At 43.8% G+C, this 72,089-nt stretch overlaps 2 protein-coding genes across 2 annotated transcripts; both read right to left on the bottom strand.

The window, feature by feature from the left end:
• Positions 1–7,669: 7,669 nt before the first annotated feature.
• Positions 7,670–9,931, bottom strand: LOC103651369 (trihelix transcription factor). Its single transcript, XM_008676993.4, has one exon. The coding sequence runs from the start codon at positions 8,901–8,903 to the stop codon at positions 7,947–7,949; it is 957 nt and encodes a 318-aa protein (XP_008675215.1). The 5' UTR covers positions 8,904–9,931; the 3' UTR covers positions 7,670–7,946.
• Positions 9,932–12,651: 2,720 nt separating this feature from the next.
• On the bottom strand, positions 12,652–28,580 carry LOC100285713 (ATP binding protein). The gene is made up of 17 exons (NM_001158604.2): positions 28,231–28,580; positions 25,514–25,853; positions 24,949–25,152; positions 24,468–24,656; positions 24,105–24,364; positions 23,261–23,344; positions 23,017–23,109; positions 21,349–21,444; positions 16,483–16,578; positions 16,020–16,137; positions 15,213–15,483; positions 14,772–14,895; positions 14,660–14,679; positions 14,379–14,535; positions 13,721–14,009; positions 13,414–13,486; positions 12,652–13,253 (listed from the first exon to the last, which is right to left on the bottom strand). Exons 2-17 carry the CDS (start codon positions 25,733–25,735, stop codon positions 13,171–13,173), a joined length of 2,379 nt encoding a protein of 792 aa, NP_001152076.2. The 5' UTR covers positions 25,736–25,853; positions 28,231–28,580; the 3' UTR covers positions 12,652–13,170.
• Between the last annotated feature and the right edge of the window lie 43,509 nt (positions 28,581–72,089).

The raw sequence follows: 72,089 nt of genomic DNA, 5'->3' as shown, positions 1-72,089 counted from the left end.
CCGTCAACGATACGGCGTTGGACGTCCCGAGCCCGATGACGCGCTTCTCCGGCGAGTGCTCGGCCTGCCCACTCCTGCTCGATGTTTTGCCAGAGCTGCACAAGTTGCCCTGCTTCCTCGTCGAGCTTGGCCTGCATCTCGCGGATTTGCTCGAGCTGTGTGTCCTGACCCCCCGCAGGGACTGGGACCACAGCTAGCTCCCGCGGGATGTCAACGCGAGAAGCAGGCCTAGGGGGATCGTCATCCTCCGGCATACCGAGGTGGTTGCCTTCGTCGCGATCCCCTAGATCGACGTGGAAACATTCGCGACTTGGGCCACAACCTTCGCCGTCAAGGCTCTTGGTCGATGGACGGTGGGGAAGTCGCGTCGGGGACGGACTGCACCATTATCTCAGGTACGAGGCTAACGCCCAGCAAATCCTTCACGAGAGTGCTGGCGTCATTAGTCCGCTTGGGGTTGGCACGTTGCGGGGAAACGACATCTGTCGTTGTCTCAGGTGCGAGGACAAGGCCCGACATGTCCCCCGCTGGGGTGCCGGCGTCGTCGACTCGCTCTGGTCCGACAGACGATGAGGTGTCGCCTCCTGCCTGGCCACGGTTGCCCCGTCTCCTCCTCCTATGGTGAGGAGGGTGGCGGGGCAAACACGGGGGGAAGACGTCGTCGAGTTCGCCGCCGCCGGGCGAGCTGACGACCGTCGTTGTTGCTGTCACGCTGCGGGGGGAGGAGTACCATGTCGTAGCTACCGTCGAGGGACATGAACTCGAGACTCCCGAAGCGGAGCAGCGTCCCCGGCTGAAGAGGTTGCTGAAGACTACCCATCTGGAACTCAACGGGAAAGTATTCGTTAACACGCAGCATGCCCCTACCTGGCGCGCCAACTGTCGGCGTTTCGGACCCGGGGGACCCTCAACCGAGCCGACCAGTGAATTTATCGTTGCATGCCCCTGCCCAGATGGGTTGGCGCAAGATGGAACACAAGGGGGAATGTGGCTTGTATTATCTCGCACCAGGGGTGCTCGTAGTAGGGGTTACAAGCGTCGCGAGAGAGAGAGCCTGTTCGTTTGCTCATCCCCTGCGCGACCCCCTCCCGCAGGAAGGCCCTGGACCTACCTTTTATAGATACAAGGAGAGGGTCCAGATGTACAATGGGGGGGGTGTAGCTATGCGCTAACGTGTCTGGCAGAGAAGTGCCTGAGCCCTGTGTACATGCCAACGTGGCTGTCGGAGAAGTGCTTGAGCCCTGTGTACGCGATAATGTGGCCGTCGGAGAAGTGCCTGAGCCCTATAGAAGCACAGCTGGCGATGCGGCTGGGATCCTGCTGACGTCTCCTTGCTTCCGTAAGGGGATGAGAACCACCGACGTCATGGACGCACGTGGGGAACCATCATTACCTGTTACCGGGGTGAGCCAGATGGAACGCCGGTCTTGTTCCCTCGTAGCCTGAGCTAGCTAGGGGTAGGGTAATGATGTATCCCCTGTGGCGCGGTCAGTCCGAGCCCAAGGTCGGGCAAGGAGGAGACTTCTCCCGAGGCCGAGGCCGGGGTCGGGCGAGGGCGCGATTCCTCCCGAGGCCGAGGCTGAGGCCGAGTCTTGGGGTCGGGCGAGGCGGAGCTTCCTGTTGCGTCCGAGGCTGAACTTGGCTGTTGTCAGCCTTACCCGGGTGGTTGGCCCAGCAGTCGGAGCGAGGCGAGCGACGCTGTTTTCCTGTCAGATCGGTCAGTGAAGGGGTGAAGTGACTACGGTCACTTCGACCTTGACGACTGCGGCGCACGTGTCAGGATAAGGTGTCAGGCAATCTTCGCATTGAAGGCGCCTGCGATACGGTCGGTTGGTAAGGCGATTTGGCCAAGGTTGCTTCACGACGAAGCCTGCCCGAGCTGGGCTTCGGGCGAGCTGAGGGTGCGCCCACTGCCTGAGGAGGCCCTCGGGCGAGGCGTGAATTCGTCCGGGACTACTGTTCCCGCCCGAGGCCAGGCTCGGGCGAGGCGAGGTTGCGTCCCTTGGTAGACGAGGCCTTGTCTTGAACCGTGCCCATCAGTCTTTGCGGTTTGTGCTGAGGGTGCTTACCAGCCGTGTTTAGGAGTGTTGGAGGTACCCCTAATTACGGTACCCGACAATAGTATATACAATAGAGTAATATTCAAAACTAAAGTTTAAATGTGCATGCAAATAAGCCTGTCGCTGCAGCTGTGACTATATGTAGCAATAGCTACGGAACATACTAGTTGTGTTTTTTTGCAACTGTAGTCATAGCTACAATATAAAGAAAATGGAGCGACAAGGCCAAGATCCAAATCTCAAAGTGTATTATTTTTTACCTGTTTTCTTTCACCAGACATGTACGGTGAGTTATGCCCCACCCACTTGCTTTGGAACCTCTCTGAACATGTTGTTCGGTTAGTTATACGCGGCTTGGTTGCATTTGCAACCTCTTTGAGCACACTATCCGACGTGAAATTTGGTGCTTCACCGGGCATGTCCAATGCATTATAATCTCACACACATGTTGCAAAGCTTATTGGGTGCCCTATCTGGTGTAGACATATGTGTCATGTGTACTTAGCCTTCATCCTAATCTTCAGCACAGACACAATACCTATCCAATGCATCACCGAATACGACAGGTGCTCTCTGTACACCATGTTTCTTTGTGTCTTTGTGTGTCTCTGTTTATGTTTTTTTTAAATTTTGTGTCTTAGGCTCTTGCTTAATCTTGATAGGTATTTAAGAGTCTTCTACAGTCTTGCTTTAAATTGTACATTTTCTTGATTACCTTGTTGTCTTCGTCGAAGTCCACGTTGCATCTTTTAAACTATATCCATAAACGCTAGCAAACATCATTAGTTCAAATGTTTATGTTGTTCATCAAACACCAAAACTCATAATCAAATGGCTTGCAATCCATTTTCATTATAGCACCTTAGCACTCCATTCAATTGTATACTCCTGATCATCATTTGTGTGAGATCATAGAGCTCTTGCATCTTCTGATGCTAGTTGAGCGACTTGGTCCGATCATCTCTTATGATTGTCGTTGCCTAGATGGCCTAGAGTTTATGAGATTGTTGAGTAGCTATTAATAATTGTTGTTGGCTCTAATCATTAATTATGATGAGCTCTTGTGCTTATTCCTCGTGGAAGATTTAATAACAACTTTAGCGGAATCCTAACTTATTAGAGTCTCTCTAGTTTGATTTTTATAGCACTCGAGAGATGACAACTTTAGATTAGATATAAAATTTATTTTTATAGTAAACCTATTGAGAGACACATATTAATATGTTTTTTACTAACTTGATCAAACTTAAATCTATAACTATATTTTTTTTATAAAGGGGGTAAATAAGAAATACACCCATCGGTCATAGCCATGTCATGGGATATATATAATTCAACTGAAGCATTTGGATTTTAGTTAGCGTCAAATGAAAATTGCAAAACAAATTAACAGACAAAGGCCTTTATGCATTGTTTACATGGCTATTTCAGTAAGTCGAAAACTATAAAAGGTTAAGGGGTTCTCGATTTCTCGTGGACCATGGTACATGCGCATCAGCAACTTCACTTCAGTTTCCCACCACCAACTTCACTGCTTCAGGCCGTCTATGTACCAGTCTACCTCTGAACCCAGATCGATCTTCATCTGAGAGCGACATCATCCCGTTAGCTCGTAACAATCTGGAACATCAGAGTCAGAGATCGATAGAACATATCAGTACATAATACTGATATGAACAAGTGCTAGAATTTTCTGAAGTTACAAATCTGACGGTTAAAAATGTACAAAACATAAATCTGATGATGAAGCCCAAAATTAGTGATGACCAGAAATACATGAGCACGGAGCATGCTGCAACCTGCAATGAAGTAAAAATCAACTGTAGTCTTTAAATAACGCTTCCAGGATTTTCTTTTTCTCAAACACTGCAATACAAAGCCAATGCAAGAGAATTGCATATCATTACATTAAAAAAGGACGCTTGCAAGATCAATACCAGCAAGCGCTAAAGAGAATGCAGCACTCGGAAAAACCATTAGGCACATCAACTGATGGCATACTAGAAAATTGGATAAAAATTGTTAACTACAAATTTAGATCAGTATCAGTTGGCACCACCCATCACTCAGCAGCCAAGAGCATTTAAAGATGACAATACTTGAACATTTGAAATTGAAGAGGATCTAAACCCATGCTATGATTTGGGGAGAAAGTGTTCGGCAAATCAAAACAGTGCCCATTTTTGCAAACCAGAAGGTAGAGTTACTTTTGGCTACGAGGAGGGGTATCCTAGGTTGCTCCTTTCAGAAAAGAAGTTGTCCCCGTCTTGTCTGGCGAACCTTAGGCTATCCGCACTCGTGGAACCCTAAATTTCTACTCCAAAAGAAATATTTCATTCTGGTCAGTGAGATTCTCTACTCTATACCACAATCATCCGCGGTCACAATTACTCTATATATCTACCCTATACCAACTACCATATATTATATTATATTTTTCCCACACTATTCTATCCCACCGCGCCTGCCACTGTCTATCCCTCCGAACTCCCAACAGCGCTGTCAGCCAGGAACGGTACGTAGAGTAGAAACGAGCGTACGCTGTATATAGCGTTCCTCTCTCCTTACTGCGTGATAGAGTAGTACGTAGAGTTTGCCGTTGCAGTCGTCGCGTTACTCCATATTCGACGCTACCTTTGTAGCGTACGTGATCGAGTAGATCACTGCGGACAACCTTAGGTCCCGTTTGCTTGCTTCCGCGGGCTAAACTTTAGTCTCTGTAATATCAGATGTTTATATGCTAATTAGAAGTATTAAATATAGTATAATTATAAAAATAATTACACATATAAGAACTAAAAGATAAGGCGAACCTTTTAATCCTAATTAGTCCATGATTCAGTTATATGATGTTACAATAAAAATTTGCTAATTCTGAATTAATTAGGCTTAATATTTTTTCTCGACGTTTAGTCTTTAGCTATATAATTAGTTTTATAATTAAATTATATTTAATACTCGTAATAGACATTCAAACATAGAATATGACACGGAACCAAACACCCTTTAATGATACGTTACTGTATATATAAACTTTTCTTCTTAATTGAAAGACAACTCCTGCTGCATTCATAAATAAATGCAAGTGAGGACCGATAGCAACCAATCAATGAAAAAAAGCAAACAAGCACCAAACTTAGCAATAGGAGTAAAATACCCCATGTTAGAGCATATCCAACAAGTGTCCTATAAAAATACCCTATAATTTAAAAATGTCTATATTTTATATGATTTAGAACGCCAACAAAATATTATGCTCCAACAGTAAAACTATAATTCTAGATTATAGAACAACCTATTATAGTATATTATATTTGAGACACTTGAAAGGGAACCCTATATATTTTTGACAATTTTACAAAATAAGGTACTGTTAGAGTAATTTTTTCTGTGTAAAGCTTATATTTTAATTTAAGGCACTAGTTTAAGATATTGTTGAAGATGCTCTTACAAGATATTTGCACGGGGCATGGGCACAACGGTAAGTTGAGCACAATTTAATTAACTCTACGGCCGAGGGTGGCTAATGAGCATTGCACTTCACCGATACTCTGCTCTTGGGTCTCCCTAGCATTAATGGGCTACATCCAGCAGCTAGTCATCCACATCTCTAGTTTTTTTTCTCAAATGCACAACTACGCATTATTATATTAAGAAGAAAGAGTTGAGTCCAAAATGGACTAGAACAACACGAACACAAAGCCAACTTACATAGGCCAAAAACAGAAATACACGAATAGATCCACCAAAAACAGAAATACATGAATAGATCCATAAAACCTAAAGAACACGACCCCACAAAGACTTAGGGACCAGGAATGAGGGCTGAGGAGTGAAAGATCCCCAGCCCCGGCTCGACTCCACGTCTCCTTTTCTTGATCAGCCTTACGAATTACCTCTTCAATGTTTTAGGAGATTTTTAATCAAACACACAACTATTTCTGTGTTTCCAGAGAGTCCAAACTCCAAGAATAATTAGTGCGTTTAGACCTCGCCTAGCAACCGCACTGATCTGACCAGCCGCCAGACTCCACCAAACCACAAAGCTCCAGTCCTCAGGCTGTGGAGCAAGAAACTGGAGATTCACTTGACTTAGCAGGCGGTACCAACTCTCTAGCAAACACACAATTTGTCAAAAGATGATCAATAGATTCCTGATGTTGATCACACAAAGGACAATGCTCTAGATGATCAAGCCCTCTCCTGCTTAGCCTATCTGTCCAACATTTTCGATGGCAGCCAACCACAAGAACTTGCATTTAGCAGGAGCCCATGATTTTCATATTATGTCAGCCGGCTCAAACTGAACAGAACCAATAAAAAAGGACTCCTACATTAGCTTGGTCAAGTACTTTCCATCAGCAGCAAGTCTGAACACTTGTCTGTCCTCAATGCCTACTTGTAGCTTAACTTCTACAGTACAAAACAGTGTTTGCACGGTCATGTACACGGTCTGCTGGGATACCATAAGGTATTGGCTTAAAACAGAATTCAAATGCAAAGATAACCAGGTACATACAATTATGTGTGCTAATGAAGCAACCAGAATTATCATTTGCAACTCCCATAATGTGAGCACAGACAATATCCGGATACATGCAAACTACTTCTGATGACAAATTCTACCATGGCAAACAAAACAAGTACAGCATGGTGCAATTAACAGGCGCATAAAAATGCAGTATCACATCCCAAGCAAATTGGCATAAGCAGAGGACACTATAGCATACATCACATGAATCTATAAAACCATATTCTGATTATCAGCATTTGTGCACATCAATTTCATTTATATAAGAATGGCCATGCCATGAGCTATTTTTCTCAGAAAATATTAAATTGGTGAGGCACAAGCATAAACTATTGAACATTTTTAATTCATTACCAGTTCAGTCAAATAAGACGAGAAGTTCAGAATCAGATCTTCAAATGCCTCCCAGCAATGTAGCCCCCCACCCCCCCAAAAAAAAACCTAGTGCAGAATCCTCAAATTCCTAATACAGAGAGACTCCCAATACAAAACATCATCATCTTCCACTAATGAACACGCCTTTTAAGCAGTGGAGCCAGTAGGGGACTGGCAGGGGCCATGACCCAATTTTCCTACAAAAGCCTAAGAGGTTGAAATTTGAAAAGAACTTTAACATGTTAGTAATTTATCTCTGAATTAACTTTATGCCCCCCTAATCTTCTAATCCTGGTTCCAGCCAGTCTTTAAAGATCGTATCAGAAAGTTTTCAGCAATAGTGCATGTGCATCTCAAAAGAAAAGCTAAAACCAGAACAAAAAAATACACATTGTTGATGTAGTAGATGTTCAAATACACATCGAAAGGTAAATAAATTACCCTATATCATCTGGGGCAACCAAGCATCTCAAATGAGAGAAAATGGGAACACATATCTTGATGTAGAATTATAGCAAAGGCTCACTGCTCACATACACTAAAAAACCATAGTTCCCTTCCCCAACTAGAAAGGCCAGTGACAAGAAATAGCATACCACAGACATAAAATACTGTGGTGTCATAAACAAAGCATAGGTTTCTCAACATGCAAAGTTGTAAACCAATCATGCATAACAAAAATTGCCAAAAAAAATAATGTAAATGATACAGAACAAAAGGTAGCTGAGATTAAATTCGTAATACATTGAAAGTTACATGTCACAAACCAGTAAAAATTCCTTCTCATCTAAGAAAAACTTGAGCATAATGCATTGCAAGGTACATTTAAAATTTAAAGACCTAGTACCTCTGTGGTTCGTATGAAACAACGACAGTATCTTAGCAAGAACATAAACAATCCACTAACAACTCTATCACATCAACCAACAGACTGTATCCTAATTTAAGGCCAAAGCATTCCTTTACCTAACTCTTCCAATTTAGAGATAAGCAGGGCTGCTGAGGAATGGCAGTGCAGCGAGAGACATGAGCGTATCCGAGGAAGCGTCACCCTTCCTGGCGTGCTTTGTCCTCGCGAGCTGTAGCTGCATGTCCACAAAAGCCTGCATCCGCTTCAGCTCCAGATCCTTGAGGAACTTGATTCGCTGCCTCTCCATCTCCTCCGCGTGCTGCTGCTTAGCGGCTTCCATGCGCTCGTACATATCCGCGAAAGTCTCAATTGCCCTCGCTAGCTCCCCGAAACCACCACTGCCACTGCTCATCTTCCTCTTGCTGCCAACAGCAGGAGGAGCACCACCACCACCACCACCAAAGCCCGAAGATACAGAACGCGACGGCGACTGCTGAGATCCTTCGTCATCGTCATAGTCGTTGTTGTTGTAGCCATCTTCTGAGTCGGACTCCGCGGCAGCAGCGGCGGCGGCAGCGGCCGCCTTATGGATGAGGTTTGCGGAGGGGAGGTCGGAGCCACGGCGGTAATTGTGCAGGGGGAGCGCCACGGGAAGCGGCGGCGGTGATTGCGGCGACGGGGAGCGCGGCGGCGTCAGGCGCCTCCGGAACACGGGCAGCGCGGCGCGCGGTGGGGACGGCTTCTTGATGCCGGTGAGCGTGGGCCCGACGAGGAGGTCGAGCTGGGCGTAGAAGTTCCACTGCGATGGCCCGCCGCGCGCGCGCTCGGCCTTGTACTTCTTCTTGAGCGTGTCGACGCGGTTCTTGCACTGGATGTCGGTGCGCGGCGGGCGGCGGCGCGCGGAGGCCCCGGGGCGAGAGTTGACGGCGTCGGCGACCTCCCGCCACTGTGGCTGGCGGAGGCTCCCGCGGTTGAGGTCGAGGTAGCGCGAGCCCCAGGCGTCGACGAGCGCGGCCGTCTCGCCCTCGCTCCAGCAGTCCTCCCGGTACGGCAGGTTCGGGTTCGGCGGCGGCAACTTCCCGTCCATCGCTCCTCCTCCCAGATCTCTCCGCGTCACGACGACAACGACGACGACGACCTAGCCTTCTCTCGTTTGCGCGTAGAGACGAAGGAACGGACGGACGGGTGAATAGATGTGGGGGCGGCGGTGGAGGAGACGAGGCGGGGGGTGGGGAATAGAAGAAGGGAGAGGGGGTGGTCGGCGAGGGGGGAGGAGCGCCGGGCCGTGGGCCGTGACGACCGCGACGCGGCACGTGGAGGAGCGGTGCAGATGCATGGTTGTTGTGTGGGCGAGCGGCCGCCGTTGGATCCTCCCGTCGGTCGGGGCAGGTTTGACCGGGACACCAAGCCGGCGAGGGATTACCGGATTAGCAGTTGGCGCTGGGACGGAGCTGGATCAAACTCGGAGAGAGATAGGCCTCGGCGTGGTTTCGGTTGGCCGGCCGGACGTGCCGGTGCGGGGATGAAAGTTAAAGCGGCTCGCGCCTTGGCGTGCAATTTCGTAGCCACAGGTAGACGGCTCGCGGCTGGCCGCCGTTCGGTTGGGTCAGGCGTCCGCGCCGAAAGAGATGGTGCGGCTGCTGGGCGTACCGGCGTACGAGAAACTCCGGTAGTTGGGCGCCTTTGGGCAGTTCCTATTGACACGCCGAGTTTCTAGGGACACGCGAGTGACTACTGCGTGAGCCAATCATCATTGACAACGGGGGTCCTGGTTGCTTCTCGGTCTTGGGCAGCTAAAATGATGTAGATAAACACACCTTCTATAGTAACATCTGTATCTATATATTATACTATATTATAAAAAATGTATTTATTGCAATCAGACCAATTGGTGAACCGTGCAACCAAGACACAAAAATAGAGGTGAGGACCTTTTTAAAAATTCTAGCGAAATGTGGCAGGGTTGTTTTGAAAAACGATGTTTTCTAAAAAGTTTTTCCACCTTCATTCATGTGTCTTGGTTAAACCGGTTGTACCAATTAGCCTGATTGCACCAAATACATTCTCATCTTTATAATGATGTATCTATACATATATTTATAATTGTTTTAATGGTTACATACCCTTTGTGTAGCTTCATTGCTCCATCCTTCTCCTCTGTAACACCTTACTTATGTAATGTGCAAACTCACTTGTAATTGTGTAAACCCATGCTTTGAACTTGAAAAAAAATCTTAATTGTATGCGACCTTTCCAAATTAAAGAGGAGAGGGGAAACAAATTTGTGTGTGGTATGTGTCCAAATTATGCTACATTGTTTCTTTGTTGTATGTAAATTTTTTTACCAAATGTCAAATTTAACTGAAGTTATTGGAATTTGAATTTGAAATTTAAATCCAAATCTAATTCTAAAAAGAATAAAACTAAAAAGGTAGAACTCAGACGGTCCAATGGCATTCGGCCTATTAAACCGTGCGCGCCCGTGCTCTCGTTCGCTCGTCCGCCAACAAGCATGCCCATGTTGTCAGTACTCCTCACATGCACTCATTTGTTCCCTCTGTATCTGACACGTGGAACCTGGGTTTCATCCCTAACCTCTCGCCTCTTTCTTTCAGTTCACCGACGAGCATCTCGTCGCCAATCTCACCCCTATAGCACTCAATCGGTCTCCCCTTCGTTGTCACCAAACAACATAAGTCATGCGCAACATCTCTGCCCCTTAAGAGGCTAGCAAAAGACTCTAGATCTTATGGAGTGCCTTATAGAGACCCTATCTCTATTCTTAGTGGATCTGAGGGCTCAAGTTGATCAGTGGATCACTTGAGAGGGTCGAGCGAGACCTTATCCTTTAGGAGTTAGTACATCTCAATGGGGACGTAGGTTCTTCAAAATTTGAAATTTAAATCCAAATCTAATTCTAAAAAGAATAAAACTAAAAAGGTAGAACCCAGACAGCCCAATGGCATTCGGCCTATTAAACCGCGCGCGCTCGTGCTCTCGTTCGCTCGTCCGCCAACAAGCAAGCCTATGTTGTTAATACTCGTCACATGCGCTCATCTATTCCCTCTGTATCTGACACGTGGAACCGGGGTTTCATCCCTAACCTCCCGCCTCTTTCTTTCAGTTCACTGACGAGCATCTCGTCGCTAATCTCACCCCTATAACACCCAATCGGTCTCCCATTCGTTGTCACCAAACAACAGAAGTCATGTGCAACATCTCTGACCCCTTAAGAGGCTAGCAAAAGGCTCTAGATCTTATGGAGTGCCTTATAGAGACTCTATCTCTATTCTTAGTGGATCTGAGGGTTCAAGCTGATCAGTGGATCACTTGAGAGGGTCGAGAGAGACCTCATCCTTTAGGAGTTAGTACATCTCAATGAGGACGTATGTTCTTCATAACTGAATCTTGGTAAACAAATCGTGTGTCTCTTGTGTTCTTTACTTTTTATCAGGGACGAAGCCAGACAATAAAGTTATTGGGGTCAGTTTCACTAATCGTCATCTAAATACACTAGCTAACACTATATTTGTATAGTATTTTCTTAATTTTATAGGGTCAGCTTACCCCAACAAAACTCCCTAGCTCCGCCCCTGCTTTTTATTATGATTTGTTCTTGTCTTTCTCCCTCTATAAGTTCTTCTGGTTGGACTTTGATTTATATCACAGAGTTGCTCTCAAAGTAAAATTTTATATTCATAAGAGCAACAAGTCCAAGAGAACTTCCCTCTCATTTATTCTCTCCATATTGCTTATATTGGTCTAACCTCTACTTTAGGATTTAGTTTTTGTTAAGCCCATCTCACCCGACCGACGCGCTCATCTGGCGACGCACGTCTTCCGTTAGAGCTCTGCCTCATAAATGCCCAAATCAATAGATCAAATCACTTGAATCCCGTTCCCACAAAACTATTATCTACGACTTTTTATCTAGTGTTGCCACAACCATCAATCCAGTTCACAACAATTGACTTATTGTTAGAACAAAAGTTACCTATCTGTTACAGATTATATTTCTTAAAAAAACACAAGGATAAATATTCCACCTTCTGTTATTCATATCTCTCCCGTATCATTAATTTGTGTGAATTCTCCATATATATGTACTAGTACTCAAATGTTTATTGCGCAGGTGGAGGAATCGGTCAAAAAGACACAAAAGCAATAATTGGGAGCAACTAATTATAAACATCATTTTTTCATGTCAAGAGGGCATTTTCAAGATTTTGTTTCCCACTATCCCTTATAACAAATTAACAAGAGTGTTTGGAATGCAAAAGATTACAAACCGATAGTTTGACGCTATACAAATTTATAATTTTGTGTGCCATGACACATGCATTATTGAAAACAAGTGACATGTCTAGGCAGCACCAGTGGACCACGTGAAGCTGCAGGTTCTCTGGCCGGTACCCGCTCCTCACGATGCAGGTTCATGTGGAACTGAAGGTTGTCTGGCTGGTTGCAGCCGCCGGACATGCCCAACTACAGAACGACGGCGACATAGTTTAGAGACAGGTGGCAAGGGATTGGGCGTGCGGCAATGTGGAAAAAGCGCGGGACGGCGTGCGCGCGGCCCTGGGAGGCTGGGACGGTGGATTAGTTAATAAACACATATTTAAGGCCGGCTGTTGGAGATGATAATATATTTAAGGTCCTAAAACAAATTAAATCAGTCGGGAAACAACATTTAGGGCTCAAATATAGTACTCCTTGGTGTTGCTCTAAAAAGCTAACATCCTACCCCTCGTCCAAAATCAATGATCGCCAATAAATCTCAAATTTGACCAAATATGTTAAAATACTAAAATTTATGATATGCAATAAATATCATTAGATAACTAATAAAATATATTCATAATAAATCTAATTAGATATACAAATTTTGACAATATTTTTATTCCAAATCTAGGATGGCATGTTCTTTATGGTCGCGAGGGAACAGTTCACAACATGGAGTTGCTTATGCCATCTCCAACGTACTGGCAACATTCGGCTGCTGCTGCCGCCTGGTTATATAGAAAGGAAATACTGTAGCAACAGGTAAAAATTTGCAGCTGCAGCTATTTGAAAGCCGAACAGCATTCGCGGGCGTGCTACTTATCTAGAATAAGGTACAACAACCAGCTTGCCCTGCGATGCAAGGCACGTCTATCGAATCAGACATGTTCTTCTATAACCAGGGAATCATTTTTACATTTTTTTTGAGAAAGGGTCGCCATTGTTTAAAAAAAAACACAGCGCTTCGATATGTGACCTCAAGTCCGCAGAATCGGCAGCCTTTTTTACAGGTTTTATACAAGAAATGTTTCCACCTGTGCAGGAATTGAGTGGACGAGCGAGCAGCTTCCATTTCAGCTGACAGTGTATTCGCAGTCCAGCAAACGGGTTAGGATCTCCTGGCAGCTCGGCCGATTCTCAGGCTCTGCCCAGCAATCTGCACCAAACGAAAAACAGTAGAAAAGTCGAAGATCTTATGCCATCTCAACAGAAGCAGGATATAAACTAACCAACTCAACGTGAGTTAACGTTTCTAATTAATCTTATCTCCACTTAGTTAAATCACACAAGAAAAGTCGAAGATCTCTAATATTTACCTGCAATCAACCTGCCGAGAGGTCCTTCAGGAATCTCAAGCCGCGAACCTTCATTAGCAACTGCGTACACCACCTGTAATTGCCCGGACCATTTGTCAGTTAACAGCTTTCTCACTTATGTAGCCACAAGAACATTGAGCATGAATGCATCAGAGAGGCACTGTAAACGTGGTCTCAGGCTTTGAGCCAGAAGAACAGCATATTTGGGCAAGAGATAAACATGCACCACATGCTTCAGTCAACAAACACCTTTAGGAAATGCATGAATGTTGCAACTATAACGATAAAATAGTGGATGAATGATTACTTGAACTGGGGAGATGCCTTCCCATGGGCGACTCAATGTGCACAGCTCCCACATGATAACACCAAGGCTGAATATATCACATTTCTCTGTAAAAGGTTCATTCCGTATAAGCTCAGGGGCCATCCATTCCGGGGTGCCAGCAGAGGAATTATCAGTCATAGGACTATCAATCATCACTCGAGATAGACCAAAGTCACATATCTTAACAGTCCAATGTTTGTTCACCAGGCAGTTTGCACTTTTGAGATCCCTGTGAACTATCTTCATGCGGTGTATGCACATCAACCCCCTTTTAAGTGAACAAGAAAATCTTTCAGACAATTCATAATAAAAGGCATATGGACAAGATTATAGTCTTAAGTGACAAAAATAACTGTACCAAATTCAATTGTCTTAAAAAGTTAATGTTATCATTTTAAGGTCAAATTGCTCAGTAACACTAGAGCTGTGCGAATTGGAAAATAGCATCCATCATGTCATTAACATGGCATCTTCATATCGGATGCTACTTTCCACTTCACGCATGCAGCAGTGCTACAACCGCAACAAAGCATTTTAGTCCCAAGCAAGTTGGTAAGGCTCAACAGTGCTAAAAAGAAAAAAAATGACAGAAGAAAATCTAGAGAAATAGTTATTGTGCAATGAGAAAAGATCATACCTGCATATATCACGAATAATTTTCAACCTCCTACGCCAACTAAGTTTCTTTTTCTGACCACTCATATGGATGAGATAATACAGTGATCCCATTTCCATATATTCAGTAACCATTGACAAGTGTGGAGGTGTAATGCATGCACCAAGAAACAATATAACTACAGAACAGAAACACACACACACACACGGTTAGAAAACAATCTTACAAGAAATAAGGTAGTTTAGGCATCTAGTGTGGAGCAGTTTGAGAACTGTTTCACAACAGTTAAAAGGGATGGTTACCGTTTGGATGTCGCAACCGGCTGAAAGGAAAGAATAAGTTGCCACAATTAATGTTAGTATATAATGAAAAATAGAAGAATATCGAGTAAAAAATCAAGAGAAATTCTGGTACCTCAGGATGTATATCTCGTTGCAAAAATCTTCCATGTTTTCAGTTGTCAAGTCCTGTTCTAGAAATACTTTGATGGCAACATCGGTTCCATTCCATATACCACGGAAAACTTCTCCGAAGAATCCTGATGAAACATTTCAGTAAACAAGCTATAGCTTGTTAGGCTATAATCAGGACCAAAAATAGCAAAAGACAACCAGAAAAGAATTGTGCCATTTCTAAGCAGAATAATGAAATATGAGATAACAACAATGAAATTATAGTGAACAACATAGCAAAAAGAGAGCACACCATAATAGAAGCACTAAACAGGTTTTGCAGCATATTAAAAAAAATATTTGGCAATACAAGAATATGATACTTCGATATTGAGCATATAAGCTATAATAAGGACACTGTAGAGTTTAGTGAATATAGCTGAGGAAGTTCAAGGTTACTTGCCTATTCCAACCCGCGTGCCAATTGTTATCTCAGAGAAATCTATGTTCCATTCCTCAAACGGCAGCAAGGGCTTGTTAAGAAATGGGGAGCTCTGGAAAACTTTGTTCCATGCCAATGCCATCTTCTCTTTACTTATAAAATCATCACCTTTTTGGGTATCTTGACCCCTATATTCATGAGGCGAAGAAGGCAATGACATGGCCTTTTGAGTAGGACCAGTTCGGTTTCTTGAGTCACTGTCAGTAGCACCAATTATCCGAGATGCATCATCCTAAGCACAAATATAAATTTTCAGCCCAAGCTGCTGCGATTCCTTGGTTTTTTAGGCGTTGCGGCATCCTGAGGCGCTGGGGGTATGCCTGGATAACTAAAACCCTGTGGCGTCCTGCAGCATCTAGGGTATGCCTCAACGCCTAGGCGACGCCTCAAAAACCATGCGAGATTCAACTAACATTTACACTTATGTGCACAGGAAAATATGCAATGGAAACCACATCTTAGGTGAAAAATGGAAACCAAATAAAAAACAGTATTCCGATCACTTAATGAAAAATTGCAATTTGGCACATCTACAGTACATCCATAGATGTACTTTTTTTGCAAAAGTGCGACAAAGTACATCTATCTATACAAGCATAATGGATGTGCCAAGTTACAATTTTTTTGAGCAATCGAAATATGTTTTTTGAATTGGTTTCTATGTTTCCACCTAAGATGTGGTTTCCACTACAGATTTTCCCCTGTCCACATAAGGTAAGGAGGACCAATATGGGGAAGAAGAAAACAATGCAACTTGTAGAGGTATACTTTATTTGGGCAGTCATTGGCGTTGCTTTGGTCTTCCGTAACATATGAGCATGAACCTTCGACATGATCCCTTTGAAGGCGATTTTGCTTTAGTGTTTCGTTCATAGCCCGAACTGCCCTGTTAAACAATTTAAATATAAAAATAAATGCTTCTTGCTCAATAACAGTATCTAAGACTACATGCATGTATATGCAATTACGTCTCAATTAGAAAATAGCAGTATGGTGATCAATGAGGATAACTGATATCCAGTATCTAGGCTCAGACATGAGCAAAACACGACATTTTTTTCTCGAAAACACAGGAGAGCTGCATTTCATTAAAATAAGAAGAACAATGCAGAGTCTCAAATAGACCTTATGAAAAATGGGATACGGTGAAAGCAACATATGCCATAAGTGAATTATGAAAAGGAAAAATGGACATATCTGCTATCATCGAATAATTTTAAACTAGAATTACCTCACAATGTCATCTCCAATCTCAGGGGTGATGCTAATGCTTCTACGCCTTATTCTTCGAGCATTAGAGGTTGAAGTGCCCCCAAGACCATCTGATCTACAAGTGCATATGATAGTGTGCTCAATAACAGAATTGTTAACCAAAATATTTTTCACATTTGTGAGAAGAGGTTCCACACAAATTAATAAAAGAGGAGGTTACACATAGGGAAAGAAAAATGGAACAACTGTTTTGCCCTTAAGAGGGCTAGATGTGAGCAAAAAATTCTAGACACCCCAGCGGCCGGATCATAAGAAAACAACTCTTTTTCTCGAACATGTAGGAGAGCTGCATATCAATTTTATTAAGGCCATGTTTGAACACACTAGAGCTAATAATTAATTGCTAAAATTATCTGAATGCATCCAAACAGTCTAGCTAATAGTTCAACTATTAGCTACTTTTAGCATATTAGCTAATAGTTAGCTAGCTAATTCTACTAGCAAGTTTTTAGTTAATTAACTATTAGCTCTAGTGCATTTAAACACCCACTAAGAAGAAAAGAGATGGGTTTATAAACTGTACAACACCCACTCATACCAAACAGAACATATTTTATACCCGCTCTCCACTCTAAGAAAACATAAACCAACCTCAACCAGAACACTAGCTGCAATTTGGCAGGAAACAACTCATTTTGCATACATTTTGCCCACAACTGTGCTCTGCTATTGAAGTACTCACATAATCAAGCATCCTATTTGATTGGCTATATAGGTGAGACTGGAACTTTCATGTATTCTATAGAGCAGGAAAAGGAGCTCTCCAAGAAAAGGAAGAATTACTCATCCATCTGGATAATGTTAGCTACAAAAGCCAGAGCTTGCTGTGGCACTCAGAGACATTCATAGTTTAGAAAAAAGGATGAAAGAAAATACACAGACACAGTGACACACAGCTCTCTTGCGTTGTTCGAGAAAAAACTATTCTTTTAAATATTTCATTTATAAAAATGTCTTGATTATTGTCAAATGGTTTTCATGATAAAAACCTGTTCCAGATAGCTCAAACTTTATTGCATCAACCATTGCAAACCAAGTTCTCTACACTTGTCAGGCTTTTAGTTCACCACAATTCAGTCTTCAATTTTTTAGAATACAGAAAATATATCACATGCCTAGAATGATCCAGACATTTTTAGAATCTAACTTTAAAAGTGCCAGCTATTTTCACATAACATATAAACTACAAAATGGAATATATTTACAGATTTTGAGTTGCTTCGAGTGAGAAATACGACGAGTGCGAAAGGGCCACTAGCTAAGTTGGTTAGGTGGTCTCAATAGCACTCCTCAGGTCCTGAGTTCAACTCCTCTGGGAGCAAATTTCAGGTTGTGGTTAAAAAAATTCCTTCGTTTGTTCCACAACAAAGCCCAGGTTTAAGGTCTGACCCTGGTCACCGTTGTTCTCACATAGGCTACGGTGCCGCTGTGTATGAGTGAGTGGGCAGTGGTTCAGGGGGGTTTCTCAACCTACATGCGAAGTTCTTAATACAACGATCGGGGGTTGTCTTACCCCTGCAGGTTGAGCTTTTTTAGAAATACGACGAGTGTGCTACTGTTATGGCTGGCATCTCCTACACCAGGCACAGGGCCATTAGTGGCTAGGAGGGATAAGGCCCACAGCCAGGCCACAGGCCACATGCGGCCAGGAGATCGGCTAGGATAGATTAGATAAGGGTTAGCTAATAAAAAGGAGAGATTATCTGTAGTTAGTTGGATAGGGATTAGAAGAGATCTCATAGCTCTTATCCTTAGATCAGATAAGCATCAGCTGGGACATAAATACTTGTAAGAAGTCATTTGTGGAATTAAGTAGAAACATATTATTTCTGGCTTCCGCTAGGGAGCTGGGAGATTGAGAGATCAAGTCTATTAGTGTCCCAGCCGCCTTTACCTCCCTGCACCCTAACCTTCTGTTGACAGCGACGGTGTCTCTGCGCCAGCAGCCAACGCGCCCAGCCCTCTCTCATCCCTACTCCCTGCGGCAGCTCCCTGGTAGGGTTAGGAAACCTACCAATTTGGTATCCAGAACCTCTGATCTTCCGGCCACCATGAATTACCCACCACCAGCCCCAGCCGCCTCCCTGTCCTCTTCCGCCCAGCCGCTGCCACCAGCCACAACCGCCTCCCTGTTCACATCCACCCAACTGCTGCCCAGCATCACCACCACCACACTCATCCAGCCCACCTCCGGCGTGTCCACCGCCCTTCCCACGATGACAAACGAGCAGGTGACGGCGTCCCTTCTCCACTTCTCCAACAATCTGGCAGCCATACAAGCCCTAACAGCTATGATGGTGCTGCAGTCTGACGTAGCCACGCTGAAGGCCGTCATGCTAGGCTCCAGCTGCTGCCATCCCTGCCTTCGCCATCCAAGGCCGTAGCGGCTCTGTCATCATTGTCGCAGCCGGCCCTAACAGCCACCCCGACGTCCTCCTAGCCGCCGAGCGTACCAATCCACCAGCTGCACTTTCCACGATCGCCGTCTCAAATTCCGGCATGGGCGCTGGGATCAGATCTACTCGTCAACAACGCCGATCACACGGCAGTACCGCAGCCGCCGACGCCTACTACTGCCCTGGGGCCTTGTGGCGGCGCGCAGCCACCGGGCACCCGGTAGGGGGGGGGGGGGTTGGATGGGACCCTTTTCTCCCTCTCCAGGGGCGCCTCCTCCAGCCGATCCCAGGAACAGTTGGGATCTGCAATGGATCGTGATTCGATGCCGCCGAAGTTCTACAAGCTCGAGTTCATGACATACGACGGTTCGGTGGATCGCTTGAACTGGCTCAACCACTGCGAGCAGTTCTTCCGTGGCCAGAAGACGTTGGCCTCCGACCAGACGTGGCTAGCATCCTATCACCTCCGGGGCGCGGCTCAAACATGGTACTACACCCTTGAGCAAGACACCAGGATGCCGACGTGGGAGCGCTTCAAGGAGCTATGCCATCTGCAGTTCGGGCCACCTGTCCAGGATTCGCGCCTTGCGAAACTCGGTCGACTTCAGTTCCGTTCGACGGTGCAGGAAATCACGGAGCAGTTCAACGCCATTTTGTGCCACGCGCACAATCTTGACGCTGTCTAGAAGGCGGAGCTCTTCGTGGGGGGCCTTCCGGACCACATCCGTGTCGACGTGGCGATGCGCGCACCGCAGGACCTTCCGACGGCGGTAAACTTGGCCCGGGCGTTCGAGCTACGCGCCAACAACATTATGGAGATGCTCCCATCAGGCCCCCAGCAACCGGCGCGGCCATTGCCTCTCCAGCCCCCGGTAGCACCTGGAGGCGCTGCATAGCTGACCACGGCGGCTCTGCCACCGATCCAACAGTTCTGTCGCCTCACACCAGCAGAGCAGCAGGAGCGCCGCTGTCAAGGGTTGTGCTTCAACTGTGACAAGCCATTCGTCAATGGCCATCAGTGCAAGCGGCTTTTCTACTTGGAGTCGGAAGACTTCGAGTCTGCGGACGAGGTCGTGGAGGAGCCACTGGATGCATTCCGCTCTGCATAACCCGACTTTCAGCTCGAGGACGAGCTGTTTCAGCAAGCGGGGAGAGATGTTATGACTGGCATGTCCTACACCAGGCACAGGGCCATTAGTGTCTAGGAGGGCTAAGGCCCACGGCCAGGCCACAGGCCACATGCGGCCAGGAGATCGGCTAGGATAGATTAGATAGGGGTTAGCTAATAAAAAGGAGAGATTATCTCTAGTCAGTTGGATAGGGATTAGAAGAGATCTCATAGCTCTTATCCTCAGATCAGATAAGCATCAGCTGGGACATAAATACTTGTAAGAGGTCATCTGTGGAATTAAGCAGAAACATATTATTTCTGGCTTCCCCTAGGGAGTTGGGAGATTGAGAGATCAAGTCTATTATTGTCCCAGCCGCCTTTACCTCCCTGCGCCCTAACCTTCTGTTGACAGCGACGGCGTCTCTGCGCCAGCAACCAACGCGCCCAGCCCTCTCTCATCCCTACTCCCTGCGGCAACTCCCTGGTAGGGTTAGGAAACCTACCAGCTACATGGTTCAATCATATTCCAGTTAACAAAATGGAAAAGCCAAAGCAATTTGTCTTCCCAGCACCACAAATGAGCCAAAATAATGTATCTCACATCCGGTAGTTGGCATAAAACCAGACACCACCAATTGAGAGCCATAGGAATTCAGAATATGGCAGACATCCTAAATACTACCGCAAGGGTTTCAACACATTGGTCGTCTCAATGGCATCATGGAGTTTCGAGAAAAAAATGGCATCATGGACATGGAAGCATAGAAATGGCTACGTTTTTTAGGGAATTCGGCCTAGTTTCAAGACCATCATGCAGGATATTAGAGATGAGGTCAAATTGTGGTGTATAGCAGGGAGCCAAAGGGCTTCATAACATATGGCCTTAACTGTATAGCTGTTGGCCATTTTTTTTTCTTCCGATGATTTCGGTGGTCATCGTCTTGTCGCTCTAAGAGTTACAAGTTGTTTGGACTTTTTCACTTTTTAATATAATGTTATGCAACTCTCTTGCGTGTTCGAGGAAAAAAAAGAATATGGTAGAAATGCAGTTTCAAATTGAGCTTTGCAGAAGAAACCAAATACTAAGTTGGTCTCAGTAAAGACAGAACAAATCTCGTATCCGCTTCCTAGATAAATATGGATATACACAAAATCATACAGTTGTCGGTTTGTCGCTAGCTAAGGAATAAAATAAACTAAGCAGACTGAAGGGGCAAATGAATGGAACTGACTACACCAGGACAACATATTAGTGACAACTGACAAGAAGAATCAAGAACATAAAACCTGACACCCCAAAATAGCATGATTGGCAAACCTTGAAGCAGCTCCAGATTCTGTGTATTCTTGAAATGATTGCTTCTCACCACCAAGTATAGATCTTCCCCTTGCTCTCATTAATGGATGCTCAGGACTACACCAGGGAAAGGAAAATGAAAAAAGAGAAGTCCAATAAGTACACATACTCTGGGTTCAAAGACAATGAAACGATTAATGTCCATAACTATCATGTAAGTCACCACTCAAATAGTCAAAAAGATCAAAATAGGTTTAGGTACTTATTAGAGATATGTATAGTCTAACACATGTACATCATGTTACTTATACTCCAAATTGTTCTTCACTATCGATGAGCCTAACGTTATGGCTCTCCAGGAACAGGTGAGCAGCGATGGTGTCCTCCCGTGCTCTGGTATGTCATCCCCATCTAGGCCTGTCGATGAGCATAACATTATGGCTCTCCAGGAACACGTGTGCGGCGATGATGTCCTCCTCCCGGGCCATGCAACGTCTACTGCAAAAAAACTTGACCTGCGGGGGGTAAGACAGCCCCCGGGCATTGTATTAAGAAGAAGACCTTCTCACACAGGTCAAGAAAACCCCTGAACCCCTGCCCCACCCATACACAGCGGCATCGAAGCCCATGTGAGAACGACCACGACCGGGGCTGAGCCTTAGACCTGTGCTTTGGCGTGGGACAGACGAGGGGATTTTTTTAACCACAGCCTGAAATTCGCTCCCACGGGGAGTCGAACCCAGGACCTGAGGAGTGCTACTCAGACCACCTAACCAACTCAGCTAGAGGCCCTTTCGCTACTGCAAGAGTCCCCCCTTTCATCGGCTTGGGTTCAATGGCTAATGGAAGCAGCCAACTGTGTATACTCTAGGCGCCGTCGCGAAGTGATGGGGGACTATCCAGAAATCCCAAGGCCGCTTCCCCTCCCTCAATCCCAATAGATACCCTCCTCGCCAAGGTCACTAAAGCAGTCGACGAACTGCTTCCCAGACCAATCTTCTGCAAGCAGCACAGAAAAGCCCCACCTCCTAGTTCCTTGCCTCGCAGCAGCAGAAGGGTTTTCGGGGCTAGTCCTTGTTCCCCAGGGCCGGTGGTCAGTGAGGCTCAGAGAAGGGTGATCAGGAGTCTGGGCTTTCCATTGGGGAACAAGAGATTTGATCAGGTTGGTGGTCTGAGTAGCACACCTCAGATCCTGAGTTTGATTCCCCATGGGAGCGAATTTCAGGCTGTGGTTAAAAAAATGTCCTCGTTTGTCCCACGTCAAAACACAGGTCTAAGGCCTGGTCCCGACCGCGGTCGTTCTTGCATGGGCTACAATGCTGCTGTGTGTGGGTAGGGCAGGGGTTCAGGAGTTTTCTCAACCTGTGTGGGAAGGTCTTCTTCTTAATACGATGCCCGGGATTGTCTTACCCGCAGGTTCAGAGGCACATTTTGCTGCCTCCTTGACCGGCCTCCAAAGAACAAAGGTTAGTTCTCCAAAAGCAATCTTCACATCTATCATAATAGATAGCACCTAGAATTGTTCGTTCAACCATAATAATACCATTTTGTCCTCATCTCAGCAATAAAGGTTTCACAACAAGAAATTAAAGCAATGATACAAAAGATAAAGAGAACTGGACTAAAGTGATCAATGGTTTTTCCACAAAAAAAGTGATCAACAGTTAGAGTTGAATGGGAAATGAAAACCTGGAACTAGCACCACGGGGTTCCTCGGCAACTCCTCTCCTTTGACTGTGCCTCCAAAAGGCATTCGCTATATTCGGTTCACTACATGACGTGCTGGATTACAGAATTAGCAACTTATAAGCAAATGTATTGAACAAGGAACCAAATTATAGTCGCAGCTGCCATAATTGCAGAATATTTCATCTAGTGATGATATAAACAAGCTTTCCAATAAAGTAGCTATGAAATCATCATTAGGTGTTACCTTAATTTCCCCTCAGAAAATGTCCTTGATCTCAACATCATATTACGCAGTGATCGTCCAGATAGATTTGATGAAGATTCAATTCTGCACTGAGATAGAGATAACATGTTCTCATCTTGTGCATAATCAAAACTGAGACGAAAAGGTATGAATATATACAGCTGACAGGTAGTCACTCATGTATCTGAGCATGTAAATTCCTCTATAGCAATGCTTTTCAAATGTCACACCTTGTGAGTTGTGACAATAACATAGGACAATGAATTATCCATATAATTTTTCTGTCTAACATGCTCATATATTGTATATTTTCCTTCATGCCACTAACAATCTCAGCTTCTATTGCTGCCAGTATGAAGATTCACTTCAGTAATGTATCTACGAGCTGCTGAACAGCTGTTTACGAACCTAAGTACATATGTCTGCCAGCTACGAGTATTTTTTATTCCAAAAAATATGATAGAATAATTCTCAGGGTACTCTCATTTTCTCCCATTACTATGGCTATAATTGTCTATATTAGAATTTTGTGCTGGAGCGTACAAAAATGTTAGCCTACCCAACAATGCAAGCCATGATGACAATCACTTATCCGCCTTGGAAAATCCTATGTTACTGCTATTGATTTGAAGGTTCAAGACAGGAGTTCAACTGTATTTAACCTTTTCCTTTAAATTATTGAAATGTGTGAAACACTCAATAAGTCAACAACTCATCATGAAAAATAACTAGTAAAGTCATATGTGTTTTTTCCCTACAAGTATAGATATTTACAATATACGGGGAAACATAGACAAGGCCTGAATCGCATAACTGAGAGGACATATTTAATGCATAAGCATACCCTTCAGTTTCAACTTTATCAGACAATCCATACAGAGGGCTGTTGGGCTCAAGGGGAGAATCACAGGAGTCATTTTCAGCTGAGTCACTTTCACCCGCAGCAGATATATGCGATATAAAGATAGCCTTAGCTGAAAATGGAATCAACTGGCCTGGAAATCGCATAAGATCCACTAGCAGTTCCATAGAGTTTAGCGAAACTACCACAGACATATGTTTGTAGGAGTCCACAAATCCAACGGCACCGTCATCAGGTAGACCCTATGAAAGACATATTGCAAGTATTTTTTAACTTATATTTTAACACAAACAACATATGCAAAACGAAGAACAGACTAGAGAGAGAGAGAGAAAGTAGACATACAACTACAAGTTTACTCTCAAGGCCAACAGCATCTGCAAGAACTTTAAATAGAATAGCTCGAGGTCGGCATGATCCATGTCTTATCTGCCCTAGAAGTTGTGGTCCTTTATATCCAAAGAAATGAGTATCTTCAATCGAGCCTTTTGCTGGACTGGCGTCAGGATTTTGTCGCTTGAAGCAGTCAAAAACCTATTATGGGAAGAGTAAGCTAAAAACTTCACACACGAACAAACTATAATGTAATGCTTAGTCATCTTAACATCATTTCAGCAAGGATGACCTTGGTGTTGTTAATTTAAGGGGTCCAAAATTTCCCATGGAAATGTTTGAACACAATTACACAAATCAGCTCTAAATGTTCTGTAGCTATAAAAAGTACCGATAGATGTTGTGATGAATTCATGGAACTGAGATCCAAAGAATTGCATTGGAAGACAGAAAACTGTTAACTGTATCCAGTTAACACTTTGTAAGAACTTACCAAACCTGCTATTTTCTTTATCACTAATGCTGGGCTAGAGCTTAACCCTTTCACAAGTGCAGCACTAAGCTGCTTCAACATGAAAACCTTCTTATCCCTCTCAGTGTCTACAATAATTATGTCAGCCTTAAGCCCATCTGCTTCAAGAGTTTGCAGGTCATCTACCGATGGAATTGTTGGGAAAGTCTCCTTCAACTTTTTATCCTGCATGAATCGATCACAGATCAGCAGCAACAGTAGAGAAAATGAAAATACCAAACTCCCAAACTCATAAAGAATTGAAACAAAGTAAGCTTGTCACTAAATTGTTATGTTTTTTCTTTGGAAGAACAAAATCATTGTAGTGATCAAATTGTGAAGAAAGCTAACAAAAAATATTATGAAGTACTGAAATCTGAATCTAAATTCATCACTTTTCCCTTGATGCCTAATATTTAGAAACTTGTTTTACCAAATAAAGACACTAATAAATAGAAGTGATTAGCATGAATTTGCAGACAGCTGCAAATCAATCTAAAATGTCTCCACAAGGGAAAAAGGTACTTAGCTAAAGAGTAATCCTCACCGGGATGATTGAATAGAAACCATTAGGGATTAACCCTGAATAAGATCCTGTTGACCACAGTAATTGTGATGCCTTCCAGGATGAGGACCTTAGATTACCCAAAACATCATGTTTCCTTGATATGGAAGCAGACTCTATCTTCTCTAATAAGTCTGGTGGCCACCAATTAGGTTCACATGAACTATCTTCAGATTGCCCAGAACTAGTTGGTGTTTCATCCATTTCTCAAACAATGGAGTTCCTCAATCACAACTTACAACCACCATCATTTGCATGACAGAATATGCCATATAATAGTAGCTCTATATTCAATAGGACCATCGATCAATTTAGTTCATACCTGTGCAAAAAGAGGATGTTCATATAAAATCACAGAAAATAAGAAGCCACTCTGACAACTTTCTCATGAGTTTTTTTTACTTTTGTGGAGTCTAAAGCTTTTATTGCAACAACACTTGCATGGAAAACTTTGCGATCTCTTTCATTACAAACATTTATAGACATTCTACTGCAAAAAAAGTGTGATTCAGGTTTGACATAATTTGAATTCTAAAGGGTTTCAGATTTTGCACCAAGGCTGTTTAGCATAATACCAAAAAGAATAACCAACAGAAGAACTGTGCAAGAAGCTAAATAGAAGATGGATTGGTGATATTAAGGGAGCTCTGACTGTGGGAGCCCTGATTGATTATCTGCACCTCTGGGATGCTTTATCTGATTTGGTGCTGCAACCTGATATTGAGGATAGGCATATTTTTTTCTATTGCTCCTGATGGTCTTTACTCTGCAAGAACTGCATACAATGGTCTCTTCTATGGTTCAAGTGCCTTTGTTCACCATAAACAGATATGGAGATCTTGGGCTCCTTCTAAGTGTCGGTTCTTCTTGTGGCTGCTAGCTCAGAACAAATGCTGGACTCCAGACCGACTTGCAAAAGGAGGCATGAACCACCCAGCCAGATGCCCTCTGTGTGACCAAGAATCTGAAACAATCAATCACCTACTGGTGTCCTGTGTTTTCTCTAGAGTCTTCTGGTACAACATCTTAAGAAAGTTTGGCCTGCACAGTCTAGCCCCTCAGCCAGGTGATACCTATTTTATGGTTTGGTGGGAGAGAGCTTCAGCTCAGGTTTCTGGTTTGAGGAAGAAAGGTCTGGATTCTCTCCTTTCTTTAGGAGTGTGGTTGATCTGGAAGCATAGAAATAGAGTGGTGTTTGATGGAGTTTCTCCTAATCTCACTCTTCTCCTGCAGTTTGCACATGAGGAGAGGGAGAAATGGCAATTTGCTGGTGCCAAGGGTCTATCCTATCTGGCTGCACCGCCCTCTATTTCTTAGGGCAGATCTTCACAGGGTTGTTATTTTTAGTGTCCCTATGAAGTATGAACTGTTTTGTACTTTTGTGTATGCATGTTTCTGGCCTCCGTAAGGAGTCTCTTGTATCCAGGGTCCTTTTTGCCCCCTTTTTCCTTCTGCTATAATATAATGGGGCGCAGTTCTCCTGCGCTTTTCGAGAAAAAAAAAACGAAGCAAATGATGCAAAAGGCATTATCTTGTTAGCAAAAAAAACAGGCTAGCAGTGTTACAGGCTGTTTGAAAGTTAAGTATAACTTGCAAACTTCATAGTATAATTCAACTACTCTTCACCTTTTTTCTCTCAAAAACCACAACCCACTTGATAGTAACATGTAACTGAAAAGCATGAGAACATGTGACTACATAAACGCTCCTAGGAGAGAGGGGAACTTTTTATCACTGACTTGCGCCTATTTAGTGATCTACATTGGCCAGCAAGCAAGTATTAGAAGTGGATGTGGATCACACCCTTTCTTTGTCAGCTGATGTGCACACTGATGTTGATTAGACCCTAAAAAGGCAACCAACTTGAAATGTAATCACATGAAACTTTCCAGGGGCCTCTTTCCTTTGCTCACAACAAAATTCCAGTGTAAAGTCTGCTGCAGGAATAGTAGATTTGCATCCAGATAGTATCTTCTACAACTCTGTCCAGTTTCACTATCATCATAGATTCCTAGTGCATTTCAAGAGAACTGGGTACTGTTCATTTTGTCAAGACACGTAGTCAATTAAAGGCATCTATGACTGGGGACTATCTGTGGAACGTGGGCAATTGGTTCATAAATCATAACACCGTGTATTCTGTGATCTAGATCGAGCCTGATGTCCACGTCAATTGAGCACCGCAGTAAAACCTCCAACAAACAAACAAACAAAAGTCTCACGGTGACTCAGCCCATCCACACAATATACATTAACCCCAATACAGTCCGCAAGTCCTTAAACTACGACGCAGTGGAGTAAAACACTAGAGGTACATCAGCAACTTCGCTTCGGAAGCTATTTCCGGCCAAAATGGGCAGAATCGGCGCGGACCTGCGCCAAGCGCGCGGAAGTTAATTAAACACACAAAAATTATGTGAACCAAACTGCAGCAGCACCTTGACTGTTTGGATATGATATACAGAACGAAAAGTCCTATCTCCTACTGCGGTGTCAACTAATTTCAATCTCCCAAGCTGGAGGGGACGAAGATGCTAACCAAACCATGAGTGGGATCGATAGGAGACTAATAGCGCAGCACGCAAATTCACGACCTACGAACCAAGAGAATGAGAGATTTGGATCCGAATTGAGACCGGAACCTACTCCCAGAAAAACAGGGCAACACGCCAAACAAGCCAGGACCCAGGATCACTCACCAACAGAGAGGAGAAACCCTGTTCATGTCCCCACGGATCTCTGTTCCGCTAGCTGCAGCACGAGAGTGGAGCGGCGCCGCCGCGGAAGCAGCGACCGTGCTCGGCCGTGTCGCGTCGTCTGGTGCTCGGCGCGCGGAGGAGGGGCAGGTAGGAGGCCGGCTACAGGAGCCACGCTTCTCCGGGGGAGATGACAGCGGAGAACAGCGAGGAGAGAGCGGGCGATGTTGGGAGAGAGGGAGGAGGCGCCGAGGCGGGTGGGAAGATTACTGCCAGTGCCAGTAAAGTACGGTCTCCAGCTGTGGGAGGCGTCGGTACTCGCTGGAGCGAGGGAAGGGGGGAGAGGAGAGGGGAGGACCAGTGAGGCGGAGGAAACCAGGAAACCGTGGGGCCATGGCTCGGTGGGTCGTCTCTCGCTCTATGCCTTGTGGGGCCCATCTCTTCTAAGTATATGCGGAGTATGAGAGTATCTGATGAGACAATTACTTTGAAGCCATTATAAAAGATCTGAATTGCAGACGAACCACTCAAAATTTTGTCACTGCTTTAGTGCCATTAGAAAACAATTTTTTTATTCTTAAGCGCCACTATCGTCTATTTTCTTTATAACGGATGCAAACTGGACGGCCATGGTACGATTTTGCCCTCAGATTATTCCATGAGATGTAAAAGTCCAGTGTCCTTACGTGCCACTACTTGCCATAACACACTTGCCATAACACATCAGTTACACATTGATATGACATGCAATTCATAATATCAGTTTCAATTTTGAGCTATCTAGACCACACCAGTTTGGCTATTACAAAAGGGCCTTACAGCCCAAACACCACACAGTTTTTAGGCCATAAGCACAGACGACCAAACACCATGCGGGTCATAAACAAATCACAAAGTTTTGAGCCATTCAGGCCATAAACACATTACAAAAGAGCTAGCACATCGCAGTTTTAAACAAAAGAGCTAGCACATCTCCAGTTTTTAGAGCTCCAATGTGTAGCACATCAGACATTGAGCTTTTTTTGCTCCTAGTTCCCATGGCAGGACTAGAGGTGTAATTGGTCTTGCTTCTTGTGCACATAGCTGGAGTGCCACAGACATCTGGTGATTTTGGCTTCTGTGTTCCCTCCTTCTTAGGTTCAGGCCATGATTGATATATGACTCCTCCCTCCACTGGCACTTCATCAAATGGCCTCAAAATATTCAAAGGGGCCAGTTTTAGGTGGTTAGAACCTTGTTCACATATGCTAGGACAAGAAAGAGCTTATGAGTCAGCATTGGATGGTATAGTACTCATAATAAGACAAACAAAAGATTTTATAAATGAGAAACCTTATGGAAACAGTAGACGGCATAGAACTAGGAGCTCCTGAACTAAAAGTTGATTTGCCCTTCCTATTCTTCATCCTATTTTGCCCTACAGAAAGCTGAACTCCAATGTTAGGGAAAACCATTCTTGGTGCAGGAACAGGAACAATGCTCATTTCAATTGAAGTTTCAATTGCCTGCTTCTTCTTCTTTGGTGAACCCCTACAAGCATGGCACATTAGACATCAATAGTAAGAACAAAGTAAGTTTCAAGTCCATAGTAAAACCTTGTTAATACAGTTTGTACCTATCAACAAGCATAGCAGCTATATCACTTAAGTCACCATTCTTGCAAGTGTACTGGTGATGGCCATATCCATGACAAATAGGACATTGGTATCTGCCCTTGTTGCCCCTACCATCCTCAAAACAACCCTTGTACCTAGACTGTTTCCTCCTGCCATCAGTTGTGAAAGGGAAATGGACTTAATCATTTCCTATAATCGATTTTGGTGGTTGACGTACAACACAAACCACATGGACTAACTAGTTTGTCCAGATATAATCTATTACAAGTGCATAAGGTTCAACACAAACCAAGAAAGAAATCCAGTTAGGGACACAATCAAAAATGGAGCAAAGGACTTGAGTGTGCTGATTTTTGGCGCATCGGACACTGTCCGGTGCACCAGGCCCGTACAGACTCAAACCAGCCAATCTCGGAAATTTAGTGGCGCCCTCCGCTACAATTCAACGGACTGTATGGTGTGCCACCGGACTGTCCGGTGAGCAAGCGGAGCAACGGCTCCCTGCGCGCTAACGGTCGACTGCGTAGAGTCTACAGTGGTGAACGGTGTCGCACAGAAGTCAGAGCGCAGAAGTCAGAGATCACCGCCTCACCGGACTGTCCGGTGTGGCAAGACGACAAGGCGCTCCAATGGTCAACTGCTCCAAACCCTAACGAACGCGCTGACGTGGTGCGTATCGGACAGTGAACAGTGATTGTTCAGTGCGCCACCGGATTGTCCGGTGCCCCTATCGCCAGCAACGGCTAGGAAGTGGTTAGGGGTTATAAATACCCCTCAACCACCTCATTCAAAGCCATCCAAGCATTATGAGTTTCTCATTCATTGCAAGATCAAAGTGCAACACTCCAAGACACAATCAAAGCAATCAATCCACTCAAAGTTCCCAAAATCAACACTAGTGCTTAAGGGCTTGTGAGAGGATCTTTTTGTGTTCTTTTGTTGCTCTTGTCGCTTGGATTGCCTTCTTCCTTTCTCTTTCCATTTCTAAGTGCTTGTAAAGCTAAGCAAGAGACAACAAGTGTGTGGTGGTCCTTGCGGGGTCTTAGTGACCCGTGTGATTAAGTGAAGGCTCACTCGTTCTAAGTAACCGTTTGAGAGAGAGAAAAGGGGTTGAAATAGACCCGGTCTTTGTGGCCTCCTCAACGGGGACTAGGTTCTTTGGAACCGAACCTCGATAAAACAAATCACCGTGTCTACTCGCTTTGATTCTCGCTTGATTTGTTTGCCCTCTTTCTTCTCTCTAACGTTTCCTTGCTAGTATTGATTTGAGTTAGATCCCATACATCATAAGCATCCGTTGAGCAACTCTTAGCAAGAGAGACAATCTTTCGGACTTGAATTGAATTATAGAATACCCCCAAATATACTACATCTAGTAATGAGGGCAGTTCTAGCGATAATGAAGATGATTTAATTTCTCTCTTTGCCAACATTAACATGGACCAAAAGAAAAAATTAAATGAACTAATAGAGACCATTAACGAGAAGGATGATCTCTTGGAATGCCAAGAGGACTTGCTCGTTAAGGAGAACAAAAGATTTGTTAAGTTGAAAAATGCTTATGCTCTAGAAGTAAAAAAATGTGAAAACTTAACTAGAGAGCTTAGCATTTGCAATAATTCAATTTCATGTCTTAGAGATGAGAATGCTAGTCTAAATGCTAAGATTGATGAATTGAATATTAGCAAACCATCTACATCTACTGTTGAGCATGTTTTCATTTGCACTAGATGTAAAGATGTTAATGTTGAAGCTATTGATGATCACCTTGCTATAATTAAACAATAAAATGATCATATAGCTAAATTAGATGCAAAAATTGTCGAGCATGAACTTGAGAATGAAAATTTTAAATTTGCTAGAAGCATGCTCAATAATGGGAGACGCCCTGGCATTAAGCATGGGATTGGTTTCCAACAAGGGAACCAAAACAACACCAAACTTAATCCCCCTAAGAAATTGTCTAATTTTGTTAAGTGTAAGGCTCCCATGGTTCAGGATAGAGGGGTATATTTTATATCCTGCAAACTATCCTGGACACAAAATTAGGAAAATTCATGCTAGAAAATCTCATTTTGTTTCTCATCATGCATTTATGTATAAAAATGAGGCTTCTAGTTCTAGGCATACCACTCATATCAAAATGCCTAAGGTGAAAATTCCTAATGCATAAAATGAGCATAATATTTCATTTAAGACTTTTGATGCTTCTTATGTGCTTACTAACAAATCAGACAAAGTAGTTGCCAAATATGTTAGGGGCAAACACAAGAGTCCTAAGACGTGTGTTTGAGTACCCAAGGTGCTTGTTTCTAATGTGAAAGGACCCAAGACCGTTTAGGTACCTAAGAACAAGGCCTAAATTTGTCTTGTAGGTTTATGCATACGGTGGATCAAGTTGGATAATCGATAGCGGGTGCACAAACCACATGACAGGGGAGTAAAAGATGTTCTCCTCATACGAGAAACATGAAGATCCCCAACGAGCTATTACATTCGGGGATGGAAATCAATGTTTGGTCAAAGATTTGGGTAAAATTGCTATATCTCCTGACCATTCCATTTCTAATGTTTTTATCGTAGGTTCATTAGATTACAATTTACTTTCTGTTTCTCAATTATGCAAAATGGGCTACAACTGTCTATCCACTGATGTAGGTGTTACTGTCTTTAGAAGAAGTGATGATTCAATAGCATTTAAGAGAGTGTTAGATGGTCAGCTATATTTAGTTGATTTCAATGATAACAAAGCTGAACTATACACTTGCTTAATTGATAAGACTAATATGGGCAGGCTCTGGCATCGCCGACTTGCCCATGTTGGGATGAAGAATCTTCACAAACTTCTAAAGGGAGAACACATTTTAGGACTAACCAATGTTCATTTTGATAAAGATAGGATTTGTAGCGCATGCCAAGCAGGGAAGCAAGTTGGAGTTCATCATCCACACAAGAACATAGTGACGACTGATGGCCACTCGAGCTACTCCACATGGACCTATTTGGCCCGATCGCTTACATAAGCATCGGCGGGAGTAAGTACTGTCTAGTTATTGTGGATGATTATTCTCGCTTCACTTGGGTATTCTTTTTGCAGGAAAAAACTAAAACCCAAGAGACTTTAAAAAGATTCTTAAGACGGGCTCAAAATAAGTTCGGATTGAGGATCAAAAAGATAAGAAGCGATAATGGAACGAAGTTCAAGAACTATCAAATCGAAGGATTTCTTGAGGAGGAGGGCATCAAGCATGAGTTCTCTTATCCCTACACACATCAACAAAATGGTGTAGTGAAGATGAAGAATAGAACTCTATTGGACATGGCAAGGACCATGCTTGATGAGTACAAGACACTGGACCAGTTTTGGGTTGAGGCGATTAACATCGCTTGCTACTCCATCAACCGGTTATATCTTCACCAAATCCTCAAGAAGACATCATATGAACTCCTTACTGGTAAAAAGTCCAATGTTTCCTATTTTAGAGTTTTTGGGAGCAAATGTTTTATTCTTATTAAAAGAGGTAGAAGTTCAAAATTTGCTCCTAAAGCAGTATAAGGCTTTTTACTAGGTTATGACTCAAACACAAGGGCATATAGAGTCTTCAACAAGTCCACTGGATTAGTTGAAGTTTCTTGTGACATTGTGTTTGATGAGACTAATGGCTCCCAAGTAGAGCAAGTTGATCTTGATGAACTAGATGATGAAGAGGCTCCGTGCGTCACACTAAGGAACATGTCCATTGGAGATGTGTGTCCAAAGGAATTCGAGGAGCCATCGCAAGCACAAGATCAACCATCATCTTCCATGCAAGCATCTCCACCTACCCAAGATGAGGATAAGGCTCAAATTGATGAAGATGAAGATCAAGAAGATGAGCCGCCTCAAGAGGAGGACATTGATCAAGGGGGAGATGAAGATAATGAAGACAAGGAAGATGATCAAGAAATTAGGGATCAAAGACCGACACACCCAAGAGTCCACCAAGCAATTCAAAGAGATCACCCCGTCATCTCCATTCTTGGTGACATTCACAAGGGGGTAACCACTAGATCTCGAGTTACACATTTTTGTGAACATTATTCTTTTGTGTCTTCTATTGAGTCATACAGGATAGAGGATGCACTAAGAGATCTGGATTGGGTGGTGGCAATGCAAGAAGAGCTCAACAACTTCATGAGGAATGAGGTATGACATTTAGTTCCACGTCCTAACCAAAATATTGTAGGTACCAAATGGGTATTCTGCAACAAGCAAGATGAGCATGGTGTGGTGACAAGGAACAAAGCCCGACTTGTGGCAAAGGGATATTCACAAGTCGAAGGTTTGGATTTCTACGAAACCTATGCCCCCGTAGCTAGGCTTGAGTCAATTTGTATATTACTTGCCTATGCTACTTACCATGGCTTTAAGCTTTATCAAATGGACGTAAAAAGTGTCTTCCTCAATGGCCCTATCAAGGAAGAGGTCTATGTTGAGCAACCTCCTGGCTTTGAAGATAGTGAGTACCCTAACCATGTGTACAAGCTCTCAAAGGCGCTTTATGGGCTCAAGTAAGCCCCAAGAGCATGGTATGAATGCATGCGAGATTTTTGAAAGGAAAATAGGGTTAACCATTTCCTATAATTAATTTTGGTGGTTGATCGTCAACACAAACTCATGGACTAACTAGTTTGTCTAGAATTCATGTATTACAGGTACATAAGGTTCAACACAAACCAATAAAAGAATCAATTTAGGGACATAATTTGAAACAGAGCAAAGAACTTGAGTGTGCTGAAAGTTGGCGCACCGTACTGTCCGGTGCAACAGGTTCGTACAGGTGTCAACCAGCCACTCTTGGGAAAACGAAGGCGCGCTCCGCTATAATTCACCGGACTGTCCGGTGTGCCACGGGACTGTCCGGTGAGCCAGCGGAGCAACGACTATATGCGCGCAACGGTTGACTCTAACAGATGAATAGTCAGCACAGTACCGCGGCAGAAGTCAGAGCAGCAAAGTCAGAGGACACCAGACTGTCCGGTGCATCAAGAGAACAAAGCTCCAACGGTCGCCCAAGCTTCGAACCCTAACAGTTGGGTGAGGTGGCGGTGCACCGGACAAGGAACAGTGCCTGTCCGGTGGTGCACCGGACTGTCTGGTGCACCCATCGCCACCAGCCTCCCCAACGGCTACCTTGGTGCTTGGGGGCTATAAATACCCCCAACCACCACAACATTTGGCATCCAAGTTTTCTGAAGATCACATTCAATACAAGAGCTCTATCATTCACTCCAAGACACAATACAAAAGATCAAATCCTCTCTGAGTCCCAAATTCATTCCAAACACTTAGTGGCTTGTGAGAGAGACATTTTTGTATTCATTTGCGCTCTTGTCGCTTGGATTGCCTTTCTTCTTTTCCCATTCTTATTCTCAAGTGCTTTGTAAGCGAGGCAAGAGACACCAAGTGTGTGGTGGTCCTTGTGGGGTCTTAGTGACCTGTGAGATTAAGGAAGAAGGCTCACTCGGTCTAAGTGATCGTTTGAGAGAGGATAAAGGTTTGAAATAGACTCGGTCTTTGTGACCTCCTCAACAAGGACTAGGTTCATTGGAACCGAACCTCGGTAAAACAAATCATCGTGTTCACTCGCCTTATTCCTTGGTTGATTTGTTTTCCTTCTCTTCCGGACTTGAATTTAACTCTAACGTTAACCCCCGGCTTTAGTGTGCGCTTAAGTTTATAAATTTTAGGTTTCGCCTATTCACCCCCCTCTAGGCGACTTTCAATTGGTATCAAAACCAGTGCTTCATTAAGAGTCTAACAAACTCGAAGTGATGCCTGGAGATCACGCCAAGAGGGAGATCGTGACCGACGACAAGCCTGCGAGCTCAGGGAGAAGCCTTTCAAGGGAGTCCGACAATAAGCATAAGGAGGAATCCTCTTCCTCCATCAAGTCACATCGGAGAGGTGACAAGAAGAAGAAGAAGAAGATGATGAAGGTGGTCTACTACAAGACAGACTCTTCGTCACCCTCCACATCAAGCTCCGAGTCATCTGTCACTTCTAAGCGCCATGAGCGCAAGAAGTATAGTAAGATGCCTCTTCGCTATCCCCGTATTTCAAAGCGCGCTACATTACTTTTTGTACCCCTAGGCAAAACACCATATTTTGATGGTGAGGATTATTCTATGTGGAGTGGTAAAATGAGGCACCATCTAACCTCACTCCACGAAAGTATCTAGGATATTGTTGAGTTTGGAGCGCAGGTACCTCAAGTCGAGGACAAAGACTATGACTCGGACGAGGCCGCCCAAATTAGGCACTTTAACTCTCAAGCCACGTCTATACTCCTCGCCTCCTTGTGTCGAGAGGAGTATAACAAGGTACAAGGGTTAAAGAGCGCCAAAGAAATTTGGGATGTACTCAAGACCGCGCACGAAGGGGACGAGGTGACCAAGATCACCAAGCACGAAACGATCGAGGGAGAACTCGGTCGATTCGTTCTCAATAAAGAAGAAGAGCCACAAGCAATGTACAACCGACTAAAGACAATGGTGAACCAAGTGCGCAACCTCGGGAGCACCAAGTGGGATGACCATGAAATGGTCAAGGTTATTCTTAGATCACTTGTTTTTCGTAATTCCACTCAAGTACAACTAATCCGTGGAGACCCTAGATATAAACAGATGTCTCTCGAGGAAGTAATTGGCAAGTTTGTGAGCTTTGAACTAATGATCAAAGACTCCAAACATATTGTCAACTTGGAGCAAGGTGCCACCTCCACACCCGAGGTGCAACCCGTCGCATTCAAAGAGACGAAAGAAGAGGAGTCTACATCAAGTAGGCTCTCAATCGACGCCTCCAAGCTTGATAGTGAGGAGATGGCGCTCATCATCAAGAGCTTCCGCCAAATCCTCAAACAAAGAAGGGGGAAGGACTACAAGTCCCGCTCCAAGAAGGTGTGCTACCGGTATAGTAAGTCCAGTCACTTTATTGCTAAATGTCCTATTTCTAGTGGAAGTGACAGGGACGACGACAAGAAAGGGAAGAAGAAGGAGAAGAATAGATACTACAAGAAGAAGGTTGGCGATGCCCACATATGCCGGGAATGGGACTCCGATGAGAGCTCAACCGACTCCTCCTCCGACGAGGACGCCGCCAACATCGCCGTCAACAAGGGTCTCCTCTTCCCCAACGTCGGCCACAAGTGTCTCATGGCTAAGAACGACAAGAAAAAGAAGGTACACACTAGAGCTACCCCCAAATATACAACATCTAGTGGTGAGGGTAGCTCTAGCGATAGTGAAGATAATTTAATGTCTCTTTTTGCCAACCTTAGCATGGACCAAAATAAAAAATTAAATGAATTGATTGAAGCCATTAATGAGAAGGATGAACTCTTGGATAGCCAAGAGGACTTCCTCGCAAAGAAAACAAAAAAATTGTTAAGTTAAAAAATGCTTATGCTCAAGAAGTAGAAAATGTGAAAACTTAACTAAGGAGCTTAGCATTTGTCATGATTCAATTTCTAGCCTTAGAAATGAAAATGCTAGTTTAATTTCTAAGGTTAAAGATTTGAATGTTTGCAATGATTCTATTTCCTGTCTTAGAGATGAGAATATTAAATTAAATGCTAAGATTGAGGAATTAAATGCATGCAAACCATCTACATCTTCCGTTGGTCATGTGACTATTTGCACTAGATGTAGAGATATTAATGTTGAAGCTATAGATGATCATCTTACCATGACTAAACAACAAAATGATCCCATAGCTCAATTAAGTGCTAAAATTGCCGAGCATGAGCTCGAAAATGAAAATTTTAAATTTGCTCGTAGTATGCTCTATAATGGGAGACGCCCTGGCATTAAGGATGGCATTGGTTTCCAGCAGGAAAGCAATGTCAAGCTTAATGCCTCTAAGAAACTATCTAATTTTGTTAAGGGCAGAGCTCCCATGGTTCAGGATAGGGAAGGCTACATTTTATATCCTGCTCACTATCTTGAGCACAAAATTAGGAAGATTCATGCTAGGAAACCTCATAATGTTTCTCACCATGCATTTATGTACAAAAATGAGGCTTCTAGCTCTAGACATACCACACATGTTAAAATGGCTAGAAAGAAAATTCATGTTGCATCAAATGAGCAAAATGTTTCATTTAAGACTTTTGATGCATCTTATGTTTTAACTAACAAATCAAGCAAAATAGTTGCCAAATATGTTGGGGGCAAACACAAGAGTCCAAAGATTTGTGTTTGGATACCCAAGGTGCTTGTTTCTAATGTGAAAGGAGGAAGTTCACCTTAGGGCCGTGAAAAGAATCATGAGATATTTAGTTTACACTCCTAAGTTTGGGCTTTGGTACCCCAAGGGATCCACTTTTGATTTAATATGATATTCCGATGCCGATTGGGCAGGGTGTAAAATTGATAGGAAGAGCACATCAGGGACTTGTCAGTTTCTAGGGAGATCCCTGGTGTCATGGGCTTCAAAGAAACAAAACTCCGTAGCTCTTTCCACCACCGAAGCCGATTATATTGTCGCATGCCATTGTTGTGCGCATTTACTTTGGATGAGGCAAACACTTAGGGACTATGGCTACAAATTGAGCAAAGTCCATCTCCTATGTGATAATGAGAGTGCAATGCGCATGGTGGATAATCCCGTTGAACACAGTCGCACTAAGCACATAAACATTCGATATCACTTTCTGAGGGATCACCAACAAAAGAGAGATATTGAAATTGCTTATGTTAATACCCAAAAGCAATTATCCGATATCTTTACCAAGCCACTAGATGAGAAAACCTTTAGCAAACTTAGGAATGAGCTAAATATACTTGATTCTCGAAACTTTGATTGAAATATTGCACACATAGCTCATTTATATACCTTTGATCATGTCTCTTTCATTTGGTGCAAATGCACATTTCTTATTATTCTAGTACCAAGGCTACGACTAATGCGTTTTCAAGTGCATTTCTATACTAAGTCGTAGATTGAAAGTGAAATGGAGTATTCGGCAAAGACAAGGCTTCCACTACAACTCTGACAGTATCATTTACCCTTTGCCGTTACTCCCACACACTCTCAATTGGTATCATCCTTCACTCTTATTTACTTGTACCAATGGGGAGAAAGTATTAGAGGGCTCTTAAAGTCTCCATTTTTGGTGATTAATGCCAAAGGGGGAGAAAGTATTAAGCCCAAAGCAAAAGGACTGCACCACCACCATTTCAAATATTTTCGAAATGAAGTTTTAATTGGTATTTTCTCAATTGGTATCTATTTCGATTGATGTATTTTCAAATTAGTATATGATAACAATTGGTATCCATGTTTCACTTGATTTATGAAAGTAAAATTTCAAATTGATATATCAAAACTCTCTTGAAAGCTAAGAGGAGAATTTCATTCAGGGGGAGTTTTATTTAGTCAAAGAAAAAACATTTGAAACAGGGGGGATTTCAAATCTTGAAAATGCTTCCTGCAATCTTATTCATATATCTTTGACTATTTGCAAAAGACTTTGAAAAATATTTTCCAAAAGAATTTGCAAAACATACACGTGGTGCAAGAGTGGTCCAAAATGTTAAAAGAAAAAGCAATCCATTCATATTTAGTGAGATTTTCAATTGGTTTAACTCCAAGTAACCTATGCACATTTCAAATGCAAACTAGTTACAATTCTGCACTTTACATTTGCTTTGGTTTGTGTTGGCATCAATCACTAAAAAGGGGGAGATTGAAAGGGAAATAAGGTTAACCATTTCTTATAATTAATTTTGGTGGTTGATCGTCAACACAAACTCATGGACTAACTAGTTTGTCTAGAATTCGTGTATTACAGGTGCATAAGGTTCAACACAAACCAATAAAAGAATCAATTTAGGGACATAATTTGAAACAGAGCAAAGAACTTGAGTGTGCTGAAAGTTGGCGCACTGGACTGTCCGGTGTGCCACCGGACAGTGTCCGGTGCACTAGGTCCGTACATGTGTCAACCAGCCACGCTCGGGAAAACGAAGGCGCCCTCTGCTATAATTCACCGGACTATCCGATGTGCCACCGGACTGTCCGGTGAGCCAGCGGAGCAACAGCTATCTCCGCGCAACGGTCGACTCTAACGGATGAACAGTGTAGCACAGTACCGTGACAGAAGTCAGAGCAGCGAAGTCAGAAGGCACTGGACTGTCCGGTGGGGCACCAGACTGTCCGGTGTCGCAAGAGGACAAAGTTCCAACGGTCGCCCGAGCTCCGAACCCTAACGGTTGGGTGACGTGGCGGCGCACCGGACAAGGAACAATGCCTGTCCGGTGGCGCACCGGACTGTCGGGTGCGCCCATCGTCAGCAGCCTCCCCAACGGCTACCTTAGTGGTTGGGGGCTATAAATACCCCCAACCACCACAACATTTGGCATCCAAGTTTTCTGAAGATCACATTCAATACAAGAGCTCTATCATTCACTCCAAGACACAATACAAAAGATTCAAATCCTCTCCGAGTCCCAAATTCATTCCAAACACTTAGTGGCTTGTGAGAAAGAGAATTTTGTGTTCATTTGCACTCTTGTCGCTTGGATTGCCTTTCTTCTTTTCCCATTCTTATTCTCAAGTGCTTTGTAAGCGAGGCAAGAGACACCAAGTGTGTGGTGGTCCTTGCGGGGTTTTAGTGCCCCGTGAGATTAAGAAAGAAGGCTCACTCGGTCTAAGTGACCGTTTGAGAGAGGGAAAGGGTTGAAATAGACCCGGTCTTTGTGACCTTCTCAACGGGGACTAGGTTCATTGGAACCGAACCTCGGTAAAACAAATCATTGTGTTCACTCGCCTTATTCCTTGGTTGATTTGTTTTTCCTCTCTTCCGGACTTGAATTTAACTCTAACGCTAACCCCCGGCTTTAGTGTGCGCTTAAGTTTATAAATTTCAGGTTTCACCTATTCACCCCCCTCTAGGCGACTTTCAACTCTCTTATCACTAATGGCTTCAAAGTCGGAAAGGCCGATCCTACTCTCTTCACCAAAATTGCTGCAAAAGACTTGTTTATAAGCCAAATTTATGTTGATGATATTATATTTGGGTCTACTAACAAGTCAACATGTGAAGAGTTTAGTAGGATTATGATACAGAAATTCGAGATGACTATGATGGGGGAGTTGAAGTATTTCCTTGGATTTCAAATTGAAAGGGAATTAGGCTTACACCTATTTCCTAATTGATTTTGGTGGTTGAATTTCCCAACACAAATATTTGGACTAACTAGTTTGCTCTAGTCTATAAGTTCTACAGGTGCCAAAGGTTCACAATAAGCCAATAAAAAGACCAAGAAAAGGGTTCAACAAAGAGAGCAAGGGATAACCGAAGTGTGCCCTGGTCTGGCGCACCGGACTGTCCGGTGTGCCACCGGACAGTGTCCGGTGCACCAGGGGACTCCAGGCTAAACTCTTCACCTTCGGGAATTCTCAGAGCCGCTTCGCTATAATTCACCGGACTGTCCGGTGCACCACCGGACAGTGTCCGGTGCCGCAGAGGAGAGCGACTCTGAACTCGCCAGCTTCGGATTTCTGCTCCGCTATAATTCACCGGACATGTCCGGTGCACACCGGACTGTCCGGTGAGCCAGCGGAGCAACGACTACTTCGCGCCAACGGTCGACTGCAACGCATTAAATGCGCGCCAGCGCGCGCAGAGGACCAGAGCACGCGCGGGTGGCACACCGGACAGTCTACATGACTTATCCGGTGCGCCACCGGACAGCCAGGCGGGCCCACAAGACAGAGCTCCAACGGTCGGAACACAACGGCCAGGTGACGTGGCTGGCGCACCGGACAGTGTCCGGTGGCGCACCGGACTGTCCGGTGCGCCCGTCGAGTGCAGCCTTCACCAAACGGCTAGTTTGGTGGTTGGGGTTATAAATACCCCCAACCACCCCCACATTCAAGTCATCCAAGTTTTCCACTTCCCAACTACTTACAAGAGCTAGCATTCAATACAAGACACATCAAAGAGATCAAATCCTCTCCCAACTCCACACAAAGCTTTAGCGATTAGAGAGAGTAATTTGTCGTGTTCATTTGAGCTCTCGCGCTTGGATCACTTCTTTTCTTTCTCATTCTTTCTTGAGATCAAACTCACTTGTAATTGAGACAAGAGACACCAATCGTGTGGTGGTCCTTGCGGGAACTTCATGTTCCATTTGTTTGAGAAGAAGAAGCTCACTCGGTCCGAGGGACCGTTTGAGAGAGGGAAAGGGTTGAAAGAGACCCGGTCTTTGTGACCACCTCAATGGGGAGTAGGTTTGCAAGAACCGAACCTCGGTAAAACAAATCCGCGTGTCACACTCTTTATTCGCTTGCGATTTGTTTTGCCCCCTCTCTCTCGGACTCGATTATATTTCTAACGCTAACCCGACTTATAGTTGTGATTAACTTTGTAAATTTCAGTTTCGCCCTATTCATCCCCCCTCTAGGCGACTTTCAGTTGGTATCAGAGTCCGGTGCTTCATTAGAGCCTAACCGCTCGAAGTGATGTCAGGAGATCACGCCAAGAAGGAGATGGAGACCGGCGACAAGCCCACTACAAGCCACATGAAAGCTTCATTGGAAGAGTCCCACAACAAAGGGAAGGGGAAGGAGAAGAAATCCTCTTCCCACAAGTTGCATCGGAGTGGCGACAAGAAAAAGAAGATGAGGAAGGTGGTCTACTACGAGACCGACACTTCATCACCTTCCGGCTCCGGCTCCGACGCGCCTTCCATCACTTCTAAGCGCCATGAGCGCAAGAAGTTTAGTAAGATCCCCTTACGCTATCCCCGCATTCCTAAACATACACCTTTACTTTCTGTCCCATTAGGCAAACCACCAACTTTTGATGGTGAAGATTATGCAAGGTGGAGTGATTTAATGCGATTTCATCTAACCTCACTCCACAAAAGTATATGGGATGTTGTTGAGTTTGGTGTACAAGTACCATCCGTAGGGGATGAAGATTATGATGAGGATGAAGTGGCCCAAATCGAGCACTTCAACTCCCAAGCCACAAATATACTCCTCGCCTCTCTAAGTCGAGAGGAGTATAACAAGGTGCAAGGATTAAAGAGCGCCAAGGAAGTTTGGGACGTGCTCAAGACCGCGCACAAAGGAGATGAGCTAACCAAGATCACCAAGCGGGAGACGATCGAGGGGGAGCTCGGTCGCTTCCGTCTTCACCAAGGGGAGGAGCCACAAGACATGTACAACCGGCTCAAAACCTTGGTGAATCAAGTGCGCAACCTCGGGAGCAAAAAATGGGATGACCACAAAATGGTTAAGGTTATTCTAAGATTATTTTCCTTAACCCTACTCAAGTTCAATTGATTCATGGCAATCCTAGATATACACTAATGACTCCTGAGGAAGTGATCGAGAATTTTGTGAGCTTTGAGTTCATGATCAAAGGCTCAAGGAAGATCAACGAGCTTGATGGTCCCTCCACGTCCGAAGCACAACCGGTCGCATTTAAGGCAACAGAGGAGAAGAAGGAGGAGCCTACATCGAGTAGCATTTAAAGCTCTAGCGACTCCTCCTCCGACGAGGACGCCGCCAACATCGCCGTCACCAAGTGACTTCTCTTCCCCAACGTCGGCCACAAGTGCCTCATGGCAAAGGACGGCAAAAAGAAGAAGGTTAAATCCAAATCCTCCACTAAATATGAGTCCTCTAGTGATGATAATGCTAGTGATGAGGAGGATAATTTGCGTACCCTTTTTGCCAACCTAAACATGCAACAAAAGAAAAAATTAAATGAATTGATTAGTGCTATCCATGAGAAGGATGATCTCTTGGACACCCAAGAGGACTTCCTTATTAAAGAAAACAAGAAGCATGTTAAAGTTAAAAATGCTTACGCTCTATAGAAGTAGAAAAATGTGAAAAACTATCTAGTGAGCTAAGCACTTGCCATGAGACTATAGACAACCTTAGAAATGAGAATGCTAATTTGTTAGCTAAAGTTGATTCAAATATTTGTGATGTTTCAATTCCCAATCTTAGAAATGATAATGATGATCTACTTACTAAGATTGAAGAATTAAACATTACTCTTGCTAGCCTTAGAAATGAAAATGAAAAATTGCTTGCTAAGGCTAAAGAACTTGATGTTTGCAATATTGCAATTTCCGATCTTAGGGATAAAATGATATAATGTGTGCTAAGATTGTTGAACTTAATTCTTGCAAACCCTCTACATCTACCACTGAGCATGTCACTATTTGTACTAGATGTAGAGATGTTGATATTGATGCTATTCATGATCATATGGTATTAATTAAGCAACAAAATGATTATATAGCAAAATTAGATGCTAAAATTGTCGAGCATGAACTTGAAAATGAAAAATTTAAATTTGCTCGTAGTATGCTTTATAGTGGGAGACGCCCTGGCATTAAGGATGGCATTGGCTTCCAAAAGGGGGACAATGTCAAACTTAATGCCCCTCCTAAGAAATTGTCCAACTTTGTTAAGGGCAAGGCTCCCATGCCTCAGGATAACGAGGGTTACATTTTGTACTCTACCGGTTATCTAGAGAGCAAAATTAGGAGAGTTCATTCTAGGAAGTCTCACTCTGGCTCTAATCATGCTTTTATGTATAAGGGTGAGACATCTATCTCTAGGCAACCAACCCGTGCTAAGTTGCCTAAGAAGAAAACTCCAAGTGCATCAAATGATCATGACATTTCATTTAAAACTTTTGATGCATCATATGTTTTAACTAGCAAATCCGTCAAGGTAGTTGCCAAATATGTTGGGGGCAAGCACAAGGGGTCAAAGACTTGTGTTTGGCTACCCAAAGTTCTTGTGTCTAATGCCAAAGGACCCAAAACCATTTGGGTACCTAAAGTCAAGAACTAAACTTGTTTTGTAGGTTTATGCATCCGGGGGCTCAAGTTGGATCATCGACAGCGGGTGCACAAACCATATGACAGGGGAGAAGAAAATGTTCTCCTACGAGAAAAACCAAGATCCCCAATGAGCTATCACATTCGGGGATGGAAATCAAGGTTTGGTCAAAGGATTGGGTAAAATTGCTATATCTCCTAACCATTCTATTTTCAATGTTTTTCTTGTAGATTCTTTAGATTACAATTTGCTTTCCGTATCTCAATTATGTCAAATGGGCTACAACTGTCTTTTTACTGATGTAGGTGTCACTGTCTTTAGAAGAAGTGATGATTCAGTAGCATTTAAGGGAGTGTTAGAGGGTCAGCTATACTTGGTAGATTTTGATAGAGCTGAACTCGACACTTGCTTAATTGCTAAGACTAACATGGGTTGGCTCTGGCACCGCCGACTAGCCCATGTTGGGATGAATAATCTTCATAAGCTTCTAAAGGGAGAGCACATTTTAGGATTAACAAATGTTCATTTTGAGAAAGACAGGATTTGTAGCGCATGCCAAGCAGGGAAGCAAGTTGGTACTCATCATCCACACAAGAATATAATGACGACTGACAGGCCACTGGAACTCCTACACATGGACCTATTCGGCCCGATAGAGCATCGGTGGGGGTAAGTACTGTCTAGTTATTGTGGATGATTATTCTCGCTTCACTTGGGTATTCTTTTTACAGGAAAAATCTCATACCCAAGAAACCTTAAAGGGATTCTTGAGACGGGCTCAAAATGAGTTCGGCTTAAGGATCAAGAAAATTAGAAGCAACAACGGGACGGAGTTCAAGAACTCTCAAATTGAAGGCTTCCTTGAGGAGGAGGGAATCAAGCATGAGTTCTCTTCTCCCTACACCCCACAACAAAATGGTGTAGTGGAGAGGAAGAATAGAACTCTACTGGACATGGCAAGAACCATGCTTGATGAGTACAAGACTTCGGATCGGTTTTGGGCTGAGGCGGTCAACACCGCCTGCTACGCCATCATCCGGTTGTATCTACACCGAATCCTCAAGAAGACATCATATGAACTCCTAACCGGTAAAAAGCCCAATATTTCATATTTTAGAGTCTTTGGTAGCAAATGCTTTATTCTTGTTAAAAGAGGTAGAAAATCTAAATTTGCTCCTAAGACTGTAGAAGGCTTTTTACTAGGATATGATTCAAACACAAGGGCATATAGAGTCTTTAACAAGTCCTCTGGACAAGTTGAAGTTTCTTGTGACGTTGTGTTTGATGAGACTAACGGCTCTCAAGTAGAGCAAGTTGATCTTGATGAGATAGGTGATGAAGAGGCTCCATGCATCGCGCTAAGGAACATGTCCATTGGGGATGTGTGTCCTAAGGAATCCGAAGAGCCTCCAAATGCACAAGATCAACCATCCTCCTCCACGCAAGCATCTCCACCAACTCAAAATGAGGATGAGGCTCAAGTTGATGAAGAAGAAGATAAAAAAGATGAGTCACCTCAAGATGACGGCAATGATCAAGGGGGAGATGCAAATGATCAAGACAAGGAGGATGAAGAACCAAGGCCGCCACACCCAAGAGTCCACCAAGCAATCCAACGAGATCACCCCGTCGACACCATCCTCGGCGACATTCATAAGGGGGTAACCACTAGATCTCGTGTTGCACATTTTTGTGAGCATTACTCTTTTGTTTCCTCTATTGAGCCACACAGGTTAGAGTAGCACTACAAGATTCGGATTGGGTGGTGGCAATGCAAGAGGAGCTCAACAACTTCACTAGGAATGAGGTATGGAATTTGGTTCCACGTCCTAACCAAAATGTTGTAGGAACCAAATGGGTGTTCTGCAACAAGCAAGACGAGCATGGTGTGGTGACAAGGAACAAAGCTCGACTTGTGGCCAAGGGATACTCCCAAGTCGAAGGTTTGGATTTCGGTGAAACATATGCACCCGTAGCTAGGCTTGAGTCAATTCGTATATTATTGGCCTATGCTACTTACCATGGCTTCAAGCTTTATCAAATGGACGTGAAGAGTGCCTTCCTCAATGGACCAAACAAAGAAGAGGTCTATGTTGAGCAACCTCCCGGCTTTGAAGATAGTGAGTACCCTAACCATGTCTATAAACTCTCTAAGGCGCTTTATGGGCTCAAGCAAGCCCCAAGAGCATGGTATGAATGCCTTAGAGATTCCTTATCACTAATGGATTCAAAGTCGGAAAGGCCGATCCTACACTCTTTACCAAAACACTTGAAAATGATTTGTTTGTATGCCAAATTTATGTTGATGATATTATATTTGGGTCTACTAACGAATCTACATGTGAAGAGTTTAGTAGGATCATGATACAAAAATTCGAGATGTCGATGATGGGGGAGTTGAAGTACTTCTTGGGATTTCAAGTGAAGCAACTCCAAGAGGGCACCTTCCTAAGCCAAACGAAGTATACTCAAGATATTCTAAGCAAGTTTGGGATGAAGGATGCCAAACCCATCAAGACACCCATGGGAACAAATGGGCATCTCGACCTCGACAAGGAAGGTAAATCCATCGATCAAAAGGTATACCGGTCGATGATTGGGTCTTTACTCTATTTATGTGCATCTCGACCGGATATTATGCTTTCCGTATGCATGTGTGCAAGATTCCAAGCCGACCCTAAGGAAGCTCACCTTACGGCCGTAAAACGAATCTTGAGATATTTAGTTTATACTCCTAAGTTTGGGCTTTGGTATCCTAGGGGATCCACATTTGATTTAATTGGTTATTCGGATGCCGATTGGGCGGGGTGTAAAATTAATAGGAAGAGCACATCGGGGACTTGCCAGTTCTTGGGAAGATCCTTGGTGTCTTGGGCTTCAAAGAAGCAAAATTTTGTCGCTCTTTCTACCGCCGAAGCCGAGTACATTTCCGCAGGCCATTGTTGCGCGCAACTACTTTGGATGAGGCAAACCCTTAGGGACTACAGTTACAAATTAACCAAAGTTCCTCTTCTATGTGATAATGAGAGTGCAATCCGCATGGCGGATAATCCCGTTGAGCATAGCCGCACTAAACACATAGCCATTCGGTATCATTTTCTAAGGGATCACCAACAAAAGGGAGATATCGAGATTGCATATATTAACACTAAAGATCAATTAGCCGATATCTTTACCAAGCTACTAGATGAACAAACTTTTAACAAACTGAGGCATGAACTAAATATTCTTGATTCTAGGAATTTCTTTTGATGTCTTGCACATATAGCTTATAAGTATACCTTTGATCATGTATCTTTCATATGCTATGACTAATGTGTTTTCAAGTGAATTTCAAACCAAGTCATAGGTGTATTGAAAGGGAATTGGAGTCTTCGGCGAAAACAAAGGCTTCCACTCCACTCCATAACTCATCCTTCGCCGTCGCTCCAAGCAACTCTCCGTCTTTGGTATAATCTTCACTCATGTTTTTATTTGCCAAAGGGGAGAAAGTAGTTAAAAGGGCTCTAATGATTCCGTTTTTGGCGATTTATGCCAAAGGGGGGGGGGAGAGCATGAGCCCAAAGCAAAAGGACCACACCACCATAATTTTAAAAAGAGTTTTTCAATTGGTATGATTTTCAAATTGGTATCTCATTATGTTCAAAAGGGGGAGAGAGTACTATTTTCAAAATCAATATCTTAAAACCCTCTTGAACACTAAGAGGAGGAATTTCATTAAGGGGGAGTTTTGTTTAGTCAAAGGAAAAACATTTGAAACAGGGGGAGAAAATTTCAAATCTTGAAAATGCTTATCAAAATCTTATTCATTTACCTTTGACTATTTGCAAAAGGACTTTGAAAAGAATTTACAAATGAATTTGCAAAAACAAAACATGTGGTGCAAGTGTGGTCCAAAATGTCAAAAATTAAAGAAACAATCCATGCATATCTTATAAGTATTTATATTGGCTCAATTCCAAGCAACCTTTGCACTTACAATATGCAAACTAGTTCAATTATGCACTTCTATACTTGCTTTGATTTGTGTTGGCATCAATCACCAAAAAGGGGGAGATTGAAAGGGAATTAGGCTTACACCTATTTCCTAATTGATTTTGGTGGTTGAATTGCCCAACACAAATAATTGGACTAACTAGTTTGCTCTAGTCTATAAGTTCTACAGGTGCCAAAGGTTCACAATAAGCCAATAAAAAGACCAAGAAAATGGTTCAACAAAGAGAGCAAGGGATAACCGAAGTGTGCCCTGGTTTGGCGCACCGGACTGTCCGGTGTGCCACCGGACAGTGTTCGGTGCACCAGGGGACTCCAGGCTAAACTCTTCACCTTCGGGAGTTCTCAGAGCCGCTTCGCTATAATTCACCGGACTGTCTGGTGCACCACCGGACAGTGTCCGGTGCCCCAGAGGACAGCGACTCTGAACTCGCCAGCTTCGGATTTCTGCTCCGCTATAATTCACCGGACATGTCCGGTGCACACCGGACTGTCCGGTGAGCCAGCGGAGCAACGGCTACTTCACGCCAACGGTCGACTACAACGCATTAAATGCGCGCCAGCGCGCGCAGAGGAGTAGAGCACGCGCGGGTGGCACACTGGACAGTCTACAGGACTAATCCGGTGCGCCACCGGACAACCAGGCGGGCCCACAAGTCAGAGCTCCAACGGTCGGAACCCAATGGCCAGGTGACGTGGCTGGCGCACTGGACAGTGTCCGGTGGCGCACCGGACTGTCCGGTGCGCCCGTCGAGTGCAGCTTTCACCAAACGACTAGTTTGGTGGTTGGGGTTATAAATACCCCCAACCACCCCACATTCAAGTAATCCAAGTTTTCCACTTCCCAACTACTTACAAGAGCTAGCATTCAATACAAGACACATCAAAGAGATCAAATCCTCTCCCAACTCCACACAAAGCTTTAGCGATTAGAGAGAGTAATTTGTCGTGTTCATTTGAGCTCTTGCGCTTGGATCGCTTATTTTCTTTCTCATTCTTTCTTGAGATCAAACTCACTTGTAATTGAGGCAAGAGACACCAATCGTGTGGTGGTCCTTGCGGGAACTTCGTGTTCCATTTGTTTGAGAAGACGAAGCTCACTCGGTCCGAGGGACCGTTTGAGAGAGGGAAAGGGTTGAAAGAGACCCGGTCTTTGTGACCACCTCAACGGGGAGTAGGTTTGCAAGAACCGAACCTCGGTAAAACAAATCCGCGTGTCACACTCTTTATTCGCTTGTGATTTGTTTTGCACCCTCTCTCTCGGACTCGATTATATTTCTAACGCTAACCCGGCTTGTAGTTGTGATTAACTTTGTAAATTTTAGTTTCGCCCTATTCACCCCCCCTCTAGGCGACTTTCACAAATCAAGCAACTCCAAGAGGGCACCTTCATCAGCCAAACTAAGTACGTTCAAGACATACTTAAGAAGTTTGGGATGAAGAATGGCAAACCCATCAAGACACCCATGGGAACCAATGGGCATCTCGACCTCGACACGGGAGGTAAATCCGTAGATCAAAAGGTATACCAGTCGATGATAGGTTCTTTACTCTACTTATGTGCATCTCGACTGGATATTATGCTTTCTGTATGCATGTGTGCAAGGTTCTAGGCAAATCTTAAGGAAGTTCACCTTAGGGCTGTGAAAAGAATCATGAGGTATTTAGTTTATACTCCTAAGTTTGGGCTTTGGTACCCCAAGGGATCTACCTTTGATCTAATTGGGTATTTCGATGCCGATTATGTCGAATGTAAAATTGATAGAAAGAGCACATCAGAGACTTGTCAGCTTTTGGGAAGATCCCCGGTGTCATGGGCTTCAAAGAAATAAAACTCCGTAGCTCTTTCCACCGCCGAAGCCGAGTATATTGCCGCAGGTCATTGTTGTGTGCAATTACTTTAGATGAGGCAAACCCTTAGATACTATGGCTACAAATTGAGCAAAGTCCCTCTCCTATGTGATAATGAGAGTGCAATCTGCATGGCGGATAATCCCGTTGAACACAGCCGCACTAAGCACATAAACATCCGATATCACTTTCTGAGAGATCACCAACAAAAGGGGGATATCAAAATTGCTTATGTGAGCACCCACAACCAATTAGCCGATATCTTTACCAAGCCGCTAGATGAGAAAACCTTTAGCAAGCTTAGGAATGAGCTAAATATACTCGATTCTCAGAACTTTGATTGAAACATTGCACACATAGCTCATGAATATACATTTGATCATGTCTCTTTCATTTGGTACAAATGCATATTTCTTATTCTTCTTGTGCTAAGGCTAATACTAATGTGCTTTCAAGTGTATTTCTATCCTTAGTCTTAGATTGAAAGGGAAATGGAGTATTCAGCAAACACAAGGCTTCCACTCCAACTCTGACGGTAACACTTACCCTTTGCCATTACTCATGTATCTCTCAATTGGTATGTGATAGTCGCCTAGAGGGGGGGTGAATAGGGCGAAACTGAAATTTACAAATATAAACACAACTACAAGACGGGTTAGCGTTAGTAATAAAAATGAGTCCGCGAGAGAGGGTGCAAAACAAATCTCAAGCAAGTAAGAAGTGTGACACAAGGATTTGTTTTACCGAGGTTCGGTTCTCGCAAACCTACTCCCCGTTGAGGTGGTCACAAAGACCAGGTCTCTTTCAACCCTTTCCCTCTCTCAAACGGTCCCTCCGACCGAGTGAGCTTCTCTTCTCAAATCAAAACCGGGAACAAAACTTCCCCGCAAGGGCCACCACACAATTGGTGCCTCTTGCCTTGATTACAATGGAGTTTTGATCACAAGAACAAGTGAGAAAGAAAAGAAGCAATCCAAGCGCAAGAGCTCAAAAGAACACGACAAATCTCTCTCGCTAATCACTAAAGCCTTGTGTGGAATTGGAGAGGATTTGATCTCTTTGGTGTGTCTAGAATTGAATGCCTAGCTCTTGTAAGTGGTTGAGAAGTGGAAAACTTGGATTCAATGAATGGTGGGTGGTTGGGGGTATTTATAGCCCCAACCACCAAACTAGCCGTTTGGTGGGGATGACTGTCGTATGGTGCACCGGACAGTCCGGTGTACACCGGACATGTCCGGTGCGCCAGCCACGTCACCAAAGTCGTTGGATTCTAACCGTTGGAGCTCTGTCTTCTGGGCCCGCCTAGATGTCCGGTGGCGCACCGGACATGCACTGTAGAGTGTCCGGTGCGCCAGTATGGGCGTGCCTGACTTCTGCGCGCGCTGGCGTGCAATAAATGTGCTGCAGGTAGCCGTTGGCGCCGAAATAGCCGTTGCCCCGCAGTTACAGCGGACATGTCCGGTGAATTATAGCGGAGCAGCCGTTGCGAATTCCCGAGGCTGCCAAGTTCCAGAGCCGCGTCCTCTTGGAGCACCGGACACTGTCCGGTGTACACCGGACAGTCCGGTGAATTATAGCGCGCCGGCTCTGAGAATTCCCGAGGCTGAGGAGTTCAGCGCGAAGTCCCCTGGTGCACCGGACACTGTCTGGTGCGCCACCGGACAGTCCGGTGCGCCAGACCAGGGAGCCTTTCGGGATGCCTTTAGCTCTTTATTTTGAACCCAACATTGGTCTTTTTAATTGGCTTGTTGTGAACCTTTGGCACCTGTATAACTTATACACTAGAGCAAACTAGTCAGTCCAATTATTTGTGTTGGGCAATTCAACCACCAAAATCAATTAGGAAAATAGGTGTAAGCCTAATTCCCTTTCAATCTCCCCCTTTTTGGTGATTGATGCCAACATAAACCAAAGCAAATATGGAAGTACATGATTGAACTAGTTTGCATAATGTAAGTGCAAAGGTTGCTTGGAATTGAGCCAATACAAGTACTTACAAGATATGCATGGATTGTTTCTTCATTTTTAACATTTTGGACCACTCTTGCACCACATGTTTTGTTTTTGCAAATTCTTTTGTAAATCCTTTTCAAAGTTCTTTTGCAAATAGTCAAGGGCAAATGAATAAGATTTTGCAAAGCATCTTCAAGATTTGAAATTTTCTCCCCCTGTTTCAAATGTTTTTCCTTTGACTTAACAAAACTCCCCCTAAATGAGATCCTCCTCTTAGTGTTCAAGAGGGTTTTGATATATCATTTTTGAAATACTACTTGCTCCCCTTTTTGAACACAATAATATACTTATTTAACAATCTCCAATTTTAAAATTAGGTGGTGGTGCGGTCCTTTTGCTTTGGGCTCATACTTTCTCCCCCTTTGGCATGAATCACCAAAAACGGAGTCATTAGAGCCCTTGAAGTACTTTCTTCCCCTTTGGTCATAAATAAGTGAGTGAAGATTGTACCAAAGACGAAGTCCTTTTGCTTTGAACTCTCCCAAAAAAAAGATGGAGAGATGCTTGGAGTGGCGGCGAAAGATGAGTTACAGAGTGGAAGCCTTTGTCTTCGCCGAAGACTCCAATTTCCTTTCAATATACCTATGACTTGGTTTGAAATCAACTTGAAAACACATTAGTCATAGCACATGAAAGAGACATGATCAAAGGTATATGAATGAGTTATGTGTGCAAGTTAGCAAAAGAAATTGCGCGAATCAAGAATATTGAGCTCATGCCTAAGTTTGTTAAAAGTTTATTCATCAAGAGGCTTGGTAAAGATATCGGCTAATTGATCTTTATTGTTAATGTAAGAAATCTCGATATCTCCCTTTTGTTGGTGATCCCTAAGAAAATGATACCGAATGGCTATGTGTTTAGTGCGGCTATGCTCGACGGGATTATCCGTCATCTTGATTGCACTCTCATTATCACATAGCAAATGGACTTTGGTTAATTTGTAACCGTAGTCCCGCAGGGTTTGCCTCATCCAAAGCAATTGCGCGCAACAATGGCATGCGGCAATGTACTCGGCTTCGGCGGTGGAAAGAGCGACCGAATTTTGCTTCTTTGAAGCCCAAGGCACCAAGGATCTTCCCAAGAACTGGCAAGTCCCTGATGTGCTCTTCCTATTGATTTTACACCCCGCCCAATCGACATCCGAATAACCAATCAAATCAAATGTGGATCCCTTAGGATACCAAAGCCCAAACTTAGGAGTGTAAGCCAAATATCTCAAGATTCGTTTAACGGTCGTAAGGTGAGCTTCCTTAGGGTCGGCTTGGAACCTTGCACACATGCATACGGAAAGCATAATATCCGGTCGAGATGCACATAAATATAGCAAGGAACCTATCATCGACCGGTATACCTTTTGATCGACGGATTTACCTCCCTCGTCGAGGTCGAGATGCCCATTGGTTCCCATGGGTGTCTTGATGGGTTTGGCATCCTTCATCCCAAACTTGCTTAGAATATCTTGAGTATACTTCGTTTGGCTTAGTAAGGTGCCTTCTTGGAGTTGCCTCACTTGAAATCCTAAGAAATACTTCAACTCCCCCATCATAGACATCTCGAACTTTTGTGTCATGATCCTACTAAATTCTTCACATGTAGACTTGTTAGTAGACCCAAATATAATATCATCAACATAAATTTGGCATACGAACAAGTCATTTTTCAAGAGTTTTAGTAAATAAAGTAGGATCGGCCTTTCCGACTTTGAATCCATTAGTGATAAGAAAATCCCTAAGGCATTCATACCATGCTCTTGGGGCTTGCTTGAGCCCATAAAGCGCCTTAGAGAGTTTATAAACATGGTTAGGGTACTTACTATCTTCAAAGCCGGGAGGTTGCTCAACATAGACTTCTTCCTTGATTGGTCCATTGAGGAAGGCACTTTTCACGTCCATTTGATAAAGCTTAAAGCCATGGTAAGTAGCATAGGCCAATAATATACGAATTGACTCAAGCCTAGCTACGGGTGCACAGGTTTCACCGAAATCCAAACCTTCGACTTGGGAGTATCCCTTGGCCACAAGTCGAGCTTTGTTCCTTGTCACCACACCATGCTCATCTTGCTTGTTGCGGAAGACCCATTTGGTTCCTACAACATTTTGATTAGGACGTGGAACTAAATGCCATACCTCATTCCTAGTGAAGTTGTTGAGCTCCTCTTGCATCGCCACCACCCAATCCGAATCTTGTAGTGCTTCCTCTACCCTGTGTGGCTCAACAGAGGAAACAAAAGAGTAATGCTCACAAAAATGTGCAACCCGAGATCTAGTGGTTACCCCCTTATGGATGTCGCCGAGGATGGTGTCGACGGGGTGATCTCGTTGGATTGCTTGGTGGACTCTTGGGTGTGGCGGTCTTTGTTCTTCATCCTCCTTGTCTTGATTATTTGCATCTCCCCCTTGATCATTGCCGTCATCTTGAGGTGGCTCATTTGCTTGATCTTCTATTTCATCAACTTGAGCTTCATCCTCATTTTGAGTTGGTGGAGATGCTTGCGTGGAGGAGGATGGTTGATCTTGTGCATTTGGAGGCTCTTCGGATTCCTTAGGACACACATCCCCAATGGACATGTTCCTTAGCGCGATGCATGGAGCCTCTTCATTACCTATCTCATCAAGATCAACTTGCTCTACTTGAGAGCCGTTAGTCTCATCAAACACAACGTCACAAGAAACTTCAACTTGTCCAGTGGACTTGTTAAAGACTCTATATGCCCTTGTGTTTGAATCATATCCTAGTAAAAAGCCTTCTACAGTCTTAGGAGCAAATTTATATTTTCTACCTCTTTTAACCAGAATAAAACATTTGCTACCAAAGACTCTAAAATATGAAATATTGGGCTTTTTACCGGTTAGGAGTTCATAAGATGTCTTCTTGAGGATTCGGTGTAGATATAACCGATTGATGGCGTAGCAGGCGGTGTTGACCGCCTCGGCCCAAAACTGATCCGAAGTCTTGTACTCATCAAGCATGGTTCTTGCCATGTCCAATAGAGTTCTATTCTTCCTCTCCACTACACCATTTTGTTGTGGTGTGTAGGGAGAAGAGAACTCATGCTTGATGCCCTCCTCCTCAAGAAAGCCTTCAATTTGAGAGTTCTTGAACTCCGTTCCGTTGTCGCTTCTAATTTTCTTGATCCTTAAGCCGAACTCATTTTGAGCCCGTCTTAAAAATCCCTTTAAGGTGTCTTGGGTTTGAGATTTTTCCTGCAAAAAAATACCCAAGTGAAGCGAGAATAGTCATCCACAATTACAAGACAATACTTACTCCCACCGATGCTTATGTAAGCAATCAGGCCGAATAGATCCATGTGGAGTAGCTCAAGTGGCATGTCGGTCGTCATGATGTTCTTGTGTGGATGATGGGCTCCAACTTGCTTTCCTGCCTGGCATGCGCTGCAAACCCTGTCTTTCTCAAAATGAACATTGGTTAATCCTAAAATGTGCTCTCCCTTTAGAAGCTTATGAAGATTCTTCATCCCAACATGTGCTAGTCGGCGATGCCAGAGCCAGCCCATGTTAGTCTTAGCAATTAAGCATGTGTCGAGTTCAGCTCTATCAAAATCTACCAAGTATAGCTGACCCTCTAGCACACCCTTAAATGCTATTGAATCATCACTTCTTCTAAAGACAGTGACACCTACATCAGTAAAGAGACAGTTGTAGCCTATTTTGCATAATTGAGATACGGAAAGCAAATTGTAATCTAATGAATCTACAAGAAAAACATTGGAAATAGAATGGTCAGGAGATATGGCAATTTTACCCAATCCTTTGACCAAACCTTGGTTTCCATCCCCGAATGTGATCGCTCGTTGGGTATCTTGCTTTTTCTCATAGGAGGAGAACATCTTCTTCTCCCCTGTCATATGGTTTGTGCACCCGCTGTCGAGTATCCAACTTGAGCCCCCGGATGCATAAACCTGCAAAACAGTTTTAGTTCTTGACTTTAGGTACCCAAACGGTTTTGGGTCCTTTGGCATTAGAAATAAGAACTTTGGGTACCCAAACACAAGTCTTGGAGCCCTTGTGTTTGCCCCCAACAAACTTGGCAACTACCTTGCCAGATTTGTTAGTCAAAACATAAGAAGCATCAAAAGTTTTAAATGAAAGACTATGTTCATTTGATGCACTAGGAGTTTTCTTCTTAGGCAACTTAACATGGGTTGGTTGCCTAGAGCTAGATGTCTCACCCTTATACATGAAAGCATGGTTAGGGCCAGAGTGAGACTTCCTAGAGTGAATCCTCCTAATTTTGCTCTCGGGATAACCGGCAGGGTACAAAATGTAACCCTCGTTATCCTGAGGCATGGGAGTCTTGCCCTTTACAAAATTAGACAATCTTTTAGGAGGGGCATTAAGTTTGACATTGTCTCCCCTTTGGAAGCCGATGCCATCCTTGATGCCAGGGCGTCTCCCATTATAAAGCATACTACGAGCAAATTTAAATTTTTCATTCTCTAAGTTATGCTCGACAATTTTAGCATCTAATTTTGCTATATGATCATTTTGTTGTTTAATTAAAGCCATGTGATCATGAATAGCATTAATATCAACATCTCTACATCTAGTACAAATAGATACATGCTCAACGATAGATGTAGAGGGTTTGCAAGATTTTAATTCTATAACCTTAGCATGTAATATGTCATTTTCACTTCTAAGGTTAGAAATAGTAACATTGCAAACATCAAAATCTTTAGCCTTAGCAAGCAATTTTTCATTTTCATTTCTAAGGCTAGCAAGTGAAATGTTCAATTCTTCAATCCTAGCAAGTAAATCATCATTATCATCTCTAGAATTGGAAGTTGAAACATTACAAACATGAGAATCAACCTTAGCTAACAAATTAGCATTTTCACTTCTAAGGTTGGCAATAGTGTCATGGCATGTGCTTAGCTCACTAGTTAATTTCTCACATTTTTCTACCTCTAGAGCATAAGCATTTTTAACCTTAACATGCTTTTTATTTTCCTTGATTAGGAAGTCCTCTTGGGAGTCCAAGAGATCATCCTTCTCATGGATGGCACAAATTAGCTCATTTAATTTTTCCTTTTGTTCCATGTTAAGGTTGGCAAAAAGGGTACACAAATTATCTTCTTCATCACTAGCATTATCATCACTAGAGGACTCATATCTAGTGGAGGATTTAGATTTAACCTTCTTCCTTTTGCCGTCTTTTGCCATGAGGCACTTGTGGCCGACGTTGGGGAAGAGAAGTCCCTTGGTGACGGCGATGTTGGCGGCGTCCTCGTCGTCGGAGGAGTCGGTGGAGCTCTCGTCGGAGTCCCACTCGCGGCACACGTGGGCATCGCCGCCCCTCTTCTTGTGGTACCTCTTCTTTTCTCTCCTCTTGCCCTTTTTGTTGTTATCCCTGTCACTATCACTTGATAATGGACATTTAGCAATAAAGTGACCGGGCTTACCACACTTGTAGCAAACCTTCTTGGAACGGGATTTGTAATCCTTCCCCTTCCGTTGCTTGAGGATTTGACGAAAGCTTTTGATGATTAAAGCCATCTCCTCGTTGTCGAGCTTTGAAGCGTCGATTGGTTGTCTACTTGGTGTAGACTCCTCCTTCTTCTCCTCCGACGCCTTGAATGCCACCGGTTGTGCTTCGGATGTGGAGGGATCATCAAGCTCGTTGATCTTCTTTGAGCCTTTGATCATACATTCAAAGCTCACAAAATTCCCGATAACTTCCTCGGGAGTCATTAGTGTGTATCTAGGATTACCACGAATTAATTGAACTTGAGTGGGGTTAAGGAAGATGAGTGATCTAAGAATAACCTTAACCACCTCGTGGTCATCCCATTTCTTGCTCCCGAGGTTGCGCACTTGGTTCACCAAGGTTTTGAGCCGGTTGTACATATCTTGTGGCTCCTCCCCTTGGCGAAGACGGAAGCGACCGAGCTCCCCCTCGATCGTTTCCCGCTTGGTGATCTTGGTGAGTGCATCACCCTCATGCGCGGTCTTGAGTAGATCCCAAATCTCCTTCGCATTCTTCAACCCTTGCACCTTGTTATATTCCTCTCTACTTAGAGAGGCAAGGAGTATGGTTGTGGCTTGGGAGTTGAAGTGCTCGATTTGGGCCACTTCATCCACATCATAGTCTTCATCCCCTACGGATGGTACCTGTGCACCAAACTCAACAACATCCCATATACTTTTGTGGAGTGAGGTTAGATGAAATCGCATTAAATCACTCCACCTAGCGTAATCTTCACCATCAAAAGTTGGTGGCTTGCCTAATGGGACGGAAAGTAAAGGTGTATGTTTAGAAGTGCGAGGGTAGCGTAGGGGAATCTTACTATACTTCTTACGCTCTTGGCGCTTAGAAGTGACGGACGCCGCGTCGGAGCCGGAGGTGGATGCCGATGAAGAATCGGTCTCGTAGTAGACCACTTTCCTCATCCTCTTTTTCTTGTCCCCACTCCGATGCGGCTTGTGGGAAGAGGATTTCTCCTTCTTCTCTTTGTGGTGTGAAGAAGATCTCTTCTCCTTCCCTTTGGAGGAGTCCTTCTTCTTCTCCTTCCTCTTGGTGCGGGACTCTTCCGATGAAGTGCTCCCGTGGCTTGTAGTGGGCTTTTCGCCGGTCTCCATCTCCTTCTTGGCGTGATCTCCCGACATCACTTCGAGCGGTTAGGCTCTAATGAAGCACCGGGCTCTGATACCAATTGATAGTCGCCTAGAGGGGGGGGGGGTGAATAGGGCGAAACTGAAATTTACAAATATAAACACAACTACAAGCCGGGTTAGCGTTAGTAATAAAAATGAGTCCGCGGGAGAGGGTGCAAAACAAATCTCAAGCAAGTAAGAAGTGTGACACAAGGATTTGTTTTACCGAGGTTCGGTTCTCGCAAACCTACTCCCCGTTGAGGTGGTCACAAAGACCGGGTCTCTTTCAACCCTTTCCCTCTCTCAAACGGTCCCTCCGACCGAGTGAGCTTCTCTTCTCAAATCAAAACCGGGAACAAAACTTCCCCGCAAGGGCCACCACACAATTGGTGCCTCTTGCCTTGATTACAATGGAGTTTTGATCACAAGAACAAGTGAGAAAGAAAAGAAGCAATCCAAGCGCAAGAGCTCAAAAGAACACGACAAATCTCTCTCGCTAATCACTAAAGCCTTGTGTGGAATTGGAGAGGATTTGATCTCTTTGGTTTGTCTAGAATTGAATGCCTAGCTCTTGTAAGTGGTTGAGAAGTGGAAAACTTGGATTCAATGAATGGTGGGTGGTTGGGGGTATTTATAGCCCCAACCACCAAACTAGCCGTTTGGTGGGGCTGACTGTCGTATGGTGCACCGGACAGTCCGGTGTACACCGGACATGTCCGGTGCGCCAGCCACGTCACCAAAACCGTTGGATTCCGACCGTTGGAGCTCTGTCTTCTGGGCCCGCCTAGATGTCCGGTGGCGCACCGTACATGCACTGTAGAGTGTCCGGTGCGCCAGTATGGGCGTGCCTGACTTCTGCGCGCGCTGGCTCGCAATAAATGCGCTGCAGGTAGCCGTTGGCGCCGAAATAGTCGTTGCCCCGCAGTTACACTGGACAGTCCGGTGAATTATAGCGGAGCAGCCGTTGCGAATTCCCGAGGCTGCCAAGTTCCAGAGCCGCGTCCTCTTGGAGCACCGGACACTGTCCGGTGTACACCGGACAGTCCGGTGAATTATAGCGCGCCGGCTCTGAGAATTCCCGAGGCTGAGGAGTTCAGCGCGAAGTCCTGTGGTGCACCGGACACTGTCCGTTGCGCCACCGGACAGTCCGGTGCGCCAGACCAGGGAGCCTTTCGGGATGCCTTTAGCTCTTTATTTTGAACCCAACATTGGTCTTTTTAATTGGCTTGTTGTGAACCTTTGGCACCTGTATAACTTATACACTAGAGCAAACTATCCAGTCCAATTATTTGTGTTGGGCAATTCAACCACCAAAATCAATTAGGAAAATAGGTGTAAGCCTAATTCCCTTTCAGTATGACCCTTCACTCATATTTCCTTTACCAATGGGGAGAAAGTATTAGGAGAAAGAATAAAGGGCTCTCAAGTTCTCCGTTTTTGGCGATTAATGCCAAAGGGGGAGAAAGTATTAAGCCCAAAGCAAAAGGACCGCACCACCACCATTTCAAAATTCCACAAATGTTTATTTCAATTGGGTTTTGAGTTAGCCTCAAAATGAATTTTCAAATGGTATCTAATTTTCAATTGGTATGTGAAAGTGAAATTTCAATTGGTATCTCATTTGGTATTTCAAAATTGTTTTTTTCAAATTGGTATCTATTTCAAAACCCTCTTGAAAGCTAAGGGGAGAATTCATTCAGGGGGGCTTTTATTTAGTCAAAGGAAAACATTTAAAACAGGGGGAGGAATTTCAAATCTTAAAAATGCTTCTTGCAATTGTATTCATATACCTTTGACTATTTGCAAAAGATTTTGAAAGGATTTTTTTCCAAAAGATTTGCAAAAATAAACAAGTGGTGCAAATATGGTCCAAAATGTTAAATAAGAGAACAACAATACATTCATATGTATAAAGCCTTTCATTGGTTTAAATTCCAAGTAACCTATGCATATCTATCTCAATTGCAAACTAGTTACATTTCTACACTTCATATTTGCTTTGGTCAAGTGTTGGCATCAATCACCAAAAAGGGGGAGATTGAAAGGGAAATGGACTTAATCATTTCCTATAATCGATTTTGGTGGTTGACGTCCAACATAAACCACATAGACTAACTAGTTTATCTAGATATGATCTATTACAGGTGCATTAGGTTCAACACAAACCAAGAAAGAAATCCAGTTAGGGACACAATAAAAAATGGAGCAAATGACTTGAGTGTGCTGATTTTTGGCGCACCGGACACTGTTCGGTGCACCAGGCCCGTAAAGACTCAAACTAGACACTCTCGGGAATTCAGTGGCGCCCTCCACTATAATTCACCGGACTGTCCGGTGTGCCACCGAACTGTCCGGTGAGCAAGCGGAGCAACGACCCCCTACGCGCCAACGGTCGACTATGCAGAGTCTACAGTGGTGAACAGTGCCGCACAGAAGTCAGAGCGCATAAGTCAGAGGTCACCGGACTGTCCGGTGCAGCAAGACGACAGGGCACTCCAACGGTCAACTGATCCAAACCCTAACGAACGCGCTGACATGGCGCGCACCGGACAGTGAACAGTGACTGTCTGGTGCACCCATCGCCAGCAACGGCTAGGAAGTGGTTGGGGGCTATAAATACCCCCAACCTGCCAACCACCTCATTCAAAGCCATCCAAGCATTCTGAGTTTCTCATTCATTGCAAGAGCAAAGTGCAACACTCCAAGACACAATCAAAGCAATCAATCCACTCAAAGTTCCCAAAATCAACGGTAGTGCTTAAGGGCTTGTGAGAGGATCTTTTTGTGTTCTTTTGTTGCTCTTGTCGCTTGGATTGTCTTCTTCCTTTCTCTTTCCATTTCTAAGTGCTTGTAAAGCTAAGCAAGAGACACCAAGTGTGTGGAGGTCCTTGCGGGGTCTTAGTGACTCGTGTGATTAAGTGAAGGCTCACTCGGTCTAAGTGACCGTTTGAGAGAGAGAAAGGGTTGAAATAGACCCGACCTTTGTGGCCTCCTCAACAGGGACTAGGTTCTTTGAAACCGAACCTCGGTAAAACAAATCACTGTGTCTACTCGCTTTGATTCTCGCTTGATTTGTTTGCCCTCTTTCTTCTCTCTAACATTTCCTTGCTAGTATTGATTTGAGTTTGCTCCCATACATCATCTGCATCTGTTGAGCAACTCTTAGCAAGAGAAACAATCTTTCGGACTTGAATTTAATTCTAACGCTAACCCTCGACCTTAGTGAGTGTTTAAGTTTATAAATTTCAGGTTTCGCCTATTCACCCTGTTGGGACCATGCTTCGTCGCCGAAGGTCCTGCAGGAAGAAACAGCTTCGGCTAAAGCTGTTTACACGTAATGCCGAAGGGTGCCGTTCATGAAGCTTCGGAATTACAAACCGACTTAAAAGAAGAATGACCTTTTAGTCCATAAGTGTTTGAGTCGTTGTTGTAAACTTTTATGAGGGGTATGATTGTAATTGCTCACATGCTGTGTCCTGTGCCTATAAATAGTGAACAGTATTCCTTTATTGTTCAGGCATTCCTGTAATTGCAATAGCATCACTCGGGAATTATTCTTTTCCAAGGCAGAGGTATAAATGTATTTAATATTTGAATACATCAAGTTGGTATAATATGAAAATGATGTTGTTCATTTATAATTTACTTGTCTTTAATACTTCATATCTCGCATTATCTTATACAATCTATTAGAGTTCAATTACGAAGATTCAATCTTCGTAATTGTACCGTCTTAAACCCTTTGTCCGAAGTTCATTAAATCCTTAAGGAAATAATGCTTCAGCGGACGAAGGACATTAACATTTAACATTTTATGTTGCCTTGTTCTTAATTCATAGCATTTGAGAACGAGCAGGGCCGGTCCTAGAGGGGGGCAAGTGGAGCTGCCGCACCGGGCCCCCGATTTTAGAAGGGCCCCCAAGTAGTGTACATGTATATAGGTCTTATATGTTGGGTCCGGCCTGTTAAAGTTACAATAGACCTATTTTTTAATTGTCTAACTAACTGAAATTGCATCTGTAACTCCAGACATTCAAGAGTATATTTGGGTTTTTATTGAGCTCGACAACATTGAAGACGTTAAATGATACTGAACTAGAAGCATGTTGCAGTGAATTCGCAAAAACATTCTCTTCACAAGACAGTTCTGACATTAAGGTAAATGATCTACTATTTGAGTTGAAGGTTATGAAGTTAAGTTTGCCTGAAAGACCAATGTCTTCTATGGAGATTTTTAAGTATGTTCAACAAATGGATTCGTATCCAAAATATTTCAATCACTTATCGGATATTATATATTGTGCATGTGACTGTGGCATCGGCTGAGAAAAGCTTTTCAAAGTTAAAATTGTTGAAGAACTATTTAAGGTAAACGATGTCTCAAGATCGACTCAACGGATAGGCTACTTTATGTATTGAGAAAAATTATTAAACAAGGTTGATAGCAACACTATTATCAATGAATTCGCATCAAGAAATGTTATAAGAAATTTTTAAGGTAATATATACAAAGATTTGAAGTTGTTTTGATATATTAGAGACTTTTATCATTCAAAATTTTGTTATGTACTTAGACAAAAAAATTGAATATATATAGCCTTAAAGGCCCAAAATTTTTTGTTTCGCCCCGGGTCCATGAAACCTCAGGACCGGCCCTGAGAACGAGTCCCCAACATTGGCGCCCACCTCCGGTGAACTCACTTCCACTTTTCTGAGCTGATGGCTTCGTTCAATATTCAAGCTGGAGCTGCTTCGGTTCCGAAGCTGGTACTCCCGATAACAGGCGGTTCATGTTCAGAACCAGCCAACAAGAAGCAGAAGAAGGAAGCACGGAGAAGGGTACAGCATGTCGGGGTACAAGGACCCTTCATCAAGTCAAGATGGTCTCACATTCCTATTACCTTCTCCCAAGAGGACCTTCAACTCAAGGATTACCCACACAATGATGCTATGGTTATCTCTTGTGTCATCAAAGGATTTCTGGTCCACAATGTTTTGGTTGATACAGGCAGTGCAGCTGATATCATATTTGCTAAGGCCTTCAGACAGATGCAAGAGCCCGAAGATAAAATTCTTGATGCCACACATCCCCTCTGCGGCTTCGGAGGAAGGCAGATTGTAGCACTCGGCAAAATCTCAATGTCAGTGGCCTTCGGATTCATCAACAACACAAGGATTGAACAAGTTATGTTTGATATTGTTGACATGGAGTACCCTTACAATGCAATCATTGGTCGTGGTACTCTTAATGCCTTCGAAGCAATTCTGCATCCAGCTTATCTTTGCATGAAGATACCTTCGGACCAAGGGCCCATTGCTATTCATGGAAGTCAAGAAGCTGCCAGAAGGGCCGAAGGAAATTGGACAGACTCAAAAGCAATCCATAATATAGATGGAACTGAAGCTTGTGAGCAATACAAGTTCAGAAGGGAAAAAGCTGCTTCGGCTGACCAGCCGAAACCCATGCTCCTATGTGAGGATATAGCAGAGCAGAAGGTACTATTGGGATCTCAATTGTCCGAAGAGCAGGAGAAAACCTTGATAAGGTTTCTGTTCAACAATAAAGATGTTTTTGCTTGGTCAGCTAATGATCTTTGTGGAGTTAACAGGGATGTTATTGAGCATTCGCTCAATGTTGATCCATCCTTCAGGCCCAGAAAGCAGAGGCTTCGGAAAATGTATGAAGACAAGGCCGAAGGTGCTCGGAATGAAGTAAAAAGACTCCTCAGTGCCGGAGTTATTAGAGAGGTAAAATACCCAGAATGGTTGGCTAACACTGTTATGGTGAAGAAGGCCAATGGTAAATGGAGAATGTGTATCGATTTTACTGACCTCAATAAAGCCTGTCCGAAGGACGAGTTTCCATTGCCAAGGATAGATTCCTTAGTTGATGCAGCAGCTTCATCAGAGCTTATGAGTTTGCTGGATTGCTATTCAGGCTATCATCAAATATGGATGAAGAAGGAAGATGAACCAAAAACCAGCTTCATAACCCCTAGTGGGACATATTGCTACCTTCGGATGCCTGAGGGGCTTAAAAATGCTGGAGGAAGTTTCAGCAGAATGACAGCGAAGGTCCTTCACTCTCAGATAGGAAGGAATGTGCTAACTTATGTTGATGATATCATTGTAAAAAGCACGAAGCAAGATAACCACATTGCTGATTTGCAGGAGACATTCGCTAATTTTAGACAGGCTGGTCTAAAATTGAATCCAGAAAAATGTGTCTTCGGAGTAAAGAAGGGGAAATTTCTCGGTTGCCTAGTCTCAACAAAGGGAATCGAGGCTAATCCAAGCAAAATCGAAGCAATACTTCGAATGGAACCACCAAGTACAAAAAAGGGGGCTCAAAGATTGACAGGAAGGCTGGCGTCTCTCAACAGATTCATATCTAGATCAGCAGAGAGAAACTTACCATTCTTCGAAGTGCTGAAGACAGCCGAAGTCTTTCAATGGGGACCAATCCAGCAGAAGGCCTTCGAAGAGCTGAAGCAGTATTTGATAGATCTAACAACATTAACTCCACCTACGCCAGGGGCTCCTTTGTTATTATATGTGGCAGCTTCGCACTCAGCGGTAAGTGCAGCACTTGTTCAGGAGAAGTTTGAAGGCCAAGTTAAGAGGCAGGCCCCAATATATTTTGTATCTGAGGTTCTTAGTTTATCAAAGAAAAATTATACAGAATTGGAGAAGGTACTGTATGCTGTTTTGATGGCCTCCAGTAAGCTTCGGCACTATTTTCAAGCTTACAACATAATTGTTCCTTCTTCACAACCTCTGAAGGATATTATGAGAAACCGAGAAGCTACTAGAAGGATTGGAAAATGGGCTGCAGAGCTCAATGAATTTTGTATTGAATATATTCATAGATCTTCGATTCAGTCCCAGGCATTAGCAGACTTTATTGCTGACTGGACGCCAGGGGCTCAGGAGGGAGAAACAAATAAAGATGCCGAAGCATGGACAATGTTTTGCGATGGGTCTTAGGGAACCTTTGGAGCAGGAGCGGCTGCTGTGTTGATTTCACCTTCCAAAGTTAAAACTTGTTATGCGGCAAGACTTGATTTTAGTTGCACAAATAACATCGCTGAGTATGAAGCTCTGCTTTTGGGTCTTCGGAAATTAAAGGCAATGGGAATCAGAAGGGCCATTCTTAAAACTGATTCTCAAGTTATCTCTGGTCATATTGACAAGAGCTACAAAGCAAGAGACCCGAAGCTTGAAAAGTATCTAGATACAGTCCGAAGGATCGAGTCTTCCTTCGAAGGTTTCTCTGTCAAAAATATTCCTCGTGGAGAAAATGAATACGCTGATCTATTGGCTAAGTCAGCAGCCCAGGGGCTGCCTATACCTTCGGAAGTATTTTTTGAAACAATAAAAGCACCTTCGGTCGAGCTCCTTGAAAGAGCAATCCTTAATGTATCCCCTGTTTATAGTGAAGATTGGAGAACCGAGATTATCTCTTTCCTCCAGGGTAATTTTCTTTCAAACGACGAAGCTTATAACAGGAGAATAGAAGCAAGAGCTCGACCATATGTCATGATAGAAGGGGAGCTATACAAGTGTGGGGTCTGTTCCCCATTGCTCAAGTGCTTATCCAGATCCGAAGGTATATAATTAATGAAGGACATACATGCAGGTCTGTGTGGATCTCACATTGGATCTAGACCTTTGCTTGGGAAGGTTTTTCGTCAAGGATTTTATTGGCCAAAGGCAGCTTCGGATGCAGCGGATTTAGTTCAAAAGTGCGAAGGTTGTCAGAAATGTGTAAGAGATCAAAAACAACCTTCGTCTTTAACTCAATTAATACAACCCACTTGGCCGTTGCAAAGGTGGGGTTTGGATTTGCTAGGTCCATTACCACCAGCACAAGGGAACTTAAGATATGTGGTGGTGGCAGTGGAATATTTTTCCAAATGGATTGAGGCGAAGCCCTTAGCCACAATAACCTCATTTACTATTCAAAAGTTTTTCTGGCAAAACATTGTTTGTCGCTTCGGAGTGCCGAAGGCTATCACTGTGGATAATGGGACACAGTTTGATTCTGAAGCCTTCAGAGAATTTTGTAATCAAATCGGCACGAAGATCCATTTTGCATCAGTCCGACACCCAGAATCAAATGGACTTGTTGAAAGAGCCAATGGGGTCATAATGACAGGAATAATGAAGTCAATCTTCAATCAGCCGAGGGGAAAGTGGCCAGACGAGTTAATCAAAGTGGTATGGAGTCATAACACAACCATGTCAAGATCAACAGGCTTTACACCCTTTAAACTATTGTTTGGTGACGAAGCAATAACCCCAGAAGAGGCCAAAACAGGATCAATAAGGACAGTAGCTTCGGCAGAGGGCGAAAACGAAGCTGATTGCTCTGTAGAAAAAGATGCTATTGAAGGGATCAGACTTCAAGCTGTGGAAAACATCAATAAATATCAAGCTGAAACAATAAAATGACGTGATAGAAAGGTCAAACTGAAGAACAATGAACCAGGACACTTGGTACTTCGAAGAATAGCTAACCCTGAAACAGTAGGCAAATTACAGCTGAAGTGGGAAGGCCCCTTTTTGGTAGTATCTTCATCAAGACCCGGTTCCTACAGATTGAAGGATATGGACGGCAATGACATTCCTAGATCGTGGAATGTGGATGAGCTTCGGCGATATTATGTTTAGATCGATGTAATTTTTTATATTCTTTTTTGTGGCACCCTTTTCCTTTCCAAAGGGGGAGAAAGGTTTTTAATGGGGCCACAACATGTAATTTTTCTTTTCCTTATTTCAATTCTATAAGAGCGATATCCCCCAAAAATGTAAATGTAAAAGCTGAGAACGCACCTTCGAGTGCAAAGAAAAGAGAAAAGAAAACAGGGAGAAGCTCAAAAGTCGTTCCTAAGGGAATGCAGAGCTTACAGCGAAAAATAAACGCTGATTCCGCCGAAAGTAAAAGGCGAAGAAGCTCCTAAGGGAGGCTTACAGCGAAAAATAAACGCTGATTCCGCCGAAAGTAAAAGGCGAAGAAGCTCCTAAGGGAGGCTTACAGCGAAAAGTCAACGCTGATACTCCGAAAAGTAAACGGTGAAGCCGAAAAATAAATGGCAAAAAGATTTTTATCATTCTTGAGTGGATGAAGAGCCGTGCTTATGGTTTTTGAACATGTGTCCTAATATTCATTTGCACATTACATGCATCATGTCATTTGCATTCATAAACATCCATTTAGACATATATAGAATCATCATCATGCTACACAAAAAAGACAGGTGCTTCAGAAAATAAGGAAAAGATTCAAAGGAAAAATTTTCTATGCTTCGTTGTGTACGAAAAGAAGGGAAGGTGTTTTTCGCCTTCGGCTCAAAAGAGAAGTTTCATCCACAGCAAAGCAGACTGAATGCGGATAAGGGAGACAGGATATATTACAAGGTATGTACAAATTTACATAAGTTATTCCATATCTATATTACAAGAGTTTCTCCAAGAATTTTTGCAGAAAAGCACATTATAAGCAACTTTAAGCTTCAACTAAGGCTTCGTCTTCAGTTTTGTCAAACTTCAGCATTGTCAATCTTCAGCTTCGTCATCCTGTATATACCAAACAACAGAGTAAGAAAGGTACAAATTTCAAGGACAAGGTAAAAGTAACAAACATAAGTTTCTTACCGGCTTAAGATGGCTTCGAGCTTCGTCGCCTGCCATTTTCCGCCCGCCACTTACCCAGATCTGGGTCATGAATCTATTTCCGATGCTTCTGGCTAAGCTTGGGATATCTATCAAATCTGAAGCTGACAAGCTGAAGTTTGGTCTGTTCACAATGTTTCCATGCGTGCAGCCAGCCTTCAAAAAAGCCGTAGCTGTGCCCCGAGAAGCTACCAGGGCGCAGAAGTCGGCGTGCCCACCAATAACTTCGTCAAGGGCGTCAACTTCGCCTTCAATATATTCTAATGTTCTTGGCAGATTTTCAGCTGAAGGTGTAAATTTCGAAAAGCTAGCTCCGACAGAGTGAAACACATCCTTCAGCCGCTGCACACATCGGCTGCCGAAGCTTAAGCATTTCTCCTAAAGTTCTTTAAAGGATTTCTGCAAATTTGAGTATTTATCCACTTCAGTTTTCAGGCTTGCTTCAAGATATTTCTTTTCTTGCTCGAATTTTTCTGATTGTCGGAGCAATTCATTCTTTAATTTGTCATTCTCAGTTTGGACTTCAGCCAAAGAGCCCTCCATGGTCTGAATAACAAAATCCTTCTTTTCTAATGCACCTTCGTGCACTTTGACCATGATTTCAAGGTCTTGGATTATGAAGTCTTTCTTTTTCAGATTGGCTTCGTGATTTTCAACTTTTTCAGCCAAATCTTGAATGACGTCCTTGTTTTTCTCTTCTTCCAAATCTTGTTGCATTTTTAGAACCTTGCTTAATAATATGCTCTGTCGAAACGATCTTCGTTAGAACGCAACCTAAAAGATAGTAATAATAGTAATAAAATAACAAAAATATTCGTTACCTTGAAGTTAGCATAAAGCAAGCTTCCGGCAATGTGGTGTCGTTGATAACGGCACAAGTCAGTTTCCAGCTTCGGCAAGCCAATGCTTTTGGAGAGGGTTCTAACAATTTTGGCCTCGGTACGGTTCCGAAGGCATCTTAGTTTCCCTTCGTTCACCCCACCAAATAGCATAGCCCCTGATTTATATCCGCAAGATATGGCATATTTTTTCAACTCCTCTTTCTCAGCGTCTGTTAACTCTTGCCCAAGCAAATCTTGAAAGTTAAAATCTTCTTCTTCCAAAATTTCATCAATTTGCTCTTTCCCCTTTTCAGTTGTCGTGCTCACCGCAGCTGCAGTAGCTTCTTCTTCAGCCATTTTCAGGAGTATATTGTCAATAACCTCAAGTGTGGTTTCCAGGTTCGACTCTTCAGTGGTCCCGGCTTCGGCCCCGGTAGCTTTGGCTTCGCCGGTCTCAGCTCCAGTAGCTTCGGCTGCGGCGCCTTCGGCTTCGGCAGTCTCGGTAAAGACAATTTTTGACACCGTCGCCGGTGGCGGTGTCTGATGGATCACATCTGTTACTTGAATAATTCTCCGTTTTTTTGGCTTCGACAGTCTCGGACTTTTTGCTGTCGAAGCTGCCTTGTCCCTTTGAAAAAACTTCGTCAGTTCCAGTGCCAGCGGACTTAGCCTGATAGGCAAGGGTTCAGTCATCACCTTCATAATCTCTTCTACTTCAACAGCAGAAGGAGAAGCAGGAGTATCTTCTTCCCGGACCGGCGTTTCCGGCTCTGGGGATGCACTTTTTCTCTTTCTTGTAGTGGCCACCTTCGGCTCAGGATTTAACTCTTCAGCGCTAAGATTTTCAGAATCTTTCTTTTTCTTTTTGGCTACCTTGACGACTTCTTCGTCAGTAGCGCTGGCAATCCTTTTTCGCTTCGGGCCCCCAACATCTCCGCCCAGTCGGCCGTAGTCAGCATATTCAAATCCTATGGCATCAAGCACCCTGTTCAGCCTTCGTTTCGGCCGAGTGCCGAAGGCCGCTGTCATCAGTTGGTCCTCTTTTTTAGAGTAATTCCCAAGAATTTCATTACTCATTATTTCAATTGTATCAAGCCATTCTTGGCAGGGTACTTTAAAATATTTCTTGAACTTATAATAGTAGGGCAGTCGGACGAGTTCCCCCTCTTTCTTTTCCCCTTTAAGCTTCGGCATTGTCCACTCTTTCATAGTTGGAAAAACCTTGAAGGCCAGGAATTCCTGCACTAAATCTCCAGTGCCAATATGTTCTGCAATAATTTTGAATTCGCCCAGTGCAGCCCAAGTTGGACCTTCTACTGCCATTTTGCATCGGGGTCTTGTTTCTCCGAAGATCAGTTCAAGAGGGTTCTTGAAAGTCGCCTAGAGGGGGGGTGAATAGGGCGAAACTGAAATTTACAAATATAAACACAACTACAAGCCGGGTTAGCGTTAGTAATAAAGAAACGAGTCCGCGAGAGAGGGCGCAAAACAAATCGCAAGCGAATAAACAAGTGAGACACGCGGATTTGTTTTACCGAGGTTCGGTTCTTGCAAACCTACTCCCCGTTGAGGAGGCCACAAAGGCCGGGTCTCTTTCAACCCTTCCCTCTCTCAAACGATCCACGGATCGAATGAGCTTTCTCTTCTCAATCACTTGGAACACAAAGTTCCCACAAGGACCACCACAAGATTGGTGTCTCTTGCCTCAATTACAAGTGAGTTTGATCGCAATGAAAGAATCAAGAAGGAAGAAAGCAATCCAAGCGCAAGAGCTCGAAAGAACACAAGCAAATCTCTCTCTCTAATCACTATGGCGTTGTGTGGAATTTGGAGAGGATTTGATCTCTTTGGTGTGTCTAGAATTGAATGCTAGAGCTCTTGTAGTAGTTGGGAAGTGGAAAACTTGGATGCAATGAATGGTGGGGTGGTTGGGGTATTTATAGCCCCAACCACCAAAAGTGGCCGTTGGGAGGCTGTCTGTTCGATGGCACACCGGACAGTCCGGTGCACACCGGACAGTCCGGTGCCCCCTGCCACGTCATTACTGCCGTTGGATTCTGACCGTTGGAGCTTCTGACTTGTGGGCCCGCCTGGGTGTCCGGTGCACACCGGACATGCACTGTTCCTTGTCCGGTGTGCCAGTATGGGCGCGCCTGACTTCTGCGCGCGCTGCGCGCGCATTTAATGCGCCGCAGGTAGCCGTTGGCGCGGAGATAGCCGTTGCTCCGGAGTTGCACCGGACAGTCCGGTGCACACCGGACAGTCCGGTGAATTATAGCGCGAGTGCCTCTGGAAATTCCCGAAGGTGGCGAGTTTAAGTTGGAGTCCTCTGGTGCACCGGACACTGTCCGGTGTACACCGGACAGTCCGGTGCTCCCAGACCAGAGGGCCTTCGGTTGCCCCTTTGCTCCTTTGTTGAATC

Source organism: Zea mays, chromosome 3, assembly GCF_902167145.1.
Source record: "Zea mays cultivar B73 chromosome 3, Zm-B73-REFERENCE-NAM-5.0, whole genome shotgun sequence".
Classification (NCBI taxonomy): Eukaryota; Viridiplantae; Streptophyta; class Magnoliopsida; order Poales; family Poaceae; genus Zea; species Zea mays.
The sequence above is the reverse complement of the archived record's forward strand: the minus strand, read 5'-3'. Positions and strand labels throughout refer to the sequence as shown.

Coding starts and splice junctions, on each gene's coding strand:
- LOC103651369 (XM_008676993.4), bottom strand. CDS start 8,903: ATGGACGGGAAGTTGCCGCCGCCGAACCCGAACCTGCCGTACCGGGAG.
- LOC100285713 (NM_001158604.2), bottom strand. CDS start 25,735: ATGGATGAAACACCAACTAGTTCTGGGCAATCTGAAGATAGTTCATGT. Junction 14,536..14,659: donor CCGGTTGCGACATCCAAACG/GTAACCATCCCT, acceptor TCTGTTCTGTAG/TTATATTGTTTCTTGGTGCA. Junction 14,010..14,378: donor ATTATTCGTGATATATGCAG/GTATGATCTTTT, acceptor TTCACTTAAAAG/GGGGTTGATGTGCATACACC.